This window comes from Aquarana catesbeiana, linkage group LG01 (genome assembly GCF_042186555.1).
Source record: "Aquarana catesbeiana isolate 2022-GZ linkage group LG01, ASM4218655v1, whole genome shotgun sequence".
In the NCBI taxonomy this organism is placed as follows: domain Eukaryota; kingdom Metazoa; phylum Chordata; class Amphibia; order Anura; family Ranidae; genus Aquarana; species Aquarana catesbeiana.
The window spans coordinates 825,650,663-825,722,751 of NC_133324.1; positions in this window are offsets into that span (position 1 = coordinate 825,650,663).

Here is a 72,089-nt window from a genome sequence, read left to right on the forward strand (position 1 = left end):
GAAATCATAGAGAAATGCTTAAATAATGCATCACAATTTAACTAAACCGATTCGATTTTAGAGGACTAAAATTAGTTTTAGTCCAGGTTCACATTGGAGCGAATTGGCATGCGAATTGACATGTCAAACTGCATACCAAACCCGCAGGTAGTGCCGGAAATGGCACCGTCCGAATCGGTGCGGCGCCGACTTTTAGTGACTTCGGGGGGGCGATTTGTATAGACATCTGTACAGTTTTATACAGTTATACAGATTTTATTATTATACTGTTTGTAAGGTGATCTGTGTCAGCTAGAATGGCTGGTATATAATATCTTAATGCAGCCGTCATATGTTTATTATACAATGCATCATTTATTGTTGTTGCCAGTTTTCTACATACCATGCTTGTTATATGTCGTCATTATGGACACAAACCCATGAATGAATTTTCTTACATGTTATGCAATTAATTTTTCAGCAATGAATATTGTGTTTTATATTGACTGCGTCTCTGTTGCCACACATACCTCATATAAAGTCCCACCCCAGTTCTCTTTTGTTTCCTGTGCAGGAACCCGCTCAGATGTTTGTCAAATCGCCCCTGAAATCGGACTGCATAGCCGGGTTGAACTTGCACAATTTCTAACCCCCAGCAATGTAAACCTAGGCTCAGTCAACTAATATGTAGGACATTTTAGTCAACTAAAATGTACTGGAGATTTTAGTCGACTAAATACGACTAAAACTAAAACAATTGCAGATGACTAAAATGGGAATAAAACTAAAATGGCATTTTAGTCAAAAGACTAAGACTAAAAACAAAAACAACATTTTCTGCCAAAATTAACACTGGTTCAACAGAAGCCAGTCTAACAACCGTCTTCTGTCAAACAATCAAGCAGTGTGTTCTGGCAGAGTATAATGTCTCAGGCAGAGGGAGAAATCCCTGCATCAACATCGCTTGTATTGATGGGAACCTGACAGTTTTTTTTTCATCAACCCTCTTGTTGAATGAAAACAAAAATGTGTGTTATTACCCAGCTTACCTTTGTTAGTACATCTAACACTCCCCTCACCCCAGACTGACGTTGCTACTGTCCAAAGGTGCCCCTTTGCTCCTTCATCCAGAGCGAGGGTACTCAAATACAGGAGGTGTGTTACTGGCCAGGTGAAAACGGGGAAAAAAGCCTAAAAAAAGAAAACTAATGTAGCCACCAATGGTTTTGGGTTTAAATTTGCGATCCAAGAACCTATTTAGCTGATTGAACCCTGATGTTCAATGCTTATCATGCAGTTCTCGTTTGCCATATGTGTTGGAATAGGTGCAGCATAGAATATGCAAGCCAAACAATTTTAAATTTAATCAAACAGTTCTGAATGTACACTTGGCCTCCGGGGTTTAAAAAGAATGATTTGTATGACTTTACCCACTATCATAAATTGAGGAGAAAACCCTTTATTGGAGATTTATGACAGAATGAGGCATGTAAGCACCTTCTGTATTAAGAAGACTGCCGTGTTTGTCACTGGTTCATTGGGGGGCTTTTTGGTTCCTTTAGGCTCAACTCCCTGTAACATATCAGGTGCTACCATTGAATATAACCTGAAATTTAAAAAAATATGTATATGATCAGCTCCCTAAGCAATAGAATGCTCATGTGCCTGGAGATAAACAGTTACTTCAATAAAATCCTCACAGCACTATCTCCCTCACTTATTCTATAAATATAAATGTGATACAAAAAGAAAATATGTTAAAGTCTATGCTTTCAAATGTGAAGTCCAAACACACATATCAAACTTTATATAAGATGCTCAATGCTTCAGTGTAGCTAGTGCAGATCCACTGCTTCATCTTTACACCATTAAAAGTGTCAGTGCATAACCCCCTCAAGTGTGCCAACACTCACCAGAAGGACATGACTCCCTATTGTACAGCTAGAAGAGTCTAACTTATGCAGCATCATTCCAGGTTGAAAAGGTTGTCTTCCTCTTTAAATTCTCCTCAGATTTCATCCTCCCTAAACTTTCCTCCAGCATCAGTTTCCTCTGGTCTATATCACTCTGGCACTCCTATAAGTGGCCATTGGTTCCTGAAGATGCCCGGAGGAGGGAAAAAACACGTTGGGTTGAGTCTATAGTCTTGGTGATGTTACACCTGGTCTATGGAGCTCACGCCACATCGGTACTTCTGGGTTTTGGATAGCTCTTACATGCTTGCAGATACTTATATCAAATAAGTGTGTATTTATATGCTCAAGTTTTTAATAATATATTTTTGCACTATGATAGAATCCCCCCTTCTTTGCCTTTATATATGTGGAGCCACAGGTCGCTTGTAGGAGTGCAGGAGTGATACAGACCAGACGGAACTGACACTGGAGGACAGTACAGACAGTTTATACAGAGCTGACAATGGACGCATTTCTTATGCCGCGTACACACGGTCGGACTTTCCGGCATACTTGGTCCGGCGGACCAGAGTGTGCCGGACAATCCGCCCGTGTGTGGGCGCCGGCGGACTTTTCCGGCGGACTTTTTCCCAAAAGCCCGCCGGACCTAGATTTGAAGAAAGTTTTAAATCTTTCCGCCAGACTCAGTTTCGGGCGGAAAGACCGCTCGTGTGTGTGCTGGTCCGACGGAAAGCCCGCTCGTGTGTATGCTGGTCCGACGGACCAGATACGACACGAGGGCAGGGTATTGCATCTCGCGCTCGCTGCAATAGGAAAAACAAATTTTCCTATTGCGGCGAGCACGGGGCATACCAGGCCCTTAGGTCTGGTATGGATTATAAAGGGAACCCCCTATGCCGAAAAAACGGCATGGGGTCCCCCCTAAAATCCATACCAGACCCCGATCCGAGCACGCAGCCTGGCCGGTCAGGAAAGGGGGTGGGGACGAGCGAGCGCCCCCCCCCTCCTGAACCGTACCAGGCCACATGCCCTCAACATGGGGGGTGGGTGCTTTGGGGAAGGGGGGCCGCCCTGCGGGCCCCCCCCACCCCAAAGCACCTTGTCCCCATGTTGATGAGGACAAGGGCCTCTTCCCGACAACCCTGGCCGTTGGTTGTCGGGGTCTGCGGGCGGGGGCTTATCGGAATCTGGGAGCCCCCTTTAATAAGGGGGCCCCCAGATCCCGGCCCCCCACCCTATGTGAATGAGTATGGGGTACATGGTACCCCTACCCATTCACCTAGGGAAAAAGTGTAAGTAATAAAACACACTACACAGGTTTTTAAAATATTTTATTAAACAGCTCCGGGGGGATCTTCCTCCGGCTTCGGGGGTCTTCTTCCGGCTTCGGGGGTCCCTCCGCTTCATCTTCTCCCGGCGTCCGGTTGGTTCTTCTCCGCTCTCTTCTCTCCATTTCTTCGGCCGGCTCCTCTGCTGTCTTCAGGTAGCTCTCTTGCCAGCAGAGGTCCGGACTTCTTGTCTTCTTCTCTTCTCCAGATGTTGACACGACGCTCTCTCCGGCTGGACTGCTCTCCGAGGGCTGCGTTGTGACTTATATAGGCGGAGACCCCGCCCCCTTTTGATGTCACAGTCCCTGGGCATGCTGGGACTGTGACGTTTTAGGGGGCGTGGTCAACATCACCCAGTGACCACGCCCCCTAAAACGTCACAGTCCCAGCATGCCCATTTCCCTAGGTGAATGGGTAGGGGTACCATGTACCCCATACTCATTCACATAGGGTGGGGGGCCGGGATCTGGGGGCCCCCTTATTAAAGGGGGCTCCCAGATTCCGATAAGCCCCCGCTCGCAGACCCCGACAACCAACGGCCAGGGTTGTCGGGAAGAGGCCCTTGTCCTCATCAACATGGGGACAAGGTGCTTTGGGGTGGGAGGGGCCCGCAGGGCGGCCCCCCTCCCCCAAAGCACCCACCCCCCATGTTGAGGGCATGTGGCCTGGTACGGTTCAGGAGGGGGGGGGGCGCTCGCTCGTCCCCACCCCCTTTCCTGACCGGCCAGGCTGCGTGCTCGGATCGGGGTCTGGTATGGATTTTAGGGGGGACCCCACGCCGTTTTTTCGGCGTAGGGGGTTCCCTTTATAATCCATACCAGACCTAAGGGCCTGGTATGCCCCGCGACGGGGCTCGCAAGGTGTCAATCTCGCCGATAAAAGCGGCAAGATTGACATCCTTTTCTAGTCCCGTCGCACCTGAGTCACGTTCAAAATGAACGGACTTGTCCGTGTGTGGGCAAGTCCGTTCATTCTGAAAGTCCGCCGGAACTCCGGCGAAAGTCCGTCGGAAAGACGGGCGGACTTAGCCCGCCGGAAAGTCCGGGCGTGTGTGGGCAAGTCCGTCCGTTTTAAAGTCCGGCGCACCTGGCGGACAAAGTCCGTCGGAAAGTGTGCCGGACCAAGTAGGATAGAAAGTCCAACCGTGTGTACGCGGCATAAGTGAAAGTAATAGTTCGTTTGGACTAGCTTGGTTCAAACTATTTTAAAGTAAGAGAAAGATGGAGTTATTAATTTGTTTAAAAAAATGGACCCATGAGCATTATAGTTTCCTGTAAAAGTGTGTTCCAAGTCCGCATGATGTGAATGCTCAGATTTGTGGCCAGGTTTTCCTATTTAGCTGTGCATATAAATAGGTTGTAATATTTAGCTTCACATCTAATCCAAGTTCCCTGGAATTTGCTGCCATCATGTACCACTTTTTTGGGCCATGATTTCATGTCTTCAAATCACTCCCTTTTTTAAAACGTATAGAGACATTCACAGATAAATGTGGGCAGTGGTCACATCAAATAGAGGAAAAACAGTACAAATGTAAAGTCAGATAAAATCCCTGTTCATTTTTTAATACTTTTTAGATTGTATCTTTAACCACCTGCCTACCGAGCCAATTTTTTATGTTAAAATCTGCATTATTTGCTAGAAATTACTTTAAACCCCCCAAAAAGTATACATTTTCTGAAAGCAGAGACCCTAGAGAACAAAATAGAGGTAGTTGCAATTTTTGACTCAGCTATTTATCAAATGCATATTTTCAATAAAAAGATACACTAAAATTAATTATAGTGCACACAAACACAATATTATGCCCAATTTTTGGTAAAATATAAAAGATGGAGTTGCTTTGAGTAAATAGGTACGAAACATGTCAAGCCTTAAAACTGTGCATGCCTGTGGAATTGCAAAAACAAACCCAAAATTTTCCATAGGCAACTCTTTAAAAGCCTTTGCAGGTTATCAGTGTAGCGTTAACTGTGAATTATGGCCCTGGAATTATTGCTCCTACTGATGTTCGTGACAATTCCTCACATGTGTTGTGCAAGTGATATTTACATACATGTGCTTGCTTTACACTGTGTATTGATATAGGCTGTGTGTAGGGGGTGATGCGGGTGCTTCAAAATATTTTTTAAAATGATTTTTTTCATCTATTTTATATAATAATTTTTTTTTACCTTTTTTATGACAGCGCTCCACCCTCGGCATCTACACGGGATGAATCTTTGCTTTGCACAGGATCCTCCCTTCCTCCACTCTGCGGCGATCTCAATGAGTGTGCTCTAGTGCTGGCTGCCGAGTGAGCTCAGAGGTGGAGGTGGAGCCACCTTTACTGCCGGCTGCTGTTCCTAATACATGCAGGCAGGAAGAGAGATAACTGCCCAGCCTCTGAGACATTCATTCTGTGCAGCTGAGATTGAGGGCAGTGTCCTCAATCTTTTTTCGCTGCCTCAAAGTTGGAATATCAGAGGTCTGTTTAGACCCCTGATATCTCATCTAAAATTAATTTTAAAAATGTAATTGTTAAATAAATAACTAAATAACTAATAACTAAAATGATAAAAAAAAATACCAAAAACAAAAACTACTGACACCAGTGGCGAAACTACCAGGGTCGCAAAGGTCGCCCTTGTGACCAGGCATTGTCATTCCGCCACTGGGCTCAAAGAGAAGAGCCCCAGCCGGGGTCAGGGGGGCCCATCACGGTTTCTTGCACCGGTGCCCTGAAGGTGCTAGTTATGGCACTGCCATCCACATCTGTTGAGTATATATCAAAAGTAATTGGATAAATTGGACTTTCATGGTATATTCAAGTTACATATAAGTTTACTTTCAAATGGGAGAGCCCATGTTGGCCATAAGACGTTCTTCATCACCCCCCACCCCAACCCACTGCACTCTAGGAGACGACAGAGAAAGGTGGATTGTCCCCTTACACTAGGATGTACAGATTGTAAGTTTACTTCCTGGGACACAGTATGTAGGGTTGGTTGTACCATCTATGAATGTTATATGCTAATGTTCCTCTGAAGAACTGGACATTGATCCAGGGAATGCATCAGGAAATTGCATACATCTATTTACTGATTATTGAAAATGTGAACATGTATGCAAATGACGTATTGTAAGAAATGTCATATCTTGGTTATAGTGCAATGGGTACTAGAATATGAATACTGCTTTTGTTTTAGATTTTAAAAATCCCGCTGTCACCAGACCTCACTTTTTAAATGAAAACCTTGCAGCTATAGGTGGTAGTAAGCACTTGTAAGTTTCCTAACATTTTTATTGTGTTTTTCCTCCCATGTCGTGAGTAGGAATCTGACCACTTTCTAGAAGCGTCAATTCCTGTCTGTGTCCTGCCCCTCCACCTGGTGCTGTGTAGGCTGACCGCAGAAGCCTGCCCAGCTAATTGTTAGCAAACTGTAGAATTTCAGGCCAGATTAACAATTTATCATTTGTGCACCTATAAAGTAATTAAACAGAAGTGCAAGTTGGAGTAGATTTGTTTCTAGGTGGCGTGCAGCGTGGTGAGGTGGCAATAATTCACAGTCAGGTGCAATATAAAACTTGTATTGAGGTAATTCAGCAACAATTCACAATAGACCCAGTGGGACAGCTACCCAGACAGGCACACTCGCAGTTTACAATAACGTGAAGAGGCAGGTTCCAGTGGTACTCACAGCGTCTGTTGAGAGGAAACAGAATGTGGCCTGGCTGTCTTGTGCCAAATCTCTCCTCGTCAGGAACCTTTCCCTTTCGCTATTACTGTCCCTAACAGATGGGGTACCTTTCCCTACACTACCCACTTGCATTAGGTGCCCCAAACCCAGGGTCTTAAATAGGCTTGGCCACATCTAAGATGGCTGCCAGAGTCACATGGGCGGCCAGCATCCAATCGCATCGCTGCCCCAGTGACTCAGGAAACCATAGAGGAACCCTGTTTCCCATGACTTCCTCTCCCTCTGTATTGCTGCTGCGGAGACAGCAGACTGCACCTGCCTACATGTTAGTGGACATAAAATGTAAGCTGCAAGCTTCTACCATCACGCTCTCTTCCCTGTCACTTGATAAATGAGAGGCTGTTCAGTGAGCCTTAAACATAAAATATTATGATATCAGGGGATAACTAAAGAGCGCCATTTGTGAGTCAGCTTGGGGCTGCTGATCTCACATCCAAGATGGTGGCGTTCAGTGTTAAATTATCTTCAATATTTACTGGGAGATTAAATGCATGATACAAGATCATTTAACAAATAATTTTATAAGAAGATTATTATGACTAGTAATGATATGGGGTCAGCTTCTCAATTTAGAAATCTTATGCTTAACGTTGTGTACATTAAGACTTCATGAAAATTCTATTTATTTCCTTACTTTTGATAGCTTTGTATTTATTGATTTGTTTTTATTGTACTGATGATAACTTTTGCTTATGCATTTTTTTTTATATACAGTACTCAGTCTGTGTCATGTTGCAAGACAGATACCGCAAAACCTGAGAACTTGTCTGCAATCATTGTTGGAACAAAGCTCTCCACACTAATGATGTGACTATTTTAGAGGATTCCATAGCTCCATGGTAATGCGCATTGAAAAAACTGACTTCCCAAACAAATTGTGATATTGCACAATGTCTAAACAAGGACATAATCCCATGGGTTCACTTACTTGCTGTCTAATGAACCAAGCTGCTATTATACCTCTGACTAAGGTACTGGCCAGGTATTTACTCTAAGGTGACAATTACAATTGTAACTTGTTTGTTGTGAACGGAAACCTCTCCTGGGGATCATCTCACAAGTATCTGGAAATTTGTTTTATTATGTACTATAATTAATAAATTATTTAACTGAAGTAGTATTTATAATGTCATAAATTATTCATGTTAAGGGTATTCATATATTTGTGTAGCACCCCCTGTGTAGAGTAGATACATTTAGTTGGGCTCCTCTCTGGGCAGAGCATCCAGGGTTAATTTGTTTAGAGTTTTGAGGATTGAGTCTTTGTTGCCTCCCTCTGGCTTCTAGAACTGCTGGAGAGTTCTACAAATTAGAGGGCGGAGGGGCAGAGATTAAGCCTGAATATTTATGGAGTCTCCTCCAGTTCCTGGGTGAGGACGACCCAGTAGGTGGAGAGACAGGCCATAAATGTTCTGGAGCCTGGCCATGTGGCAGTCCAGGCTCCAGTTACCTGGAGGGGGCCCCTATGCTGGGGGGCCCTGGCCCTAGGCCAAAGGAAGGAGCCAGAGAGGAAGAGAGAGAGCAGCAGAGGAAGCCTCCCACCCTTTCAGCCTCACCAAGGCTTAGCTGAGCCACCCTGGGAGCCATTGGGACCTGTCCAGGAGGAGGCTTGTTCAGCAGTCACCACATGAGCTACAGGATCTAAGTGTGTGAGGCTTCCTGGATTACAAGGGATATCCGCCTTCCGAGTACTACCGAGTATTTCCGTCTCACTCGGCAATATACGGCAATACTCGGTAGTACTCGGAAGGCGGATATCCCTTGTAATCCAGGAAACCACTCTGATGAGCTGAAGGAGGACTCCTCATTGAAGGATCTGCTCGTTTACCTTTGAGGAGTTGCGGAGGTGGTGTTCGCTGTCAGGAAAGCGGTGAGATCTTACCTTTTATACCTCCCGTCTGGGAGGGCAATACTTATACACTAAACCGTTCACTTTCTAGACACGCACCTACCTACCCACATTGATCGTTTTGAGTTAGCAGCAAGCTCCATACAACCTCAGCACAGATACTGGACTTTCCTCCTAGCACACCCAGACTGACTCAGTATTTATGAATACATTCAGCTTTGTGTCCATTGACTAATCATCAAGGGCAAGTGCAATTCATCACTATATTGCTGCTGTTGACCTCTGACCATTCCCTATTCAGCGTGGAAGATGATCCAGTAGTGATTATCTTTATTTATAGTCATCCATAGGAGGAATGCATGGAGGAATGTGTGATGGCCATTAAGCGTGCATAGGCAACGTTGTCTATTTTAATGTATTGTTGGTGGTATTTATTTGATGCATTTTGTTTGATCAGTGTTTAAAGTGATTTGCATAATAAAACTTTATATATTTTTGCTTAATTGTTGGGTCCTCCATGAAGAATTGCTTTTGTGGAATTGATGTTTCAATTCTTACCCTTTATTCTTTAAGGTGCAATACCCAGCTAGCTATCTACAGAGGGACAGCTTAGAGCCACTTAAAGCCTGCACAGCTACCCTATACCTCTCACTTAGGAATTCTAAAGAGAAGCCAGATGCCTAGGCATTTTTCCACCGAAGGAAAGCACCTGCATTCAGTGTTTTGAACTCTTTAACAGTTGAGCTGATCCATCTATCCTATGGGAGGACAGCCATGTGATTATTGGTAGCAGAGACAGTTTCAAGTCCTCAAGTTATTGTGCAGAGTATTGAAACATGTGCTGGAAGCTTCTTGTATACAGCAGAACACCTTTACTTTCATGGAGGATTGCAATGCATGTCTTACAGCAAGAGAAACATGATACAGGAACAAGGAGCATACAAGTACATACACTTAGAGAGATAACACTTACTCTAAATACATTACCATAGATGCACACTACAGTGCCACCTGCTGAATACATAGATATAAAACATACACTATATATAGTTCACAGTACTTTACATTACATGTTGTTGTTCTTCCAACACCCCTTCTCAACAGCATGTGCTTTGTCAATTTTTATTCAGCTTCTTCTGGAAATAACTATGACATTCCTTCAACAAGCTTGGTGAGTGCATCAGCAGCATCATCATGGAGTGGCACCTTTAAAGTGACACAGAGCAGCAAGCCACGCGGCTGGTGCATAGACTCAGGTGCAACAATAGGTATAATGCATACACTATATATAGTTCACAGTACTTTACAATACATGTTGTTGTCCTTCCAACACAAGTTACATTCAACTGGGCATCCCATATCTTCCAAACCCTATCCCAATTTATCCCCTAATAAACCAAAAACAAAACACCCTTGACTGTTTTTTGGTTGAGCGAATGCCGGAAAATTCCTGTTGCCTGGTTGTGCATGCGAGGGAGAACCCAAAAATCCAGCGACCTTGTGGGGGTAGTGACATTTGTATATTATCTGCAGACAAAGTCCATTTTGCACCTTGTTCTCATAATCAGTAAGTGTTTATAGAGGACAGGAAGCTTGAGGTAGAAAATATTAAACCAAAAATATTATTACTGGTAATTTAAAATGTATAATAAATTCAAAGCTTGATAACTAAATTACAATTTCCAGACTAGCTGCAAAAGCTAATCCAAATTTTCCAGCACAAAGAACATTAAAGTTCATAGAATACAGACTCAAGTGCAGTCATTTCCCTTCAAGTTAGCCCCCCTTCTCGCCAAAGCAATCCTGAAGTGATTAAAAAAATAAAAGCCTAATGTGCACCTACAGCACTGACTAGACTCTTCCAGATGCCTGCACATCAGCTCCATATTCCAACTCATCATCCCCAGTGCTTCAAATCTTGGGGTATTCTGGTATGCAAATATTTACCTATGTCAAGAGTACAAAGTGCAGGGGTCAGGGCTACGTAACATAGAATATACAGTGCCTTGAAAAAGTATTCATACCCCTTGAAATTGTCATGTTACAACCAAAAACGTAAATGTATTTTATTGGGATTTTATGTGATAGACCAACACAAAGTGGAACATAATTATGAAGTGGAAGGGAAATGATAAATGGTTTTCAACATTTTTTACAAATAAATATGTGAAAAGTGTGGTGCGCATTTGTATTCAGCCCCCTGAGTCAATACTTTGTAGAACCACCTTTCACGGCAATCACAGCTGCAAGTCTTTTTGGGGATGTCTCTAACAGATTTGCACATCTAGAGAGTGACATTTTTGCCCATTCTTCTTTGCAAAATAGCTCAAGCTCTGGATGGCGAGCGTCTGTGAACAGCAGCTTTCAAGTTGGATTTACGTCTGGACTTTGACTGGGCCATTCTAACACATGTATATGCTTTGATCTAAACCATTCCACTGTAGCTCTGGCTGTATATTTAGGGTTGTTGTGCTGCTGGAGGACGAACGTTCGCCCCAGTCTCAAGTCTTTTGCAGACTCTAACAGGTTTTCTTCTAATAGGGCGTACACACGGTCGGACTTTTCGATCGGACTGGTCTGACAGACGCCGATGGACCAAATCCGGTGGACAATCCGATCGTGTGTGGGCTTCACCGGACCTTCAGCGGACTTTTCCAGTCGCAAATCTGACGGACTTTAGATTTGGAACAGGCTTCAAATCTTTACGTCGTGACTCCGCCGGACCCAGAAATCCGCTCGTCTGTATGCTAGTCTGACGGACAAAAAATGACGCTAGGGCAGCTATTGGCTACTGGCTATCAACTTCCTTATTTTAGTCCGGTGTACGTCATCACGTACGAATCCGTCAGACTTTGGTGTGATCGTGTGTAGGCAAGTCCGTTCGTTAGAAAGTCCGTCGGAAGTCCGTCAAAAGTCCGTCGAAAGTCCGCTGGAAAGTCTGTCGGACCAGTCCGGTCGAAAAGTCCGCCCGTGTGTACGTGGCATTATACTGACATGTATTTGGCTCCATCCATCATCCCATCAACTCTGACCAGCTTCCCTGTCGCTGCTGATGAAAAGGATCCCCACAACAGGATGCTGCCACCACCATGTTTCACAGTGGGGATGGTGTGTTTAGGGTGATGTGCAGTCTTAGTTTTTTGCCACACATAGCTTTTGCTTTTAGGCTAAAAAGTTCAATTTTGGTCTCATCTGACCAGAGCAATTTCTTCCACATGTTTGCTGTGTCCCCCACATGGCTTCTCGCAAACTGAAAATGGGACTTTTTATAGCTTTCTTTCAACAATGGCTTTCTTCTTGCCACTATTCCATAAAGGCCAGATTTGTGGAGTGTACGACTAATAGTTGTCCTGTGGACAAATTCTCCCACCTGAGTTGTGGATCTCTGCACCTCCTCCAGAGTTACCATGGCCTCTTGGCTGCTTCCCTGATTAATGCTCTCCTTGCCCGGCCTGTCAGTTTAGGTGGATGGCCATGTCTTGGTAGGTTTGCAGTTGTGCCATACTCTTTCCATTTTCAGATGATGGATTGAACAGTGCTCCGTGAGATGTTCAAAGCTTGATATATTTTTTTATAACCTAACCCTGCTTTAAACTTCTCCACAACTTTATCTCTGACCTGTCTGGTGAGTTTCTTTGCCTTCATGATGCTGTTTGTTCACTAAGGTTCTCTAAGAAACCTCTGAGGGCTTCGCAGAACAGCTATATTTATATTTCAAGGCACTGTAGGGGTCAGGAGTGTGTAATGTACAGAGTGCAGGAGTCAGGAGAATATAGCACAGAATGCAGGGGTCATGAATGTGTAAGTACAGTGTGCAGGGGTCAGTAGTACAGAATTCACAGATTGCAGAAGTTAGAAGTACATAACGCAGAATGCAGGATCAGGAGTGTGTAAAGTACAGAGCACAGCAGTGTATAATGTACAGCGTGTAAGGGTCAAAAGTACATAACACACAAAGTGCAGGGATCAGGGGTGCATTTTGCACAGATAGGAGGGTGGGGGGTGTAATGCAATGTAGAGGACCCGATCCCTCTATTTAGCTGCTGAAAGCCCACTTCTCCTCCTCTCCCTCCCTTAGACATTCAGCGGCTGCAGGAGGGAAATGGAGGGCATTGGTTCCTCCACATGCCACACCCACTGCCTCCCTATCCCTGTCCTGCTGCCCCAGACCCCTGGGTGCTTCCCTGCCTCCTCCCCACCGAACTGCTGCCGGGTTTCCCCCTTCCACCTCTCGCCAGCTGCTGTGAGAGATCTGTTAGGATGGAGAGCGGTAAAGGGGCCAGTAAATGTGTCAGTACCCATCACTGACCCTGTTTTTTTTTTTATTTTATTCATTCATAGCTGGAACACAGTATACTACCTCAGCTTCCCTCACGGGATGCTCTGTACAGAGCTAATCCTGTTCAATAATTCTGTGCAGCTGAGGCTGCAGAGAAAGGGACTGAGGGACTGAGGACTGAGGAATCTGGGATCAGTGGGACAGGGCCCTGGTCAGGGGGTCCTTCATGGCTTCTTGCAGCGGGCCCTGAGGGTTCTAGTTATGCCTCTAGAAAACATCAAAACATCAGATTAGTCACTTTATTGACACATGCCTCAGGTCATGTTAGGCAGGTGCAGGTTCCAACAAAGATTGGGTAACTCTGCCAGACTCCAAACCACCTGCCAGCACATAAATGTGTTCCATCACTGGCACAACATTCAATACTGTACATGCCGCTGCTACTACATTAGATGTAAGATGTAGGTTAAAAAAAAACAGCCTTTCAGCTTGATGGGAACAAGCTGTGAAATTTAGAAGGCCTACCAAATTAAAGCTCCAGCTAATGCCCCGTACACACGATCGAATTGTTGGCCAACAAAACCGTAGACTTTTGTCCGATGGGTGTTGGCTCAAACTTGCCTTGCTTACACATGGTCACACATATGTTGGCCAACAATTAAGAACGTAGTGACATACTAGATGTACTACGTGGTTTTTCAGCTCTTTAGCACCACCCTTTGGGCTCTTCTGCTATTTTTGTGTTAGTAGAATTTTGGTGAGTGTTGATTCGCGCTTTTCTTTTTGCGTTTTTCATTTAGCGCTTTTCCGTTTGTGCTTTTCAGTTTGTTTCTGAAGGGCCGTTCGTCAACCAGACATGCTGCGGAATCGAAGGAGATAATGTGTTATTTATTATTGGCCTTGGAGTTATTGCTTTGACATTATATTTTGGGTTGAATAATAATGATTTGATTTGGTATATTTTCTATATTTTTGGATGCATAGAATGCACTTCTAGTTCTATTGGCAGATAGCATGTCTATTTTTTTTTTTTTTTTAATGCACAATAAAAAAATTATGAAGAATAATACTTGGCTATGTGTTTTACTTCAAATGACAATTTGAGACATAGTTGTATCTTTGATCTTAAAAACTACAGGATAATGGTGTGGCAACTTGCCCAAAAAAAATAAAAATAAAGCATAATAATATTATTCTTGATATCACTAGAAAAAAAAGCCTTTGAAACTTAATTTGCAATAACTCCATCAGTATCACCAGCAAAGCAGCTTCATTATTATCCCATTAAAGAAGAAGAGAATTGTGCGCTGCATTTGGAGATTTCATAATTTGCCACGTCACGAATGTTAATTCTCCATTACGAACGCTAGTTTACCCGGCCGCTTCTGCTTCTGAGCATGCGTATTTGTACTTTGGACTTTTGTCTGATAGACTTGTGTACACACGATCAGACAATCCGACAACAAACATTTGTTGGCGGAAAATTTGAGAACCTGCTAGCCAACATTTGTTGGCGGAAAGTCCGACAACAACTGTCCAATGGAGCATACACACGGTCTGACTTTCCGCCAACAAGCTCACATCCAACATTTCCCGTCCGAAAATCCGATCGTGTGTACATGACATAACACTTTTTTTTAAGCAGTTACGAGTTTATTCTTTTTTTTATGGTTTTTATATAGGTGAATAAAATCTAACTATTGTAAGCACTCCTGTCAGTGTTAAGGCAGAAATAAAGGCACAAATACTTACCTTAGGTCCAATGGTTTGACATCTGCAAGGTCCCTCGGTGGTCCTGGCATCTTCGTCCTGGGTCTTTCCGGGTGCTGGTCTTCGGTCATTGTAGGGTGATATCAATCCCACGCATGTGTGGGAGTGCAGTAATCCTGGCACACTGAGCTTCACATGTGCAGCTCAGTGTACATTCTGCAGAAGATTGTGAACAGGAGGGTAAGTGTACTATTGCAGACGAGACATAAAAACCTGACTGTTCCAAATTTTTTATTTTTTACATTTTACAAAAAAAACACACACACAACAATCCCAATTGTAGTCACAACTCCAGTACCCCTTGATCAATGAGAGTAATAGCATCCACATGACCAAGGTAAGTAAGGTGGAAGTTAGGCACTATCATAGTAATTAGGCACATATCAAATTTCAAAAATAGAAGCAAGAAAATTAAGAGTGTAACACAATAAATAAAGTGCGGTGTGAGTAAAATATACTCCCAGGGAGATGCTAAAAGGTACAGAGGGGGTACACAAGAGGGAGGGCGCGTCAGATCAACTCCTGCATAGCCCTTCCAATTCAGAGCAACATAGAATTCACACACTATCCACCCTGATCAAGAACAGTATAGTCTCTGGCATTAGTAGTAGAGGGAGATTCAATCCAAATGTGGTGAAATTTTTTGGGGCAACCTCAGGAAAGATACGTCATTTTATACAATGGGACCACTAAATTAACCAGTTTCTTCCAGCTCTCTAAGGTAGGGGGTATATCTGATTTCTACGCCAAAACAATAGCTTTTCTGGCATAGAAAAGAAGAAGACCTTAAAGTGTTTTGGAGGCCCCGGAAAAGGCTATATGGTTGACCAAACTGAATAGACAAACAACCACCATTTGAGGAACAGAAATTGTGGTTACTGAACAAGTAAACTGTAGGACATCGGCCTAAAATGTTTGTATGCGGGAGCAGGGCCAAAAAACATGAAAAAAATCTGCAGGCGTGTCTCCACACCACCAACAGTTAGGTTCCACTGTGGTGGAAATTCAGTGTAATCTAGGGTTGTCCCGATACCACTTTTTTAGGACCGAGTACAAGTACCGATACTTTTTTTCAAGTACTCGCCGATACCGATTACCGATACTTTTTTTTTAATGTCACGTGACAGTGTTTTTTTTTTCATTTTTTTTTTTTTTTTTTTAACAGTGCTTGCTTTTTTTGGGGGGGGGGGGGGGGGTGAACGTTGTATGTGTGTGTTATTTTTTTTTTTTACAATTTTTATTTTTTACAATAATATTTCTTTTATTCTTTATTGTTTTTTTTTTTTTTTTTAATCAGCCCTTTTGGGGGGCTTTGGTGAGATATCAGGGGTCTTAACAGACCTCTGATATCTCCCCCTTGAGACAGAGAAAGAGACAGAGGATAGAGAATCCCCAGTCTCTTTCTCTGCAGCGTCAGCTGCACTGACAATGAATGGAGAGAAGACCGCAGCTTCTCTCCTTTCATAAACTGACACATCGTAATCACAGGAGATTACAATGTTTCAGTTATGTGAATGGACAGAGTCAGCTGACTCTATCCATACACAAAGGAAGGAGGAGGGGGAGGACGGAGGAACTGAGGGGGAAACGAAGGGGACAGATAAGAGCAGAACGGAGGGGACAGCTGAGAGGGACAGATAAGAGCAGAAGGGGGGGGACAGCTGAGAGGGACAGAGGAACGGAGGGGGCACGGAGGAGGATGCAGTGACAGTCAGCTGTGAGCGATCACCGCTGTCTGTCACTAAAGCTGGTGAAAGCCGCTGGGGGAGAATCTTGTAACTCCCCCACGCGCCAATCACAGCTGACAGTTCAGGTATCGGGGGAGGCATCGGGAGCATTTGCCCGAGTACAAGTACTTGGGCAAATGCTCGGTATCGGTGCCGATACCGATACTAGTATCGGTATCGGGACAACCCTAGTGTAATCTCTATGATGTAAGGTAGGCCATATGGAGAATTGGCGTGTGGCCGCCAATTGATTAAGGGGGTAATCTCAGATAACCTCCTTGTCCAGATTCAGCACCTCCACCCACCACTTGGATTGTAAAAGATCTAGACCAGGGGTCTCCAAACTTTCTAAACAAAGGGCTAGTTTACTGTCCTTCAGACTTTAGGGGGGCCGGACTATGGCCAGTAGGAGTAAACAATGCCCTATCTTTGGTGTCAGTGGGAGGACTGGTGCCTCATCATTGATATCAGTAGAAGGAATCATGTCCCATTGTTGGTGTCAATGGAAGGAGTTGTGCCCCATCATTGGTGTCAGTGGGAGGAATTGTGCCCTTTTGATGGTGTCAGTGGGAGAAATAGTGTCCCATTGCTAGTGTCAGTGAAAGAAATGATGTCCCATTGTTGGTGTCAGTGGATGGTATAGTGCCCCAAGAGCTGGCATAAGCAAGCAAAGGGCCGCATCCGGCCTCAGGGCTGCAGTTTGGAGACCGTTACTCTAGACCAACATGCACTGATTGCTGTAAAGCCTTGTAAATTGTGGAAAATGGCTTTGCTAGATCATCATCACGCAGCAAAGATTCCAGGGCCTTTTGGAGTAGGGGGAGTGTAGAATGTCCAAATCTGGCAAAGTAAGCATGGAGAGTTGCAAAAAAGAAAGAATAAGGAGTTTGGGAGATTATGGTTTTGTTTTAGCTTATCAAAAGTAATCAGGGAGCCCCTGTCACAAATATCAGTCAAAAATTGTATACCCCGTGAAGCAAGCCCAGATAGAGGGATCAGGGATAGCCAATAATTCTGGGAGCCTTGGGTTAAACCAGAGGGGAGCATGCGGAGACCAGAAAGCAGAGGTCGAGGGGCCTATGGGCATAATGATCTGCCAGGCTTTGATTACTGCCTTCAACGAGAGAGAGAGAGTCAAGAAGGGGGACCAAGCTCCACGATATGTAGAATTACGAAGAGCTTTATAGGAGCCTAAGTGAATTGCCTCTAATGCTCTGTACACATGGTCGGAATTTCCGACGGAAAATGTGTGATAGGATCTTGTTGTCGGAAATTACGACCGTGTGTAGGCTCCATCACACATTTTCCATCGGAATTTCCAACACACAAAGTTTGAGAGCTTGCTATAAAATTTTCCGACAACAAAATCCGCTGTCGGAAATTCTGATCGTGTGTATACAAATCCGACGCACAAAGTGCCACGCATGCTCAGAATAAATTAAGAGACGAAAGCTATATACATGTACGTGTTTTACGTCACCGCGTTCAGAACGATCGGATTTTCTGACAACTTTGTGTGACCGTGTGTATGCAAGACAAGTTTGAGCCAACATCCGTCGGAAAAAATCCATGGATTTTGTTGTCGGAATGTTCGATCAATGTCCGACCGTGTGTACAGGGCATTAGACCACAAATGCATTAGAAGCTTCTGAACTGCCTGGCACTGCATTACTTTAACTGGCAATTGTATGGTTATACAACACTGTACTTAAATAAAATGTATATTTTTTTTCACACACATAGAGCTTTCTTTTGGTGGTATTTGATTACCACTGGGTTTTCTATTTTTGCTCTATAAATAAAAAAAGGCCAAAAATTTTGAAAAAAAACACAATATTTTTTACTTTCTACTATAAAATATATATATAAAAAAAATCCTCATAAATTTAGGCCAAAATATATTCTGCTACATGTTTTTGGTGAAAAAAATCCCAATAAGTGTATATTAATTGGTTTGTGTAAAAGTTATAGCAATGATGGTATCTACAGTATACTGTATACTGGAATTTTTTTTTTCTACTACTAATGGCAGCGATCAGCGACTTATAATGGGACTGTGATAGTGCCGTTGAGCAATCTGACACTAACTGATGCTGGGGGGAACTGACTAACTGCCACTGAGAGCAGTGAAACTAATACAGTGATCAGTGCTAAAAATATACACTTCACTGAACTGTTTTCACTAACTGATGCACTAGTTTTTATTTTGCAGGGGAAAGAATGGCACATCGCTGCTGACAGAAGAGAGCTTTGTGTTGTTTACCTACACAAAGCTCTCTTCTGGTATTTGCACAGCCGATCAGCAGTTGCCGACCATAAATCATTGTCCGGGACCCGATGAACGGCTTGTACTGCAGTGAATGGCAGCAGAGTTGGGGTGGTGCGTGCGCCCCTTACCCGGAAGAGGTGGATTACATACATGTACATGATCAGGCGCAGGGGGGTGCTCTGCCGCAGTATATCTGTGGTAGGCGGTCCCCAAGTGGTTAGTGGGTGCCAGTACCTGAGATGTCCTTAGCAGTCAGTAACATCACTTGGTCTAATTAATTTGCTGGCTGAGAATCTGAGTCCATGTAAACAAAGGGTCAGGGGTAGTAGCTGACATTCTTGCCCATAGCGTGAATCCGATTAATCAAAATTTATTTAAAATAAGTATATTCTCTTTATAAAAAAGCAGGGCTACACTTGCCCAAGCCTGCATGTGATAAAAAACAGATCCTGAGGTCTGGACGGCGTGCGTTCTACGGACCTCGGCGCAAAAAACTGAAGTACCGGAAATGACGTGATGCGTACCTAGCTCCCTCTTACGCGTTTCATCATAGGACGTCGTCTGAGGCGGTGCCATCTCCATACACCCCACGTCTTATTGGGGGGTTGGTTCCTATTTTGTACCAAGATGACACCGCCTAAGATGGCATTCTATGATGAAATGCGTAAGATGGAGCTTGGTACGCATCACGTCATTTCCGGTACTTCAGGTTTTTGCGACGAGGTCCGTGGAACGCATGCTGTCCAGACCTCAGGATTTTTATCACATGTAGGCTTGGGCAAGTGTAGCCCTGCTTTTTTATAAAGAGAATATACTTATTTTAAATAAATTTTGATTAATCAGACTCACGCTATGAGTGCCCGTTTCTTAAACCCCATTATATGTGGATACCTTCTCGCTTAAACAACACCAAGGCGGACGCTGGTATATGGATCACCGGGAGATCAGGAGCAGAGCATAATCTGATTATACGCCTTTCACCCCTGTGGGGGTACAGAGATCTGGTGAGTGCATAAACAAGAGGGGAGCACGAAAAAGGTACTTTATTTTCTGACATGGAGCTGCGATAAAGTATCACTTTGGCACCTTGCACAAGTCACCTTGGGAATTGTGAATTCTGGACATTTTCTAAGAATACATTTTCTGTTACAATTTTAGACTATTTTCTTTTTTATATACAAATCACTTCAATACTGTCACATAATTTTACATTGGATTCAGTTTGGTTATATCTGATATTTTCATATGCACTTGGTTTAATAATTTTATTGCATCTAATTTTGTGAACTTTTCATTAAGGACAGCATTTGATTCACATTAAGGAGGTTTTGTAACCTCTTCATATAGGGTTATGTATGTAAATGTCACTTATTGTGGTTTTTAACCCCAAATTCACCATTATATATGCTGTTGTTATTTGTCACTAATTCAGCAATCTGATAGGGATTGCTTTATTTTCATTGGAAGGCAGAGCCAACCAGTGTTAATTGTAATCTTAGGACTAAAATTGCATTTTAGTTTTAGTCCCATTTTAGTCTTCTGCAATTGTTTTAGTTTTAGTCGTATTTAGTCGACTAAATCTACAGTACATTTTAGTCGACTAAAATGTCCTACGTTTTAGTCGACTAAAATCTCCAGTACATTTCAGTAATTGCATTTTAGTTTTAGTCTCATTTTAGTCTTTTGACTAAAATGGCTTTTAGTTTTATGCCGTGTACACATGGGCAGACTTTTTGGCATCAAAGGTCCGACGGTCTTTCCGACGGACTTTCGATGGACTTTTGACGGACTTTCGACGGACTTTCAAACAAACGGGCTTGCCTATACACGATCACAGCAAAGTCCGACGGATTTGTACGTGATGACGTACGACCGGACTAAAATAAGGAAGTTGATAGCCAGTAGCCAATAGCTGCCCTAGCGTTGGACTAGCATACAGATGAGCGGATTTTCCAACCGGACTTGAATCGGTCGGAAAGATTTGAAACATGTTCCAAATCTAAAGTCCGCTGCAGGTCCGATGAAGCCCACACACGGTCGGATTGTCCGACGGATTTGTCCCGTTGGACCAGTCCGGTCGAAAAGTCCACCTGTGTGTACACGGCATAAGTCGCATTTTAGTCATCTCAATTGTTTTAGTTTTAGTCTCGTAATTTAGCCGAATAAAATAGTATTCATTTAGTCGACTAAAATGTTTTACTCGTTTTAGTCAACTAAATTAACACTGGAGCCAACTTTCCCCTTTTTTGGTTTGTTTTTTTTTGGTTTATTTGATATTCTGACTTCACTTTTGTGGGGTTTTTGTGGGGAGGCAGCAGCCTAGCACACACCTAAGCGCGGAAGTCTAATTAATTAATTGTGCTGTTTTTAACAGCTCCCATAGACTTCAATGGGGTTTAGATTTGGCACCCAAACTTGTGTAATGATCCTTGAGCCCACCCCAAACTAAATCCAGGTACATTTAGCTTATCACTAGTAGAGAGTTGGAATCTCCAGGAACACAGAAAGCATTAAAAAATGAAAGAGCTCTAACCCTTTTCTACGTTATCTTAAAAAAAAAAAAAAGAAGCTTTACCTTAGCTATACTGTACTTTAACAATAAGTGCCGTAGTTTTATTAAAGTTAAGCAGATGCGCCTCCTAGTGGCAGGAAAATCTATTTTTTCTGTATCCCAGCAATTCATAATTTCTCTCTACAAGTACTTGAATTGGGAAAAGATGTAATGATGTGATGAATGATGCAATCTGAACAGTATAGGACTAAAAAGAAGAAGCTTGTTCCCCAAACAGCATGGAGTCTCCAAATCTAGGATACTAGGAAGGTTCTGGTACATGGGGAAGGTCAAATTTCCTTATCACATATACAGGCTCCACCTTTATTTTTGTCGATCCTCTGATATGGCCTACTAGCCAAAGTATGACAACAGAATATAGACCAGGGGTATCCAACCTTTCGACCTTCCTGGGCCACGTTTGAAGAAGAGAAATTGTCTTGGGCCAAACATAAAATATGATATTAATAAGGATAGCCGATGAGCAGAGAAAGTCGGGTAGATCAGATAATGTATCTATCTGGGTAGTAAAACTTCATTTTTTTTATACATTTTTTATTATAAAAGTAAAAGAGGGCAAAATAAAACGAGTGTGATATTTGACACTGTTTTTAATAAAAGAACACATCAATATCTGGTTTGATATGATGGTTTTGAATGTACTGTAGTAGCAATTCTCAAGGTGCTCATCAGATATTTTGGTTCTAAATTTGCCCTTCCTGTGCTTCATCCTTGAAAATAGTTGCTCACAAATATAGGTGCTGCTGAAAACTGATGACATGACTAAGGCGTGATTGTGAAGAGTGGGATATTTTTCTTTGGGAAGATGAAACGCATTTAAAAAAAAAAAAAACATTTTTAACCTGTTCACGCCGGCTGCACACACATATATGCGGCCTCTCAGGGTATGAGCCTTCCATATATGTGGCCCTGTGTAAACTAGTTACTGTGCTGTGAGCGGGCTGAGAGCGTGCTCACAGTATGGTAGCCGGTGTGTACCAGAAAGCTCCCGATGCATATTAGAGATCAGGAGGTTTCCGATCATGTGACTGCTGTGACAGCCAATCACAACGGTCACATGACCCGAATGCCCGTCTCTGCCTCCCGGCTTTTAGAACCCTTAAAGGGCTGGGAGGCGGTCGGCAGGAAGGGGTTAAGTAAGTTTACGATTTTGTGTTGGGCGACATTCATAACTGTCTTGGACCACATGCAGGGTGGACACCCCTGTTATATACAATGTGCAGTATTTAATGATGTGAAACTCCCACAGTTCCACTAGTAGCCTGGAGACCATAAGATTGATTGGTTTAGATTTCATTCAAAAGTTTAGCAGGGGCAATTTTTTTAATGGTGGCAGGAAAGAGGTGCTTTATTCCCAAAATAATAATGTGATTTGGTAATGTGGATGAGCCTTATGTGTACACACAGGCGGACTTTTCGACCAGACTGGTCCGACGGAACGAATCCGTCGGACAATCCGACCGTGTGTGGGCTTCATTGGACCTGCAGTGGACTTTTTCGGTCAAAAATCAGACGGACTTTAGATTTGGAACATGTTTCAAATCTTTCCGCCGGACCCAGTTCCTATCGAGAAATCCGCTCTTCTGTATGCTAGTCCGATGGACGAAAACCGACGCTAGGGCAGATACTGGCTACTGGCTATGAACTTCCTTATTTTATTCTGGTCATACGTCATCACGTACGAATCTGTCGGACTTTGGTGTGATCGTGTGTAGCCAAGTCCGTTCATTCGAAAGTCTGTCGGAAGTCTGCCGAAAGTCCGTCGGAAAGACCGCTGGACCTTTGATGCCGAAAAGTACGCCCGTGTGTACACGGCATTATGGATTATTATTATTATACAGGATTTACAGTTTACTCAGCGCTTTACAACATTAGGGCAGACAGTACAAGTACAATACAATTCAATACAGGAGGAATCAAAGGGCCCTGCTCATTAGAGCTTACAATCTAGGAGGGAGGGTCAAGTTATACAAAAGGGTAATAGCTGTGGGGGTGAGCTAATGGAGAAAATAGTGCAGTTGTTAGATGGAGGCAGGATAGGCTTCTCTGAAGAGGAAAGTTTTCAGGGATTGCCTAAAAGTGAATAAATTTAGAGACAGTCTGACAGATTGGGGTAGGGAATTCCAGAGGATGGGCGAAGCTCGGGAAAAATCCTGGAGGCGGATATGGGAGGAGGTGATGAGGGAGCTAGAGAGCAGGAGGTCTTGGGAGGAACGGAGAGGGCGATTAGGTTGGGATTTTGAGACTAGGCTAGTGATGTAGCTGGGGGCAGAGTTGTGGATGGCTTTGTAACTTATTGTTAGTATTTTGAATTTAATTCGTTGGGCAAGTGGCAGCCAATGGAGGGATTGGCAGAGAGGGGTAGCAGACACTGAGCGGTTTGTAAGGCGGATGAGTCTGGCAGCAGTTCTCATGATGGACTGGAGGGGGGTAGTCTATTTAAAGGTAAGCCAATGAGGAGGGAGTTAGAGTAGTCGAGGCGAGAGATAACCAGGGAGTGAATCAGGAGCTTTGTGGTTTCATTGGTTAGAAAGGGACGTAGTTTAGAGATGTTGCGGAGGTTGAGGCGGCAAGCTTTGGAAAGTGATTGGATGTGGGGCTGAAAGGAGAGTTCAGAGTCCAGGATAACACCTAGCACCCTGACATGTGGGGACGGGTGGATGGTTTTGCCATTGCTCTTGACAGACAAGTCAGGGGAAGAGGAACGTGGGGGAGGAAATATTATAAGCTCAGTTTTGGACAAGTTGAGTTTGAGGAAGTGGTGTGACATCCATACAGATATGTCGGTTAGTAGGTTATTGATGCGTGAGGAGACTGATGGAGTGAGTTGAGGGGTGGAGAGATAGGTTTGTGTGTCGTCAGCGTAGAAATAATATTGAAAGCCGTGAGAGGCTATCAGCTGACTCAGGGAAGAGGTGTAGATTAAAAATAAAAGAGGTCCAAGAACAGAACCTTGGGGGACCCCGACAGAGAAGGGAAGAGGAGTGGAGGAAGTAGAATTGTAAGTGACACTGAAGGTGCGTTGGGATAGGTAGGATGAGAGCCACTAAAGAGCACAGTCACGGAGACCGAGGGAGTAAAGTTTTTTGAGGAGGAGGGGGTGGTCAACCGTGTCAAAGGCAGCTGAAAGGTCCAGAAGTAGGAGTACAGAATAGTGTCCATTGGTTTTTGCAGTTAGTAGATCATTTGTGAGTTTTAAAAGAGCAGTTTCTGTGAAGTGTTGAGGGTGAAATCCAGATTGAAGGGGATCAAGAAGGTTGTTTTTAATGAGGTGGTCACTCAGTTGGTTGTAAACCAGGCGTTCAAGGAGTTTAGAGGAAAAGGGGAGCAAGGGGGATTAATGTGAAGTGTCAGGAGTTTAACTACAATGCATTAAATGCCCTTTACGACACCTGTCAATGTCATTTGGAAAAATAGTGCAATTAATCCAAACATAAAGTATGTCTAAATGAAGAACAGGCAGCATGAGGGCTGGTACAGTACAAGGGATTAGTGCCGTGAATAGAACTGCTAGGAAAAACAGCAATGCATAAAATTAACTTTTAACTCTATAGTCCAATTCCAGAAATGAAATAATTTTGTCATTTTCAGGAGCAGTACTGCCACCGAACACAAGGGGTCATTTTTGCTGCTTAAAGGGGGTTGTTGGGGGCAGTAAAAAAGATTGCCCGGAATCCCAAATTGGCAGATTTGAAAGGGGCCTAAGGGCGGAAAGAATTTAGCTTTTAGCTGCGGATAGTTCTAGTTATCTATCGCACCTAAAATTACACAATGCTTTCCTATGGCCCCATTCACACACTGCGTTTAGAAACAGTTTCGTTTCATGGGGTTTTGTGCAGTTAGAAAAGATAAATTTGACTGCGTCCAGGACCGATTTAGCACAGCTATCTGCACATAACCGCAGGTAATCACAGTGTACTATTTCTCCTGCAGCGGCAATGAGGAAAGAAAAACAACAGGAAGCACATCAAAAATGGCAAGAATATTCCACCGCAGCTAAACACAGCTGCATGTAAACGTCGCTAATCGCAATGTACAACTGCAAGTGATCGCTGTACCTGGAGTCTTGGAATTTCAAAATAACAAAACATGCTTTTAACAGCGGCAGAACAGCCACCAGTGTGTAAGGGGCTTAAGAGTGCTACAGTTATCAAGGCTAAAAAGAAACCCAAAAGTTGACAAAAGCAACAAAACACTGGTAGTAATAGTAAACAAGTAAACAATAATCTTAACATTTTAATGGAGAACTGCAGCCATTAAAGTGGTTATAAAGTTAAAATGATTTTTTTTAGCTTAAAGTGGATATAAACCCTCACATATACCCAGTGAACTTAACAGCCTCAGATGATACACATCGATTAAACAAATTTCCCTGCATAAATTTTACATGTATATCTGCTGCAGTGGTGGGACAAGGTATTCCAGTGCCCAGGGCGAAGATGCAAAAATGCGCCCCCCGACCCCCCCCCCCCCGGTTGCAAAGCAGGGGTCGGAGCTATTAGAAGCATTTGCAGAACCCAAAAACATATGTAATGGTTGCAGAGTGCACCAGTATTACAATTTACATTTGTGGTTGGTCATCCCAATGATCACAAAGCACACAGCCAATTAGATTGCTTTGATGATGGCTTGGTTCGCAGCCAGTAATGAGTAACCTGGCTGCCCGGGGGTTATTTCTGAAGATTGTAAATGGTGCTCTAGAACTAGGTGAAGCTGATCTTGGTCCTGCTGGAAAACCTCCCTTGATCTGTGGGCTGCAGCACTGATCATTGTATTCTGACAGTGGAGGAGTCCTGCTGTCAGAGTACAATAGCACAGAGGGGGGTGGGGATTCCTCCATCCACCTTGTTTTGAGTGGATGAAGGGATCTGTTCAGCCTGCTGGAAAAAAAAAGTGTGTACTAGGGTTATACTGTTACCGGTATTGTTGCTGATACTAAGCATTTGCAAGAGTACTTGTACTTCTGCAAATGCTCCAATATCTAAAACTAATGCTTTCCGTGCAATTTGAGCTCATACAAAATGAATGGGCTCAAATCGCACTGTAAAGAATCGCATGTGATCACACATGAGTGGTGCGGAAAACCACATGTGATTCAGACAGGAATCGCACCACATTCCTGTTCAAATCACATGTGATTCTTTACAGTGTGATTTGATCCCACTCATTTTGTATGGGCAACTGGTATCAGTGAGTACTTCAGCACAAGTATTGTTGGTACAAAACAGGTATTGGTGCAACCCTAGTATGTACCCAGATTTAGACTATGGGGTTGATTTACTAAAGGCAAATAGACTGTGCACTTTGCAAAGTGCAGTTGCACTCCAGAGCAGTTGCTCCAGAGCTTGGTAAATGAGCAGAAGCTCAGCTGGTTTCCATCATCCAATCATGTGCAAGCAAAAAAGCATTTTTTTTTTTAATTTTCCTTGCACGTGATTGGGTATTCTTTGCAAAATGAAGTTTTACCTCATTTACTAAGCCCTGGAGCAACTGCACTTTGCAAAGTGCACAGTCTATTTGCATTTAGTAAATCAACTCCAATGTGTCAAGGTGTTTAATGGACTCAAAGACAAAGCTCCTGGGCAAACAAATCTGCAGATGAGAATAAAGATAACAGGGAAAACATTTGTCATTGTTAGTACTCCTGCACAAGAACACAATAATGTAAGTATAGCATACACTATACAATCTGATTATACAATCTCTGCACAATCTCCTTTTGATTTACCAAAACTTTGTAATATATGGACAAACCTACACAATTAATTTAAGTAGTATCCACTCAGGCAGGCCTTTGTACTACATAGTTGGTAGTAGATCCAAAAGATATTGTACAATCAGATTGTATAACGTATGGTAAGCTGGAGGCTGGCCATAGATGGGTCCACTTTTTTTTTTTATCGGTCAGTGTCTGATCGAAAAAAAACTGAGTGGATCCCCCAATCCACACAACTAAGGTGGATGAGGGAATCCTTTCCGCTGAGACATCTATGTCAGCGCTGCAAATCTAAGGAAACATTTCTGCTGGTTTGACAGATGTTGATCATTAAATTGATGTCTCTTTAGTAGGGCTGTTACTGATTAAAATTTTCGTGTTCGATGAATTGATTTTTTTTAATTGATTAATTGACTAATTTCGATTAATTATAATGCACATACAGATCCAACTACTTTTAGCTGATTTAGCACCGTTGTTATGGCAACGGCCGAAGCCGGACATAGCGGGGCATGGCTAGGACGTCACACGTCATAAACTCAGCCTCACTATGCCCATAATCGCAGCCTTACCGTGCCCATAATGTAGTCTCACTGTGCCCATAATTTCAGACTTACCGTGCCCATAATCACAGCCTCACCATGCCCATAATGCTGTCTCGCCGTGCCCATAATTGCAGCCTCGCCGTGCCTTTAATGGCAGTCTCACTGTGCCCATAATGCTTTCTCACCGTGCCCATAATACAGTCTCACCGTGCCCATAATCGCAGCCTCACTGTAGTCAGTGCCTGTGCCTGGATTACACATCTCCCTCTGTGTGTCTTGGAGCTGAGTGTGAAAACTTTGGCCGCGCTGTGAGAAAAGTCCTGCCCTCCTCCTAGATCAGTTTGTGTGATAGACAGAACACTGCATCTATTACACGAGCTGATCTAGGAGGAGGGCGGGACTTTTGTCACAGCGCGCCCAAAGTTTTCACACTCAGCTCAGAGACACACAGCGGGAGATGCCCGCAGACTGTGTATGACATATAGTGGAGGAGGGAGTGGAGCGCTGTGCTGCAGTCACAGCTTGGCCCAGAGCGGCCCCAGGGCAGGCGGCCTACCGATCAAAAAAAATTTTGATCGATCAAAAAACTTAACGATTAATCGAGGAATTAATCTTTCATTTTCACAGCCCTAATCTTTAAAAATGACTATAGAAGGATTGAAATAATCCGGTCCTTGCTGGACTAGTTGAATTTCAATCCATTTACGGCCAGATTTAGTAGCTCCTGTTGTTTTCTTATGCCTGGGGAGCTCAGTAAGCCTCCACGTACAGGAGTTCTTTAGGGTCCATTCACATGGGCTGCAGACATGTGTGTCCTGTGCAGGGCTCTCTTTTATCAGCACAGGGATGTACGGGCGTTGTGTACATCCCTGTGCCAGGGTCCCATTCACTTCTATTTGAACCCGCAAATGTATGTCATATTAGGATACAGAGGATGTGTCCATGCAGCCTCATGTCCCAGTAGATATGAATGGGGTGCTGACACGGGGATGTGCACAAAACCTATGTAACCCAGTGCTGATAAACGACAGCCCTGCATGGGAGATGCATGTTTGCCCCTCTTGTGAATGGGCCCTTACTAAAAATAGAATCTGAAATTACAGGTGTCTACACAACAATTAACAGTGATATGAAGACTGAAAGTAGGAAAGTATGTTACTGTTACCTGAATAGTTAGTGCCAGCCTCAGCAGCACAGAGGAGAGAACAGCACTCAGTTTGGCTGTGCAGGTAGAGAGGAGGGGGTCAGAGAGAAGGGCACAGGAGGGGAGGGGGTCCGAGAGAAGGGCACTGGAGGGGAGGGGGTCCGAGAGAAGGGCACAGGATGGGAGGGGGTCCGAGAGAAGGGCACAGGAGGGGAGGGGGTCCGAGAGAAGGGCACAGGAGGGGAGGGGGACCGAGAGAAGGGCACAGGAGGGGAGGGGGTCCGAGAGAAGGGCACAGGAGGGGAGGGGGTCCGAGAGAAGGGCACAGGAGGGGAGGGGGTCCGAGAGAAGGGCACAGGAGGGGAGGGGGTCCGAGAGAAGGGCACAGGAGGGGAGGGGGTCCGAGAGAAGGGCACAGGAGGGGAGGGGTCCGAGAGAAGGGCACAGGAGAGGAGAGGGACCGAGAGAAGGGTACAGGAGGGGAGGGGGTCCGAGAGAAGGGCACAGGAGGGGAGGGGTCCGAGAGAAGGGCACAGGAGAGGAGAGGGACCGAGAGAAGGGTACAGGAGGGGAGGGGGTCCGAGAGAAGGGCACAGGAGAGGAGGGGGTCACTATACAGAGGAGCAATAGGCTCTGAGATCGCCTAGAGCAGGGAGCGATAGCAGGAGGCTAGGGGGGCAGGGGCGATCTCCCACAGACATGGGACAGTGAGATATAATGCAGGAGTGATAGAAATGAGTGGAGAGGGAGGAGAGAAGCCGCTGTCCAGGGAAAGTTGTATACCTGTAGACTGAATCAGGAAAGCACTGATAGCTGATGCCTTCCCAACCTCACGTGACCCCCCTGCTCCACTCTACTGAAGGACAGGAATAGTACAGTGCACTGTGCAGGCAGGGGGGGCGGGTGTAGTGCTACGATCTACATGTGGGGACAAAGCCGCTCTCTGTCTGTGTTACATTCTGCAGCATATTCTGTTCTAGGAAGGGTTGTACCTGGCAAACTGCACCCTCTTCTTACTTTAAATCATCCCGCCCAGGGCAGAGGCCCCTCCCGCCCACTCCTAGTATCGGCCCACCCCTAGCACTGGCCCTGATCTGCTGTTTTCAGCTTTCTACATTCTTTAGAACGTTCACATGTGTTAGAAATTTTTCTTCCTGTTTCAGCAGTGGCACAGCTGATTGGAGGAAAGGCACACCCCCCCTTCACATAGGCAGAGGAACAAAGAAACTTGCTGAGCTGTGCTGTGAATAGACCAGCTCTCTGCTAATCTATGTATAGCATTCTCCCTGGACACACATTTTCAGCTGCTTTTATCTCGTGTGTCGGAGAACTTGTCAGAAGTCATCATGCTGATAACAGAGGAATGGAGCAGCAGAAAAACACAGGACTCAGAGCTTTATAGAGAGATAAGTAAACACTACAGATATATGTGCCCGGGTCAGATTTCATAAATGGGGTTTACATCCATGCATTCCCCACTTGTTTCTGGGTCAGCCTGCTGAATGCTAAATACAGGAGGTTAGCCATTCAGCACGGGCACCATTAAGAGAATGCTTTGCAGACCCACACCTTATAATCCAAGTAAAAAATAAGTGCAAAGTGATATACACGTGAGAAAAAAAATAAGAGAAAAAAAATAAAAGAAAATAAAAAAGGGTGCCAGTGTGGGTACATTGGCTGGGTCTATTTGGCCATCATCAGTGCAGTGTAAGGAAAATGTGCTTTCTATAGAGGGGCTTGGGACCCAACGAAACAGTATAACCATACAAAAGTATAACACCCTACAATGATATTCAAGGAATAGTTATATACTAAAACAGCGCTGTTGTTGAGCAAAATAAACAATTGTGTGGCCAACTACACACAGAGCAATGTCCATAAGAGTGATATAGTAACAGTAGTGGTTCAGAGGTTGTTCAAGGCAGATCACAAAGTTGTCAAAGCATGCACCATCCACCAATCACTCCACTCCACCAGGTGTGAACACACTCCCCTCAGGGGGTTAAACTCACCAGAGATAGGTATATCTCAAGCCTCCAAATAACAGATATCCTGGGATAAATAAATTAGCACTTCTCCAAGTGATGGGTAGAAAGAGGGGTTCCAGAGCAATAAAAACAAAGGAGAGCGCACATAGTGTAATTCCATTTATTATTAAATCAGACCCATCACATTAAAATTCCCCCATCACTAGCTACGTACTAAACATATGCAATCAATAAGCGAAAAAGGATGACATCACCGTGCACCGCAGCGTAGGATCTCCGGTCACCGCCTCAGCAATCAAAGAGCGGAGTCACTTCCTAGTTCCGGATCCACCACGATGAAGCGCACGTGTCGCCAAAAGGGTTAAATGTCGATCTAGACATTAACTGCTTTATAAGCGATTTTTAAGTTTTTATAGGGTCGATTTATCTGAGCTAGTACTATTTACCTTCCTATTTTATTCCTTTATTCCATTCTCCTTTTTATTGCTAGTATTTTAGTAGTTTAATTCCCCATTAGCTCTAATGTTCGAGCTTGTGTGTAATTTTATATAATGCTATTCTATTATTTAGTTTAGTTTAGTAAATGGAATTTTTTTCTATGAAGTTCCTAGTAGATGTTTTTATGTAATTTTAATTAATGATATGATCCGGATTTGCTATATATATGAGCTGTGTGTATGAGAAACACTATGTGGAAGCTCTGTATTAAGTCCATATGATTCCACCTATAGGCAGTATGATTGGTTACAATATATTTGAATAGTGTGTACTATCAGATGATGATACAGCAGTATATATGTGTTTTATATTGCTTGTTTGTACCATATGAAATGTACTATGACATAATTTGAAGGCATGGATCGAATATTTGGGATGTGTGACGATATGCTGTATTCACTTATGGCTATCCGCATCCCCTATCTTCATCTATGACCGTGATTCTCTATAGCCGATATAAGTGCAATGTGGGTTGGTTTGTCCCTCTCCCCCTCCTGTTCCTCAGTTTCGCTTACGTGACGTGTGCTTGTCTGCGCTCTGGGGATCGTGATTGGGTGCGGAGTTAGGGACGGTTTGTTTTTAAGTCCGGCGTCTTTGTCGTGTGGTCACGCCCTCTGTTGAAGTCAGGATATGACGAAACGCGTCAGGGCGTGACCTACACGACGCCGGAAGTGACACGTGCGCTTCATCGTGGTGGATCCGGAACTAGGAAGTGACTCCGCTCTTTGATTGCTGAGGCGGTGACCGGAGATCCTACGCTGCGGTGCACGGTGATGTCATCCTTTTTCGCTTATTGACTGCATATGTTTAGTACGTAGCTAGTGATGGGGGAATTTTAATGTGATGGGTCTGTTTTAATAATAAATGGAATTACGCTATGTGCGCTCTCCTTTGTTTTTATTGCTCTGGAACCCCTCTTTCTACCCATCACTTGGAGAAGTGCTAATTTATTTATCCCAGGATATCTGTTATTTGGAGGCTTGAGATATACCTATCTCTGGTGAGTTTAACCCCCTGAGGGGAGTGTGTTCACACCTGGTGGAGTGGAGTGATTGGTGGATGGTGCATGCTTTGACAACTTTGTGATCTGCCTTGAACAACCTCTGAACCACTACTGTTACTATATCACTCTTATGGACATTGCTCTGTGTGTAGTTGGCCACACAATTGTTTATTTTGCTCAACAACAGCGCTGTTTTAGTATATAACTATTCCTTGAATATCATTGTATGGTGTTATACTATTGTTTGCATATGGTTTCTGGTTTTAAACAGCAGCTCATACCAACACCCTTAATGTGCATATTTAGGGGTCTTGGTTGATGTTCAAATTTTTTTATGTCATTTCTTATATTTATGCTGTGAAGAATTTTTGGAGTTCTGTAGCGCTGAGTGGTGTATTTAGGCCCTGTGATACACTTTATGTTATGATATTTATTTATTTTTCTTAGCAGCCATGGATGCTTTACTTTTTCTCAGCAGTAGGAATATTGACATTAGCAATGTTTTTGCGGTCAATGAGCAGACCACTGCACAACTGAATATCAATGGATTATTAACTGCCTTAGGGAATGTGTTGGAGAAACAGGTCCGCACATGGTGGGATATCTGTACATTTGAACAGTACATTAAAGAAAAAATCATCGTTAGGAGTTTAAGATGGGATGTAGTCCCACAAGATAGGCTTGATGACCCCGAGTCTATGAAAGAGTGGTATGAATTTTTTACCACTATGGGGTTCAAATTGCAGGATCTGGTAGTTGCACGGAAACGCAAGAAGATGGCATTAATAGAGGCCAGGATTAATGATCTAAGGCTACAACTTGAACCCCTAAAGGATACACAACAAGTTGTAGATTTTAACACCCGGATTAAAAAGAAGCTCGAGAAAGTTGACAAGGATACACAGAAAAAGAAAACTAAGAAATTTCACAGAGATCTGGGAGATTTTAGATCTGAATCTGTGTATCTATGGCAACAAACTAAAACCTCAGAGAATATTGTAAGAAATAGGGAAGGGTTTCAAACTGAACGGTCAGAGGGTGCTCAGGTCGCTACAGCTCCCTCTACTCCCAGGGTGGGTGACAATAGAAGGGGTGAAGGTCACAGTCGACAACCGAGAGACCCTTCTACCCCTGCTAGGAATAATATTGGCTATGGGAGGACCAATGGGGGTAGAAAAGGTCCTATGAGCTATTATGCGCCCCCTGATACTCAATATCAGGTCCCTATTTATAATAGGTTTGATCCTTTGAGGGTTAATGCTGTTGGAGATGGGTTTCAGTCTCCCCGTCCTTTTTTAAGGAGAGGGAGGGGATGGCAGAAACGAGGCCGGGGGCACCCTCAGCACAGAGGGAGACCGCCAGCACGTTCACAGCAGGGGCATTATTATCAAGAACCCCAGTGGAGGGAGCAGCCACAATGGGAGAGGAATTATGCCCAATATCCCGGACAGAGGAGAGAAGAACAAGGGGATGCAGGGCCGGACGAAGGGTCCAAAAAAGAAGGAGAGAGCAGGATTAGGGGGCATTTTTAATTTAAGTGATGCTATTTTAAATCACAAAGAGATCAACATCCTCCATTTGGGCTTGAAGTGTGGTCTTAAGAGGCCAATTAACAAATTTGATGTTTTTATTGACGTACACAAATACATTAGGAAGGTAAATATAAAAAAGTACTTTTTAAACAAAAATTCTTAGCCTGTAAGTACTCTAGCCTCGGTGCCCGTAGATAGTGGACTCAGGAACAAGTCCCTTTTTAATCCTGTAAACGGAGCAAATCAGCAAATTGAGGTGTTCAAGGGGTTAGTGATACGAGACCTGGAACTATTGGCCCCCAAAAGAAATGTGAATCCGCAGCATGTATTAGACGGTATAACTATGCTTGAAGAAAGGAAGGATGTAGTTATTAGGCCCGCTGACAAGGGGGGAGGGGTTGTGATTTTAAATAAGGAATTTTACCATAACCAGCTTATTGAAATGTTGAGTGATGAGGATACCTATGTGAAATTAGAAAAGGATCCGACTGTACAATATACCAAGAATTTGAGGTGTCTTGTTGATATGGGTTACTCAACGGGTGTATTATCAAACCAAGAAAAGAAATACCTCCTACCAAGCAGCAGTAGAATCCCTACAATCTATACCCTTCCTAAGATACATAAGGATACACAGAACCCCCTGGGGAGATCGATCGTTAACGGGATTGGGTCAATCACGTCCCGGATGGGCCAATACCTTGATCGGTTTTTGCAAGATAGTGTTAAACGCACTAAGGCATTTCTTAAGGATACTAAAAGTCTTTTACAGATTCTGCAACAAATTGATCTAACAGATAGACAAGAGCTTTATCTGGTAACGACAGATGTGGCGTCCCTGTATTCAATCATCCAACATGATGATGCCCTCCTAGCCCTGAATTGGGCTATAAGCCAGTGTGATGATTTACCACACAACCAAAAAGTCTTTATACGGAATGCCCTAGATTTCTGCTTAAGCCACAACTTTTTTTGGTATAACGGTCAGTTCTATTCCCAATCTAGGGGCGTTGCTATGGGGGCGAAATTTGCCCCCAGTATAGCAAATTTGTTCATGGGAGAATGGGAGGACAAAGTGATTTTCTCAGTCACCCGCTCCCAGCTCCTATTATATAAAAGATATATTGATGACCTATTTTTTATTTGGGAAGGATCCATGGACTCTCTACAGAAGTTCTTGAGTGAATTGAATTCAAACACAAAAAATATAAAACTGACCAGTGAGTACAGCCAAAGTGATATCCATTTTTTAGATGTCACTATCTTTAGGCAGGGTAATAGCCTGGGAACAAGGGTGTATTTTAAACCGACTGATTCTAACAGCTATCTACCCATTAGCAGTGGACATCACCCTATGTGGCTCAAAAACATCCCTAAGGGCCAACTGGCCAGAGTAAAAAGGAATTGCTCGAACGAAGGGGACTATGTATCACAGGCTCAAATTATCAAGAAGACGTTTATTGAGAAAGGCTACTCTGTGGAGGTATTGGATGCTACAATCCAAGAAGTGGATTCTCTTTTGAATGAAGCCCGTACCAATTTGAATAATGATAGCCAAGAGTGGAGTTTTATCTCGGGCTTTCATTCTCAATATAGAGAGGTGGAAAACATCTTTTCCACCCATTGGCATGTCTTGCTAATGGATAAAGTTTTACATTCAGTACTGCCCCCAAAACCAGGTTTTATCTATAGAAAAGCACTGAGCTTTTTGGATAAAATAGTTAAAAAAGTACTTGATCCCCCTGCAAGACCTCCCACTTTTTGGGAGAGAGATGGTTTTTTCTGCTGTAGGAAATGTTGAGCCTGTAAAGAAGTTAATAGGCCGTTGAGGGCAATTGAGAGGTTTACATCGACGTCTAACAATAAAGAATTCACCATCAAGGAATTTATCACATGTAACACTACCCATGTGGTGTATGCTCTGCAATGTCCATGTGGTCTTATGTACATAGGAAGAACTAAAAGACGTTTAAAAATTAGAATTGCAGAGCATATAGCTAATATAAAGTTGGGCTTCAAGGATCACAACGTTTCGCTCCATTTTAAATTGATGCATAAACGAGACCCATCGGGTCTGAAATTTTGGGGCATAGATCATCTCAAACCTGTGTGGAGGGACTCCAATTTGGTTAGGGATCTTTCTAAGAGAGAGACCCAATGGATTTTTCTGGCTGACACGTTGTCGCCAAAAGGGTTAAATGTCGATCTAGACATTAACTGCTTTATAAGCGATTTTTAAGTTTTTATAGGGTTGATTTATCTGAGCTAGTACTATTTACCTTCCTATTTTATTGCTTTATTCCATTCTCCTTCTTATTGCTAGTATTTTAGTAGTTTAATTCCCCATTAGCTCTAATGTTCGAGCTTGTGTGTAATTTTATATAATGCTATTCTATTATTTAGTTTAGTTTAGTAAATGGAATTTTTTTCTATGAAGTTCCTAGTAGATGTTTTTATGTAATTTTAATTAATGATATGATCCGGATTTGCTATATATATGAGCTGTGTGTATGAGAAACACTATGTGGAAGCTCTGTATTAAGTATAGAGTCCATATGATTCCACCTATAGGCAGTATGATTGGTTACAATATATTTGAATAGTGTGTACTATCAGATGATGATACAGCAGTATATATGTGTTTTATATTGCTTGTTTGTACCATATGAAATGTACTATGACATAATTTGAAGGCATGGATCGAATATTTGGGATGTGTGACGATATGCTGTATTCACTTATGGCTATCCGCATCCCCTATCTTCATCTATGACCGTGATTCTCTATAGCCGATATAAGTGCAATGTGGGTTGGTTTGTCCCTCTCCCCCTCCTGTTCCTCAGTTTCGCTGACGTGACGTGTGCTTGTCTGCGCTCTGGGGATCGTGATTGGGTGCGGAGTTAGGGGCGGTTTGTTTTTAAGTCCGGCGTCTTTGTCGTGTGGTCACGCCCTCTGTTGAAGTCAGAATATGATGAAACGCGTCAGGGCGTGACCTACACGACGCCGGAAGTGACACGTGCGCTTCATCGTGGTGGATCCGGAACTAGGAAGTGACTCCGCTCTTTGATTGCTGAGGCGGTGACCAGAGATCCTACGCTGCGGTGCACGGTGATGTCATCCTTTTTCGCTTATTGACTGCATATGTTTAGTACGTAGCTAGTGATGGGGGAATTTTAATGTGATGGGTCTGTTTTAATAATAAATGGAATTACGCTATGTGCGCTCTCCTTTGTTTTTATTGCTCTGGAACCCCTCTTTCTACCCATCACTTGGAGAAGTGCTAATTTATTTATCCCAGGATATCTGTTATTTGGAGGCTTGAGATATACCTATCTCTGGTGAGTTTAACCCCCTGAGGGGAGTGTGTTCACACCTGGTGGAGTGGAGTGATCAGTGGATGGTGCATGCTTTGACAACTTTGTGATCTGCCTTGAACAACCTCTGAACCACTACTGTTACTATATCACTCTTATGGACATTGCTCTGTGTGTAGTTGGCCACACAATTGTTTATTTTGCTCAACAACAGCGCTGTTTTAGTATATAACTATTCCTTGAATATCATTGTATGGCGTTATACTATTGTTTGCATATGGTTTCTGGTTTTAAACAGCAGCTCATACCAACACCCTTAATGTGCATATTTAGGGGTCTTGGTTGATGTTCAAATTTTTTTATGTCATTTCTTATATTTATGCTGTGAAGAATTTTTGGAGTTCTGTAGCGCTGAGTGGTGTATTTAGGCCCTGTGATACACTTTATGTTATAGTATAACCATACAGATTATGGAGTCAAGGTAATAAACAAAAATACAAAAAGGAAATCCCAGTGCTACTAACACAACTTGATATAGCCCACCAAGTGTCCAAGTGAAAAAAACAAAACTACAGTACATGTAGAAAATATATATTACCTTGGCCTTTGAAAAAGTCTGATATGGAAGCAAGTCAGGCCATAGACATGTGCAATTCGTTTCGTTCCGAATTATTTTTTCGATGAAATTCGACAAATTTGTTAATTCAGAAATGTTAGAATTAACGAAAACCTGTTTAACAAATTTTTCCAAAATTCGAAAATCCGGAAATTTGAAAATGTGAAAATCCGAAAATTCCAAAATCCGAAAATAAGAACGAAAATCCGAAAATTAGAAAACCCGAAAATTAGAAAATCTGAAATAATACCTAACTAATAATAACTATCATTAACTATCAAATTATAGGTATTGGAATTTCCTTTCAAATTTGGCTGGTAGTGAAAGTAATGAATACGAATTTATCCAAAGTTCCGAATTATCCGAAATGATGAATGCCACATCTAAATGAATGGAACGTAACAAATTAATTTGAGGGCCGATTCACACCACAAAAACGCACTCCAGATCCGTTCCGGATACGTTTCTGCATGCGCGTTTTAACGCGTTTTTGATGCGTTCCGGTGCGTTTTTGATGCGTTTCCGGAAGCATTCCAGGTGCTTTTTTTTTCTTCTTTTTTTCAGGTTTTTTTTACACTATACTAGGGTCCAGAGCATTTTTGGTGCGTTTTTTATGCTTTCCAGTGCGTTTTTGATGCATTCCAATACAGTCCAGTGCAGGAAAAATGCATCATGTTCTACTTTTTTTCCTGGAGCTGAAAAGCCCTGAAACTGACTGCACTGGTGTGACCTATGCCATTGGAAACCATATAACTTACTTATTTTCGAATTTTCGTTCTTATTTTCGGATTTTCGTTCTTTTGAATTCTAGGATTTTCTTTCTTATTTCTGGATTTTTGAATTTTTGCATTTCCAAATTTTAGAATTTCCAAATTGAGGGCCGGTTCACACCACAAAAACGGACTCGACATCTGTTATGGATACGTTTCTGCATGCGCATTTTTAACGCGTTTTTGATGTGTTTCCAGATGCATTCCAGGTGCTTTTTTTTCTTCTTTTTTTCAGTTTTTTTCCACTATACTAGGGTCCAGTGAATTTTTGATGTGTTCCAGTACATTTTTGATGCCTTTTTACTGCATTCCAGTACAGTTCAGTGCAGGAAAAATGCATCATGTTCTGCCTTTTTTCTGGAACTGAAAAGCCCTGGAACTGGCTGCACTGGTGTGAAGTTTGCCATTGGAAACCATATAACTTACTTTCCTGACAGGCTCCATGGCAGCATACGTGTGGGTAGGCCCCGCCTCCATAACTACCCAATAGGACCCCTCTCCCATAAATCTTTGCTCTAGGCTGCAATCCATGTTCCTTTTTTGTCCTCCTCCGTAGGACCAGGTGTTGGTTCTCCTACCTGAAGATAATCCTCCCTACGATCGATTCAGCCGAGTGCCAATTTTATTCCTCCGATAGGCCCTGACTGTTAAGCAGAGTATGGAGTGTATAGCAGAGTAGCACTGAAGATTGGATCGGTTCATCTATGTGCGCACGGTCTGTTTGTCTATTGTTCCAGGCGACCATTATCTGCTGCCAAGTCCGGTGTGTGTGTGTGTGTGTGTATGGCGGTTCCTCGGCCCAGGTGATCGTAGGTGGAGGGGTAAGTTTTCAGATTTATATACACATGGCAGCAGTGTTTATGTGTTGTTTGTACCTTTCCTGTATGTTTTGCCCTCATCACTAGTGTCCTAGCTGGCGCAGATGCTTCCTGCATTCCAGCAGTCGCTTTCTCATTCATTTCCGGGTACCGGCGTGTGCTCTGCGCATGCGCGGACCCGATATGAAGTCGAGGCTTTGTTTGCGCATACGCGCGAGTGTCTCGCGTCTGACGTCCTGCGATGACGTCACGGGCGCCACTTTTCAAAGCTGTGGTAAGCTTTCAGAGCCCCGGGAATGATCGTGGGGGATACGGCAACTTCCCGGGGCAACTATCTTGACAATTCAAGGTAAGACAAGCTCTATTGTCTGGGTATGAGGTTTTTGTCAAGCCAGCTGATGTGTGAATCTGTCTCTGCAGTTTCCTATTGTGTTGACACTATGGACTCCTCACTGCCCCCTAGTGGCCAGCCCGCTTGTAGCAGGTATGTTTGCATTTATGCTTTTTTACCTGTGAAAGGATTGAGAGTAGGATTTTGGGACACTAGATTATTTCTGTCTCTATCTTTTCTATGCTTCTTCCCTTAAAGCCCTTCTAGATCTGATCCACACCGTAGTTCCCATAAAGGAAGTGGATCATCAAAATCACACCACCGGCAATTTTCCTCCAGGTCTAGCCATCATAGATCTCCTTCCAGATCTGAACAGCGCAGTAAAAATCCTTCTCACCCCCCTTCATCTCACTCTAGAAAGAGATCAGAAAAATCATGCTGGGGGTACAGGATGCCTGTTCCAGTAGACAAATCTCTCTGTGATCACTGCTTCTCTAAAGCTGCAGATGAGAGGGATGGTGCAGACCAGCGTTTAGAATCTATGGTGAGACGGGTTGTGAAAGAATCTCTACAGGAAAGAGAGGCTCAACAGCCCCGTGATTCCCCATCAGACCCATTATGCCCTCCAGTGGGAGAAGGCTCAGTACATAAGACATGGGAGTCTTCCCAGCCAAGTCGCCATTCTGCTCTTGCTTCAGACAGTGAATCGGATCTGGAAGATCCTGGCGTGGGGTTTGAATACGATTTAGTCCCTTCTTTGGTGAAAGCAGTAAGAGAGGCCCTGAAGTGGGAAGATCCTGTTACTTCCCCCCCAAAACAGAGAACATTTTTTAAGCAGCTCAATAAGGAGCGACAATATTTTCCTTTTCTCTCTGAGCTGGGCGATATCATATATGAGGAATGGAGCAAGATGGACAAAAAGAGTTCCATGCAATCAAAAGTCTTCAAACTGTATCCTTTTAAGGAAGAGGAAGTAAAACACCTTGAGTCAGCTCCTTTGGTGGAAGCAGCACTGATGAGATTAGCAAGATATGTAACTCTTCCCTTAGAAGACACTGTATCTTTTAAAGATCCTCTGGAAAGACGAATTGATTCAGATCTAAAAAGGATTTACCTGACGTCAGGAATGGCATGCAAGCCAGTACTTGCATTAGCTGCAGTATCCAAAGCTTTAGAATCTTGGTCTGATAATGTGGATGAGTTCCTAAGAGGTATCTCTGTTGAAACAGCTAAAGATTCTCCTATCCAGGAGATCAGGCTGGCCTCTGCTTTTCTTGGGGAGGCCTCTATTGATGTCATCCGCCTGATGTCCTGGGTTATGTTGGCAGCTGTTTCACCATGTCGTGCCTTATGGCTCTGTCCGTGGTTGGCGGATCCGGCTTCCAAACAAGCTTGGTGCAGGAACTTCATTATTTGGCAACAAGCTTCATAGTGCCATAACCCGGGCCACAGGTGGTAAGTCTGGTTTCCTTCCTCAAGACCCACGCCTACAAAATCAGAAACGCAATTTTCCTAGAAGACAAAATTTTGATCAAGCTAGGGAAGCGCGCAGCTACAGGCCTGGTCGGGAGTTTTCAAGGTCCTGGAAATCCAGGCAGCCCTCTTTCAAAAAACCCACAAAAGGTGGTTCCTCTGGCAACCAGGACTCCACTAAGTCCTTTTGAGATTGGGCCCGCTCAGGCATGCCAGGTGGGGGCTTGTCTCCGCCACTTCAGGCATGTCTGGGCAGCCTCAATCCGGGATTACTGGACCATCAAGACGGTCTCCTCTGGTCACAAGTTGGTCTTCAACAACACCCCAAGACTCAGATTTGTTCCTACATCTCTTCCAGGTTCAGAAGAGAAAAAGCAGGTCCTGTTAACCTACGTGAATTGTTTATTGGATCAAGGCGTAGCCATCCCTGTTCCAGAAAACGAACGAGGCAAAGGCATGTATTCTTCTCTGTTCATGATACAAAAGAAAAACGGTACATGGAGACCAGTCATAGACTTAACTCATCTCATTTCCTTTATCCGAAAGGAAAAGTTCAAAATGGAATCTTTACTTACGCTTCAACAGTCAGTACATCTGGGAGATTGGATGATTTCAATCGATTTAAAAGATGCTTACTTTCATGTGATGGTGGCAACGGATTTCCAACAATTCCTCCGCTTTGCGGTGGGCAATCAGTATCTGCAGTTCACATGTCTACCTTTCGGCCTAACAACGTCAACTCGGGTGTTCTCCAAGGTCCTATTATCTGTTGTAGCTCTACTTCGCATCAAGGGGGTTCGTCTCCACCACTATTTAGACCACCTACTTCTCCTAGCTCAAAACAAAGATCAACTTTTTGAGCACAAGAGCTTAGTCATTTCCACCCTGCAGGAATTCGGGTGGCTTCTGAATTTAGAGAAGAGCCATCTAGAGCCAACACAATCCCTTGTGTTTCTAGGGGCTCACTTCAACACATTGGAAGGCACCATCTCCCTTCCAGAGGAGAAGATTGGAGTGATTTGAGACAGAATACACGCAGCCCTTGTGTCATTTCACCTCTCCGCTCTCCAATGCCTGAAAGTAATTGGCACAATGACAGCCACCATTCCTATGGTGAAGTGGGCCCAATGGCATACACGACCCTTCCAAAAAGGGTTCCTTCAACAATGGGATTCTTCCAGTCAAGTCCAGCGCATACACCTTACTCCAACCATGAGAACATCTCTCCTTTGGTGGCTTCAAGGGAAAAATCTGCGCAATCTCCATTCAATCATTCCCATCTCATGGGTCACAATAACATCGGATGCCAGCAATTAGGGATGGGGCGCTCACTGCCTTTCAGAAGTGGCTCAAGGCAGATGGATTTTCCCTGCTCGAGGGATTGTCTCCAACATTCTGGAGCTGAAGGCAGCCTTTCAGGCACGCCTGTCATTTCGCCATCTAATAAAGGATTCATCAGTAATGCTAAGGTTGGACAATACAACCGTGGTGGCTTACATAAAGAAGCGGTGGAGGTGGAACTCGCAGCTGGTCTCTGTTACAGGAAGTGGAGCCAATAATGAGCTGGGCTCAGAAGTATTTGTCCAACATCTCGGCGGTTTACATTCCGGGAATTTAGAATGTACAGGCGGACTTCTTCTCGCGGGCTCAAATGGACAACAACGAACGGTCCCTCCACAGAGGGGTCTTCAAGTGGCTTCTGACTTCCAGGGGTCGATCTGTTTGCTTCGCCATGCAATCACAAAATGCCCTGATATTATTCAAGGTTCAGAGATCATCAGGCATATGGAATAGATGCTCTCTCAGACAATGGCGTCCCTAGGGGGGGGGCCAGAGGGGGCCCTGACCCCACCAACATTATGCTGTGCCCCACCATGTGCCCCCCCCCTAAAAAAAAAAATTCTTTTTTTTTTTTTTACAAAAAATCAATGTCTAAGAGGTAGAGAGTCCCCAGGCAGCTCCTGCGGGTGATTCCTCCCCCTCCCTCTGCTTGCTGACACTGCATAATGCGAGCGCTCACACAACCACGGCTGCCCGATCTGCTTCTTCCCCTGCATCCTCATTGGCAGGGAGAAGAGCAAGTTACAGGAAGGACTCCACCAGGACTCTCAGTTACTGAAAAAACAGACTGATTTCTCCCATCCTTAGGACAGGAGAACCAGCCTGTAAATTCCAAGAGATGCCAGACCAGAGCAGTCAATAGCAGGGACAGGACAGCAAGAGGAGGCTGGGAAACCCCGCAGTGGCAGAACACCAGGGCACGGAGCCAAGACAACCTTTGCAACCCTGATAGTTCTCCCACTTCTTTGGATCCTTATATTTTCTTGGTATGCTGGTGACATATATATCTTGTTTTCTGCCACCCTGGGGGACCCAAATACAGTAGGAAGGGAGCTCACTGCAGAACATGTGAAAGGGCCGTTGTGGGGTCATAGTAAAGGACCCCAGTATATATTTATATATACATATCTATCTATATATCTCTCTATATATATCTCTATCTATCTATCTATCTATCTATCTATCTCTCTCTCTCTCTCTCTCTCTCTCTCTCTCTCTCTCTCTCTCTCTCTCTCTCTCTATATATATATACAGTGGGGACGGAAAGTATTCAGACCCCCTTAAATTTTTCACTCTTTGTTATATTGCAGCCATTTGCTAAAATCATTTAAGTTCATTTTTTTCCTCATTAATGTACACACAGCACCCCATATTGACAGAAAAACACAGAATTGTTGACATTTTTGCAGATTTATTAAAAAAGAAAAACTGAAATATCACATGGTCCTAAGTATTCAGACCCTTTGCTCGGTATTTAGTAGAAGCACCCTGTTGATCTAATACAGCCATGAGTCTTTTTGGGAAAGATGCCACAAGTTTTTCACACCTGGATTTGGGGATCCTCTGCCATTCCTACATAGTTACATAGTTACATAGTTACATAGTAGGTGAGGTTGAAAAAAGACACAAGTCCATCAAGTCCAACCTATGTGTGTGATTATGTGTCAGTATTGCATTGTATATCCCTGTATGTTGTGGTCATTCAGGTGCTTATCTACTAGTTTCTTGAAGCTATCAATGCTCCCCGCTGAGACCAGCGCCTGTGGAATGGAATTCCACATCCTTGCCGCTCTTACAATAAAGAACCCTCTACGTAGTTTAAGGTTAAACCTCTTTTCTTCTAATTTTAATGAGTGGCCACAAGTCTTGTTAAACTCTCTTCTGCGAAAAAGTTTTATCCCTATTGTGGGGTCACCAGTCCGGTATTTGTATATTGAAATCATATCCCCTCTCAAGCGTCTCTTCTCCAGAGAGAATAAGTTCAGTGCTCGCAACCTTTCCTCATAACTAAGATCCTCCAGACCCTTCATTAGCTTTGTTGCCCTTCTTTGTGCTCGCTCCATTTCCAGTACATCCTTCCTGAGGACTGGTGCCCAGAACTGGACTGCATACTCTAGGTGCGGCCTGACCAGAGTCTTGTAGAGCGGGAGAATTATCATTTTATCTCTGGAGTTGATCCCCCTTTTAATGCATGCCAATATTCTGTTTGCTTTGTTAGCAGCAGCTTGGCATTGCCTGCCATTGCTGAGCCTATCATCTACTAGGACCCCCAGGTCCTTTTCCATCCTAGATTCCCCCAGAGGTTCTCCCCCCAGTGTATAGATTGCATTCATATTTTTGCCACCCAAATGCATTATTTTACATTTTTCTACATTGAACCTCATTTGCCATGTAGTCGCCCACCCCATTAATTTGTTCAGGTCTTTTTGCAAGGTTTCCACGTCCTGCAGAGAAGTTATTGCCCTGCTTAGCTTAGTATAGTCTGCAAATACAGAGATTGAACTGTTTATCCCATCCTCCAGATCGTTTATGAACAAATTAAATAGGATTGGTCCCAGCACAGAACCCTGGGGAACCCTACTACCCACCCCTGACCATTCCGAGTACTCCCCATTTATCACCACCCTCTGAACTCGCCCTTGTAGCCAGTTTTCAATCCATGTACTCACCCTATGGTCCATGCCAACGGACCTTATTTTGTACAGTAGACGCTTATGGGGAACTGTGTCAAATGCTTTTGCAAAATCCAGATACACCACGTCTACGGGCCTTCCTTTATCTAGATGGCAACTCACCTCCTCATAGAAGGTTAATAGATTGGTTTGGCAAGAACGATTCTTCATGAATCCATGCTGATTACTGCTAATGATACCGTTCGTATTACTAAAATCCTGTATATAGTCCCTTATCATCCCCTCCAAGAGTTTACATACTATTGATGTTAGGCTAACTGGTCTGTAATTCCCAGGGATGTATTTTGGGCCCTTTTTAAATATAGGTGCTACATTGGCTTTTCTCCAATCAGCTGGTACCATTCCAGTCAGTAGACTATCTGTACAAATTAGGAACAACGGTCTGGCAATCACTTGACTGAGTTCCCTAAGTACCCTCGGATGCAAGCCATCTGGTCCCGGTGATTTATTAATGTTAAGTTTCTCAAGTCTAATTTTAATTCCGTCCTCTGTTAACCATGGAGGTGCTTCCTGTGTTGTGTCATGAGGATAAACACTGCAGTTATGGTTACTGAAGCCCCCCGATTCACACGTGAAGACTGAGGAGAATAATAAATTCAATACCTTCGCCATCTCCCCATCCTTTGTAACCAGATGTCCTTCCTCATTCTTTATGGGGCCAATATGGTATGTCCTCCCTTTTTTACTGTTTACATACTTAAAGAATTTCTTGGGATTTTTTTTGCTCTCCTCCGCTATGTGTCTTTCATGTTCTATCTTAGCTGTCCTATTTGCACCCTTACATTTCCTGTTGCATTCTTTATAAATTCTGAATGCTGAGGATGATCCCTCAACCTTGTATTTTTTGAAGGCCTTCTCCTTTGCTTTTATATGCATTCTTACATTGGAGTTAAGCCATCCAGGACTTTTGTTCGCTCTTTTAAATTTATTACCCAATGGGATACATTGGCTAATGCCCTTATTTAATATGCTCTTAAAGCAAACCCATCTCTCCTCTGTATTCTTTGTTCCTAATATTTTATCCCAGTTCATGCCTTTTAGCAAGGTTTGTAGTTTAGGGAAGTTGGCTCTTTTGAAGTTCAGTGTCTTTGTATTCCCTGTATGTTTCCTATTTGCGTGATTTATACTGAAACTAATTGACCTGTGATCGCTGTTACCTAAATTGCCCCGCATTTCCACATCCGTGATCAGGTCTGTATTGTTGGTAATCAGTAGATCCAGTAATGTTTTATTTCTAGTTGGTGTGTCTACCATTTGACCCATAAAATTGTCCTGCAAGACATTAAGGAACTGGCGAGCCTTAAATGAATGCGCGGTTCCCTCCGCCCAGTCTATGTCTGGATAATTAAAATCCCCCATTATGATAACACTTCCCATCCTTGCTGCTACTCCAATTTGTGATAGGAGATCCGTCTCCACTTCCTCCCTCAGGTTAGGGGGCCTATAGCATACTCCCAGTATTATTTTCCCCTTAGCTTCATCCCTTTGGAGCTCTACCCATAAGGATTCCACCTCCTCTCTAGCTCCCTTAGTGATGTCATCTTTCACATTCACTTGTACATTATTCTTGATATATAGGCATACCCCTCCCCCTTTTTTACCCTCTCTATCCTTGCGGTATAGGGTATACCCTTGAATGTTTGCCAGCCAATCATGAGAGCTGTTGAACCAGGTCTCTGAAATTCCCACAAAATCCAAATCCTCCTCGTACAACAGTATCTCTAGTTCACCTATCTTGTCCGCCATGCTCCTGGCATTGGTGAACATGCCACATAGTTTAGACCGGTCGCATATTGTCTTCGTATTGGGTGTTTCGAGATTGCAACTAGGACTTACTACTATACTCACCTTGTGTTTTTGTGCTTTGGTTAACCTACCACTAATGCCCCCAATACTACCCTCTGGAATATCTTCCGCGCTGGCTATCTCTGCCTCTGGACCCTCCCCCCATCGCCTAGTTTAAAAACCCCTCTAACTTTTTGGCCATTTTCCTTCCCAGTAGATCTGCACCCTCCTCATTTAGGTGCAGTCCGTCCCTTCTATAGTACCGGTTACCGACTGAGAAGTCGGCCCAGTCCTCCAGGAACCCAAACCCCTCCTTACTACACCAGCTCTTCAGCCACTTGTTTACTTCCCTAATCTCCCTCTTCCTTTCTGGTGTGGCTCAATGTACCGGTAGTATTCCTGAGAATACTACCTTGGAGGTCCTTTTCCTCAATTTAGCTCCTAAGTCCCTAAAATCATTCTTTAGGACACTCCATCTGCCTCTGACTTTGTCATTGGTGCCAACGTGCACCATGACAGCCGGATCTTCCCCAGCCCCTCCCAGTAATCTGTCCACAAGATCCGTGATGTGCCGAACCCGAGCGCCCGGTAGACAACATACTGTTCGGCGCTTCAGGTCTTGGTTACAGATTGCCCTCTCTGTCCTTCTAAGAATTGAGTCCCCTACCACCAGAATCTGTCTTTCCTTTCCCTTTGCTGCCCCCCCACTCTCACTGGAGGAGTTCTTCCCCCGGCAGCTAGGAGAGTCCCTCAGCTCCAGCAGTGCTGGTCCCTGACTGGTTTCACCAATGTCATTCAAAGTAGCGTACTTATTGGGATGCTCCAGTCCTGGATCGGCCTCCCTGGCACTTCCCCCTCTACCCCTCCTGACTGTCACCCATCTACTCTTTGCTAGTGCCAGCACCTCTTTGTCTCCACCCGCCTCTGTGCTGGCCCCTGCCGGCACCTGCCGTGTACGTTCCTGGCTCTCCTTTAGTATGGAGGGACCTCTCAGTTCCTCCTTGCAGATCCTCTCCAGTTCTGTCAGGTTGGATGGTAAACATTGGTGGACAGCCATTTTTAGGTCTCTCCAGAGATGCTCAATTGGGTTTAAGTCAGGGCTCTGGCTGGGCCATTCAAGAATACTCACGGAGTTGTTGTGAAGCCACTCTTTCATTATTTTAGCTCTGTGCTTAGGGTCATTATCTTGTTGGAAGGTAAATCTTCGGCCCAGTCTAAGGTCCTGAGCACTCTGGAGAAGGTTTTCATCCAGGATATCCCTGTACTTGGCCGCATTCATCTTTCCCTCGATTGCAAGCAGTCTTCCTGCCCCTGCAGCTGAAAGACACCCCCCCAGCATGATGCTGCCACCACCATGCTTCACTGTTGGGACTGTATTGGACAGGTGATGAGCAGTGCTTGGTTTTCTCCACACATACCGCTTAGAGTTAACGCCAAAAAGTTCATCAGATCAGAGAATCTTATTTCTCACCATCTTGGACTCCTTCAGGTGTTTTTATGCAAACTCGATGCAGGCTTTCATGTGTCTTGCACTGAGGAGAGGCTTCCAGCGGGCCACTCAAAAAGCCCCGACTGGTGGAGGGCTGCAGTGATGGTTGATGTTCTACAACTTTCTCCCATCTCCCGACTGCATCTCTGGAGCTCAGCCACAGTGATCTTTGGGTTCTTCTTTACCTCTATCACCAAGGTTCTTCTCCCCCGATAGCTCAGTTTGGCCGAACGGCCAGCTCTAGGAACGGTTCTGGTCGTCCCAAACGTCTTCCATTTAAGGATTATGGAGGCCACTGTGTTCTTAGGAACCTTAAGTGCAGCAGAAATTTTTTCGTAACCTTGGCCAGATCTGTGCCTTGCCACAATTCTGTCTCTGAGCTCTTCAGGCAGTTCCTTTGACCTCATGATTCTCATTTGCTCTGACATGCACTGTGAGCTGTAAGGTCTTATATAGACAGGTGTGTGACTTTCATAATCAAGTCCAATCAGTATAATCAAACACAGCTGGACTCAAATGAAGGTGTAGAACCATCTCAAGGATGATCAGAAGAAATGGACAGCACCTGAGTTAAATATATGAGTGTCACAGCAAAGGGTCTGAATACTTAGGACCATGTGATATTTCAGTTTTTCTTTTTTAATAAATCTGCAAAAATGTCAACAATTCTGTGTTTTTCTGTCAATATGGGGTGCTGTGTGTATATTAATGAGGAAAAAAATGAACTTAAATCTGCAAAAATGTCAATAATTTTAAGTTTTTCTGTCAATATGGGGTGCTGTGTGTACAGTAATGAGGAAAAAAAATTAACTTAAATGATTTTAGCAAATGGCTGCAATATATCAAAGAGTGAAAAATTTAAGGGGGTCTGAATACCTTACCTCCCCACTGTATATATATATATATACGCACACACATACACACATACATATATATATATATATATATATATATATATATACATATACACACACATATACATACATTTTATAGTTGCCCCCCTACTTTTGTCCCTGTCCCCCTATGTGCCCCCTAAATATGAAAGCTGGAGACGCCACTGCTCTCAGATCAGTGGAGGTTTCAGAAGGCTTATGCCTTCCCTCCGGTAGCGGTGATTCTTCAATTTCTCCGGAGGCTCAGAACAGAGAAGGTGGAGATCATTGCAGTGATTCCTTTCTGGCCCAAAAGGCCGTGGTTCCCTCTGTTGTCACTCCTCAGTTATCAAGACCCAGTTCCCCTACCTCTCAGGCCGGATCTACTGTCTCAAGGCACGACGTTACACCCATGCCCATCCTGCCTACACCTCAGGGTGTGGTTCTTGAGAGGGGAAGGCTTGAATCTCTAGGTTGTCCTGAAGAAGCTATTCCAGCTCTTCTCAGTGCCAGGAGGGGAAGTACTAATAGGGTATATGAGCGTATATGGTCTAGATTCACTGATCATATGTCTTCCAGGTCGAATCCTTATAACTCTCCAGCAGTACAGGACATACTGAGTTTTCTCCAATCAGGACTTGACCTATCCTTAGCAGTCAGCTCACTAAGAGTTCAAGTTTCAGCCATCTCGGCCTTCACAGAAGTATCTTGGGCAAATCATGCATTAGTTCGTCAATTCTTTAAAGGAGCTATCAGGCTTAAACCTCAAAGAAGACCTAGGTTTCCCAAATGGGACCTCCCTATTGTCTTGGATTTTCTCTCCAATCTCGGATCAGATACTGACAAACCTCTTTCCATGAGAGACCTCACGCTCAAGACCACCTACTTAGTAGCTGTGACTTCGGCTAAAAGAGTGTCGGAAATTAGAAATCTTAGGTTCAGAAGAGCCTTTTCTGGCCTTCTTTCCAGATAGGGTAGTGTTGATTCCCATGCTAGGGTCAAACCCTAAAGTGACCTCAGTCTTTCATGAAAACCAAGAGATTGTACTTCCTACTTTCAGAACAACGGATAATCAGGATGTTCATCCACTTGACGTAGGCCACACTCTAAAACAACACCTGGAGGTCACGGCTCCGTTCAGACAAACAGAATATCTTTTCGTTCTTCTGCATGGTAAAAACAAGGGAATGCGAGCTTCGGTCAGATCAATTTCTTCTTGGATTGTGCAGACCATTCAGAGGGCATACAAGGCAAAGGGCTTGGCTCCTCCAGAGGCAGTGACGGCTCATTCAACCCGGAGTATCTCGACCTCGTGGGCAGCTTCTCGACATGTCGCGCTTGAAATCATTTGTAGAGTGGCTTCTTGGTCTTCTATTAACACATTTGTCTCTCACTACTGTGTTGAGCCTGCTGCTCTGTCATCCATTATTTTGGTTTACAAGTATTGTCGGTTGACAATGTTAAATAAAATTTGGTTTCTTTGCTCAAACATTTTTGCCCACCCGGGTGTGTTTGGCGAGTTATTTCCCACACGTATGCTGCCATGGAGCCTGTCAGGAAAACTGAAAATTTATATTAAATACTTACCATAATTTTCCTTTCCTGATAGGCTCCATGGCAGCAGGAGTCCCTCCCAAATGTCTGGAGTAGGCTAGTTACGGAACATGGATAGCAGCCTAGAGCAAAGATTTATGGGAGAGGGGTCCTATTGGGTAGTTATGGAGGCGGGGCCTACCCACACGTATGCTGCCATGGAGCCTATCAGGAAAGGAAAATTACGGTACGTATTTGATATAAATTTTCCGTTTTCCATGCATTTTTGATGCAGAACAAAAGCGCACTGGACTGCATGTGGTGTGAACTGGACCTAATAAATAATAATAATAAAAACTGTTTATTATTATTATTTATTATTATTAATTTGTTACTTTCCATTTGTTTAGGTGCGGCATTCATTATTTTGGATAATTCATAACTTTGGATAAATTGGTATTCGTTCACTAACAGCCAAATTTGAAAGGAAATTCCAATACCTATAATTTAGTAATTTAGTTATTTTCGAATTTTCAGATTTTCACATTTTCATTCTTATTTTCAGATTTTCATTCTTTCAAATTTTTGGATTTTCTTTCTTATTTTCGGATTTTTGGATTTTTGAATTCATAAATTTCCGAATTTCTGAATTTTTGGATTTTTCGAATTTTCATATTTCCGAATTTTCAAATTTCCAAATTTTCGGATTTCGAATTTCCAAATTTTCGGATTTCGAATTTCCAAATGTTCGAATTTACGAATGTATTTGAAATAACGAATTTTGAACATAATGAATGACCCGTGCACATGTCTATCAGGCAGGAGCAGCTAAGTGACATTATCATGTTGACAGGAGCGTGGGTGCCATCTTGGATTCCTATTCGCTGGCTTGTACCTGGAGCTGGTTGCTGTTATGCTGTTATGCTGTTGTCATTTTGAAGAAACCATCTATAAGTGAATTTTTTTGTTTTTACCAGTAAGTATTACGGTTTTACACTATTGCTCCGTACACATGATAAGATTTTCCGACGGAAAATGTTTGATAGGAGCTTGTTGTCGGAAATTCCAACCGTGTGTAGGCTCCATCGGACATTTTCCATTGGAATTTCCGTCACACAAAATTTGAGAACTGGTTCTCAAATTTTCCGACAACGTTGTCGGAAATTCCGATCGTGTGTACACTCTTCCGACGCACAAAATTCCACGCATGCTCGGAATCAAGCAGAAGAGCCGCACTGGCTATTGAACTTCATTTTTCTCGGCTCGTCATACGTGTTGTACGTCACTGCGTTCTTGACGTTTGGAATTTCCAACAACATTTGTGTGACCATGTGTATGCAAGACAAGTATGAGCCAACATCCGTCAGAAAAAAAACATGGATTTTGTTGTCGGAAAATCCTATCGTGTGTACGGGGCATAAGGAAATTTCATCTGCTTCTATACTATAAGTGCTTCAATGAAAAAAACTTTCTAACCCTGTGGACAAAGATCTGTTTGTGCAAGATTGGGTTAAGCCTTGCATACACGATCGGACTTCAAACAACATTTCTGTCCAAAGGGCGTTGCCCGTGAACTTGGTATGCATACACACGGCAGGACTTTTTCAGCCAACGCCACCCTTTGTTCAACTTCTGTATTGTTGTCTGATCTTTTACATTGGTTCTGTGCATGCGTGTTTGTACTTTGGACTAAAGTCAGATGGATTTGTGTACACACAATCGGACTAGCCGACCTAGGACTTTTGTTGCAGGAAAGTTTGTCTGTTTGCACAGCCAACATTTGTCCGATGAAAACCGAAAAAGTTTGTCCGATGGAGCGTACACACAGTCGGATGTTGCCTTAAAATAGGTAATTTGCATGTTTGTTGGCAAAAAGTCAGATCGTGTGTATCATGCAGGGCCGTCTTTTCGCATGGGCACGCTGGGCAGTTGCCCGGGAGCCCCACCAGGCCAGGGCCGTCTTTGGGGCCCCGGGCCCCTTCCAGGGCTGGCCTGCCGCTACGTGCAGGAGTGTGTACCAGAGGTGAAGGAGTATCTGCTGCCGGGGATCGTGCAGGGGCGCGGGGAGGGAACTATCGCATGCAGTACAATGACAGATCCCTCCCCCGGCTCCCCCAGCTGCGGCTCAGGGCTCTGATTGATGCCGAGTGAGGAGCTGGCCCGCCTCCTTCATTGTCAATGGTCGGGACTCATGAGAGGGTGTGGCCAGGCAAGGGGTGACCCTGCCTGTCACTGGAGGGTGGAGCGGCCGGCCTCAGGGATGATCGCACAGTCCTTCTGGGCAGAGCAACATGGAGGTAAAAAAAAAAAAAAAAAAGGCTCTAAAAATGCTATTTTCTTTTTTATGCAGCCACTGGACTGAGAGAAATTGGGTTGAAAACTACTCTGCTTGATTTCTCACACTCAGGACAGTGCTACAAGAAAAACCAGATACCATCTTGAGCTCTGTCAACTTTATTACTTCTATCTTTAGACTTTTACATATAAGTAAAAAAGTTCTGTTAGCTGACAAAGATCAAGATGGTATCTGTTTTTTCCTGTAGCACTTTCCTCACTGTAAGTTTTCAACCCAATTTCTCCCAGTCCTCTGCCTGCTGTCGCCCAGTCCCCTGCTGTCATCCAGTCCCCTGCTGCCCCAGTCCTCTGCTGTCACCCAGTCCCCTGCTGTCGCCCAGTCCTCTGCTGTCACCCAGTCCCCTGCTGTCACCCATTCCCCTGCTGTCGCCTAGTCCCCTGCTGTCGCCCAGTCCCCCTGCTGTCGCCCAGTCCCCTGCTGTCACCCAGTCCCCTCCTGTCGCCCAGTCCCCTGCTGTTGCCCAGTCCCCTGCTGTCACCCAGTCCCCTGCTATCCCAGTCCCCTGTTATCCCAGTCCCCTGCTGTCATCCAGTCCCCTGCTGTCGCCCAGTCCCCTGCTGTCATCCAGTCCCCTGCTGTCGCCCAGTCCTCTGCTGTCACCCAGTCCCCTGCTGTCACCCATTCCTCTGCTGTTGCCTAGTCCCCTGCTGTCACCCAGTCCCCTGCTGTCGCCTAGTCCTCTGCTGTCACCCATTCCCCTGCTGTCACCCATTCCCCTGCTGTCGCCTAGTCCCCTGCTGTCACCCAGTCCCCCTGCTGTCGCCCAGTCCCCTTCTGTCACCCAGTCCCCTGCTATCCCAGTCCCCTGCTGTCGCCCAGTCCCCTGCTGTCACCCAGTCCCCTGCTGTCGCCAAGTCCCCCTGCTGTCGCCCAGTCCCCCGCTGTCGCCCAGTCCCCTGCTGTCACCCAGTCCCCTGCTGTCCCAGTCCCCTGCTGTCGCCCAGTCCCCTGCTGTCGCCCAGTCCCCCTGCTGTCGCCCAGTCCCCTGCTGTCCCAGTCCCCTGCTGTCGCCCAGTCCTCTGCTGTCTCCCAGTCCTCTGCTGTTGCCCAGTCCCCTGCTGTCGCCCAGTCCTTTGCTGTCACCCATTCCCCTTCTGTCGCCCAGTCCCCTGCTGTCCCAGTCCCCTGCTGTCGCCCAGTCCCCTGCTGTCCCAGTCCCCTGCTGTGGCCCAGTCCCCTGCTGTCGCCCAGTCCTCTGCTGTTGCCCAGTCTCCTGCTGTCGCCCAGTCCTTTGCTGTCACCCATTCCCCTTCTGTCGCCTAGTCCCCTGCTGTCACTCAGTCCCCTGCTGTTGCCCAGTCCCCCTGCTGTCGCCCAGTCCCCCTGCTGTCGCCCAATCCCCTGCTGTCGCCCAGTCCCCTGCTGTTGCCCAGTTCCCTGCTGTCACCAAGCAGGACCCATAGGCTATTGTCCGCTCCCAGCAGGACCCACAGGTACTTCTTCTACAAAGAAGTATCGCAAATGTAATAAATAATTAGTGCTTTTGTACTGTCCCATTTCAATCTGTAATTTCTTGTTTTTCAATTTCTTGCTTTTCAAGCTCGTGTTATATTGTCCAAATGTTGTGTTAATGTTTAAACACTGATTTTGTTGGAAGTACCAATAAATATAGACTTATTGATAATTTGCATTTTTATTCTCGTGCGTGATTGTGTAGACAGGGCCCCAGTGCCCTGTATTGCCCGGGGGCCTATAATGCTCTTAAGATGGCCCTGTGTGTATGGGCCTTAAGAGGGAGAGATTTAATGCGCTGTTCGACCGCCTGTGCTTATAGTGGGGTCCAACTCAGAAGGTGAGGTCACATCCACTTGTGCACTGTAGTGGTATTTTATCACACATTGGATGGAGCAAAGGATCATGTGAAGATTGTGAACATATAATCAGTTGAAAGCTTTTTTTTTATTTTTTCACTGAGATATTTGTTTTGGACATTTACTATTATTTTTACTCATGTGCCACTTGTTTAAACACTTATTCGCACTATTTGAAGTATTGCTTGTGCACGGGCGTTATTCGCATGCATTATTTATGTTTTATCAAGCATGCATTTTTTGATAATTTTTTGATGTTTTTTTTTAATAAGTATACGTAGTGATATATTTGTATATTTGCTTGGTGCTTTGTAGATATGATTATTACAAATTGGTTGTGATATCAGCTGTGTATTTTTTTTTTTTGGGGAGTGTTTCACTATATTATTTTTCTTTTTATCAAATAAAAATCCCTCCAACCGAATTGGTGCACAGCACTGTAAAGGATACTTCCTCATTTCCAGACAGTGGTACAGTGCATTGACGATGGCCAAAAACACTGGTACAGCTATATGCAGTTTGGAATAAACGCCTCTATGATGTAAGGCTATATTTGCGCTATACAGCAGCCATTCTGAATGTGCACCTGACTGATAGGGCATAAAGCAATGATTTGCATGGCTCCATCAACTGTCCTGAATGGTTATGCTGTACTGATGAATAATTGGGAAATTTACTAAAATAATTAAATAAAAAAATAAAACAGCATGAAAAAAAAACAGTGTGTAGAGATAAAAAATGAGAATTTTGCCATTTTAAAATGCATTGAAGTTAGTAGGTAAGTTAAAATGAGTATATTTGTAAACTGTGTATTTTACTGCGCCACGGATTAAACCTTATTAAGGAATACCCCTGCTGCTGAACCACCCCTGTGTGTGTAAAACACAAACTGAAATTAAATGAAAATGAATTGTGGGTGCTAGGCATCCTCTAAAAGTATTAGGATGTGCTAAAATGTGCTATCCCTCTGTATTGAACACTATGAACACTATTAATCTATGAGTTTGAACTATTTGTGGTGATATATATATATATATATATATATATATATATATATATATATATATATATACAGTGGGGACAGAAAGTATTCAGACCCCCTTAAATTTTTCACTCTTTGTTATATTGCAGCCATTTGCTAAAATCATTTAAGTTAATTTTTTTTCCTCATTACTGTACACACAGCACCCCATATTGACAGAAAAACTTAAAATTATTGACATTTTTGCAGATTTATTAAAAAAGAAAAACTGAAATATCACATGGTCCTAAGTATTCAGACCCTTTGCTGTGACACTCATATATTTAACTCAGGTGCTGTCCATTTCTTCTGATCATCCTTGAGATGGTTCTACACCTTCATTGAGGCTGGGTTCACACTGGTGCGACACGACAGCCGTCCTACTTTGGATCCGACTTTGCCCTGCGACATGAAGCCGGCATGTGTCCGACTTTCAATGAACGGGGATCCGACTTGGATCCCCGCCAATGCCGGCACTGTGTTTGGTATGAATCTTTAGGGGGGAACTCCGCGCCAAATTTTAAATAAAAAACCGGCATGGGTTCCCCCTCCAGAGGCATACCAGGCCCTTGGGTCTGGTATGGACCTTGAGGGGAACCCCCTACGCCGAAAAAACGGCGTGGGGGGTCGCCCCCAATCCATACCAGACCCTTATCCGAGCACGCAGCCCGGCCGGACAGGAATGGGGGTGGGGACGAGCGAGCGCCCCCCCCCTCCTGAACCGTACCAGGCCGCATGCCCTCAACATGGGGGGGTGGTGCCTTGGGGGAGGGGGCGCGCTGCGGCCCCCCCACCCCAAAGCACCTTGTCCCCATGTTGATGAGGACAAGGGCCTCTTCCCGACAACCCTGGCCGTTGGTTGTCGGGGTCTGCGGGCGGGGGGCTTATCGGAATCCGGGAGCCCCCTTTAATAAGGGAGCCCCCAGATCCCGGCCCCCCACCCTATGTGAATGAGTATGGGGTACAGCGTACCCCTACCCATTCACCTAGGAAAAAAGTGTCAATTTAAAAAAAAACACTACACAGATTTTTAAAGCATTTTATTAGACAGCTCCGGGGGTCTTCTTCCGACTTCGGGGGTCTCTCCGGTTCTTCTCCACGCTCTCCGGATCTTCTGCCGGGCTCCTCCGCTCTCTTCTGCTCTTTTGCCGCTCTTTTGCTAAAGCGGAGGAGCCCGGTCTTCAATCTTCTGCCTTCTGCCTTCTGCCCTCTTCTCCTGATGTTGACACGACGCTCTCCCCGGCTGGAATGCTCTCTGTGCGCTCTGCTCTGACTTATATAGGCGGTGACCCCGCCCCCTTATGTCGTCACAGTCCCTGGGCATGCTGGGACTGTGACGGCATAAGGGGGCGTGGTCATCGGGTGATGACCACGCCCCCTAAAACGTCACAGTCCCAGCATGCCCAGGGACTGTGACGACATAAGGGGGCGGGGTCACCGCCTATATAAGTCAGAGCAGAGCGCACAGAGAGCATTCCAGCCGGGGAGAGCGTCGTATCAACATCAGGAGAAGAGGGCAGAAGGCAGAAGGCAGAAGGCAGAAGGCAGAAGGCAGAAGGCAGAAGATTGAAGACCAGGCTCCTCCGCTTTAGCAAAAGAGCGGCAAAAGAGCAGAAGAGAGCGGAGGAGCCCGGCAGAAGATCCGGAGAGCGTGGAGAAGAACCGGAGAGACCCCCGAAGTCGGAAGAAGACCCCCGGAGCTGTCTAATAAAATGCTTTAAAAATCTGTGTAGTGTTTTTTTTTAAATTGACACTTTTCCTAGGTGAATGGGTAGGGGTACGCTGTACCCCATACTCATTCACATAGGGTGGGGGGCCGGGATCTGGGGGCTCCCTTATTAAAGGGGGCTCCCGGATTCCGATAAGCCCCCGCCCGCAGACCCCGACAACCAACGGCCAGGGTTGTCGGGAAGAGGCCCTTGTCCTCATCAACATGGGGACAAGGTGCTTTGGGGTGGGGGGCCGCAGCGCGCCCCCTCCCCCAAAGCACCAACCCCCCATGTTGAGGGCATGCGGCCTGGTACGGTTCAGGAGGGGGGGGGCGCTCGCTCGTCCCCACCCCCATTCCTGTCCGGCCGGGCTGCTTGCTCGGATAAGGGTCTGGTATGGATTGGGGGGGACCCCCACGCCGCCTTTATCGGCGTAGGGGGTTCCCCTCAAGATCCATACCAGACCCAAGGGCCTGGTATGCTCTTGGAGGGGGAACCCATGCCGGTTTTTTATTTAAAATTTGGCGCGGAGTTCCCCCTCAAGAACATCTGAGCACAAGTCGCGTGCCAAAGTCGGATCATGCAAGACGGCAATCCGACTTTGATCCGACTTCAATGATAGTCAATAGGCTGAAGTAGGATCAAAGTCGGACCAAAGTAGTACAGGGAGCATTTCTAAAGTCGGAACGACTTGTGTCGGACCAGTTAGGACGGCTCCCATAGGGAAACATTAAATTTCACACGTCATGCGACATGAGCTCCCAATGTCGGAGCGTTTGTCGGACCAGTGTGAACCCAGCCTCAAGTCCAGCTATGTTTGATTATACTGATTGGACTTGATTAGGAAAGCCACACAGCTGTCTATATACGACCTTACAGCTCACAGTGCATGTCAGAGCAAATGAGAATCATGAGGTCAAAGGAACTGCCTGAAAAGCTCAGAGACAGAATTGTGGCAAGGCACAGATCTGGCCAAAGTTACAAAAAACTTTCTGCTGCACTTAAGGTTCCTAAGAGCACAGTGGCCTCCATAATCCTTAACTGGAAGATGTTTGGGATGACCAGAACCCTTCCTAGAGCTGGCCGTCTGGCCAAACTGAGCTATCAGGGGAGAAGAGCCTTGTGAGAGAGGTAAAGAAGAACCCAAAGATCACTGTGGCTCAGCTCCAGAGATGCAGTCGGGAGATGGGAGAAAGTTGTAGAAGGTCAACCATCACTGCAGCCCTCCACCAGTCGGGGCTTTATGGCAGAGTGGCCCGACAGAAGCCTCTTCTCAGTGCAAGACACATGAAAGCCCGCATGGAGTTTGCTAAAAAACACTTGAAGGACTCCAGGATAGTGAGAAATAAGATTCTTTGGTCTGATGAGACCAAGATAGAACTTTTTGGGCTTAATGCTAAGCGGTATGTGTGGAGAAAACCAAGCACTGCTCACCACCTGTCCAATACAGTCCCAAGAGTGAAGCATGGTGGTGGCAGCATCATGCTGTGGGGGTGTTTTTCAGCTGCAGGGACAGGGCGACTGGTTGCAATCGAGGGAAAGATGAATGCGGCCAAGAACAGGGATATCCTGGACAAAAACATTCTCCAGAGTGCTCAGGACTTCAGACTGGGCCGAAGGTTTACCTTCCAACAAGAGAATGACCCTAAGCACACAGCTAAAATAACGAAGGAGTGGCTTCACAACAACTCCGTGACAGTTCTTGAATGGCCCAGCCAGAGCCCCGACTTAAACCCAATTGAGCATCTCTGGAGAGACCTAAAAATGGCTGTCCACCAACGTTTACCATTCAACCTGACAGAACTGGAGAGGATCTGCAAGGAGGAACGGCAGAGGATCCCCAAATCCAGGTGTGAAAAACTTGTTGTATCTTTCCCAAAAACACTCATGGCTGTATTAGATCAAAAGGGTGCTTCTACTAAATACTGAGCAAAGGGTCTGAATACTTACTATTCATACTTACTATTCATACTTACTATTCATACTTACCACTAATACTATCACCATGTGATATTTCAGTTTTTCTTTTTTAATAAATCTGCAAAAATGTCAACAATTCTGTGTTTTTCTGTCAATATGGGGTGCTGTGTATACATTAATGAGGAAAATAAAGAATTAAATGATTTTAGCAAATGGCTGCAATAAAGCAAAGAGTGAAAAATGTAAGGGGGTCTGAATACTTTCCGTCCCCACTGTATATATATATATATATATATATATATATATATATATCACCACAAATAGTTCAAACTCATAGATTCATAGTGTTCATGAATCATATGCCAGCATACAAAAGCTTTAGCTCTCAGTGATATACAGTATCTCACAAAAGTGAGTACACCCCTCACACTGAAGAAATGACACTTTGCTACAATGTAAAGTAGTGAGTGTACAGCTTGTATAACAGTGTAAATTTGCTGTCCTCTCAAAATACACAGCTATTAATGTCAAAAGTGAGTACACCTTTAAGTGCAAATGTACAAACTGGGCCCAATTAGCCATTTTCCCTCCCCGGTGTCATGTGATGCGTTAGTGGTACAAGGTCTCAGGTGTGAATGGGGAGCAGGTGTGTTAAATCTGGTGTTATCGCTCTCCAGGACTGCTGATAGAAATCGTGAGGCCCCGTACAGACTACCTGACAGGGCCCCCCCAAGAAAATATTAAAGCTATTTTTCGCTAAAAATACAATAAAACTATTAGCAGACACAAATACAACATAACTCATGGAATTCCTGCTAAATCTAAAAGATAAAACTGAGTTAATAAATAAAAATGAAGACAAGATGAAAAAAATATACAGGCTGCAGGATCAGAGGGAGAGAAATAAAGTTAGGCTTAAAAAAAACTCCAATCCACCTAGCAGAAAAAAATGCTCATATAGAGCATTTTTTGTACAAAGTTTAGACAAGTTCAGTGCCAGTAATCTCCAATCAGAGACGCAAACCAGAAGTTTTTTTTTTTCTGCCTCTAAAGGCTGAGCTCAAATCTACCTCATACTTGCCAACTATCCCAGTTTAAATTCCCTTGTCCCCTGAAGTTTAATGGGGCGTACACACGGTCGGACTTTTCGGCTACAAAAGTCCGACAGCCTGTCCGACAAACTTTCGACGGACTTTTGGCGGACTTGCGGCGGACTTTCTAACGAACGGACTTGCCTACACACGATCACACAAAAGTCCGACGGATTCGTAGGTGATGACGTACACCAGACTAAAATAAGGAAGTTGATAGCCAGTAGCCAATAGCTGCCCTAGCGTGGGTTTTTGTCCGTCGGACTAGCATACAGGCGAGTGGATTTCTGGGTCCGACCGAGTTACGACGTAAAGATTTGAAGCAAGTTCCAGATCTAAAGTCCGTCAGTCCGGAAAAGTCCGGGGAAGCCCACACATGATCGGATTGTCCACCGGATTTGTTCCGTCGGCGTCCGTCGGACTTTTGTAGCCGAAAAGTCCGACCGTGTGTACGTCCCATTAGTCCAATGCTGTGTCCCGATATCGCAGTGTGAAATGCTGCTATTAATTCTGCCCAGCTCTGCCCTATTGTTGTGTCAAATGACTGACCTGCAGACCCTGTGTTTACATGTAAATAACCAGCATTGATATGTACTGTAAATAGCGACAGCATTCATATGTAAATAGAGGTGGCATTCATATGTATATCATGCCCCCCTGAGGTCATATCCACCATCACCTAAACTGAATGCTGCCCACTGGGAAGTTATAGGTGGTCATTCAGCCTCACATCAACCTGTTCTGCAAAGTTAAGCAAATTGGTGGGGGAGGGTAGTGATGGTTACTGTGAATGCTTTTATTACATTAGTGGTCAGTGTAAGCCCCAATTACATTGGTGGCCAGTGTTGAAACTCCTCTTTATATTGGTAGTTGGTAAAAAAATCAGCATTGCCATTGATTGCACCCTCGCCTCCCCCCCACAGCACTGCCACTGATCCCAGGAGTTCCAGGATCCCTAGGAGTTGATGTGTGCCCTCACCACCCCAGTCCATGGTGTGCAAGCAGGGGGAGAGCGAAATTGCATGGAGGAGGGGACCAAGAAAATGTTTGCCCAGGGTCTAATCAATATTAAAGATGGCCCTGGTCCTAATGTGCATGGACACATAGGATAACATTGAGCTGCTTCTACAGACAGAACACAAAACTCCTGTAGAAGCAATGAATTTTAAATCAGTGTGCATGGAGCCTAAGTTAGAGAGATAAACTCAGGAGCAGGAATAACCCAAAAAACCAGTGCTGAGAAATGGGGCCCACACAGGGAGGGGGATTAGGGAAGGACCACTGTCTCTTTCTTAGCAGATCAAAGCTGGCAGCAGGGAAAGGGGAGGAGAGCAGCTTTCATCTACTGGAGGAAAAGAAACACAATTGTCGCCTGTCACTAATCCCCCTGCCTGTGTGGGCCCCCCTATGTTATCAGCCTGTACACCAGAGCTGGTGGTCCCCCCCTATCAGCGGCCCTGTCACTCTCACTCTCTCATACCTGTCACTGGAAGTTCAGCATGGCACTTCACAGCAAAGAACTCTCTGAGGAACTGAAAAAAAAAGAATTGTTGCTCTACATAAAGATGGTCTAGGCTATAAGAAGATAACCAAGACCCTGAAGCTGAGTTGCAGCACGGTGTCCAAGATCATACAGCGGTTTAACAGGACAGGTTCCATTTAGAACAGGCCTCGCCATGGTCAACCAAAGTAGTTGAGTGCACGTGCTCAGCGTCATACCCAGAGGTTGTCTTTGATAAATTGACGCATGAGTGCTGCCAGCATTGCTGCAGAGGTTGAAGGGGTAGGGGTTCAGCCAGTCAGTGATCAGACCATACACCGCACACTGCATCAAATTGGTCTGCATGACTATCGTCGCAGAAAGAAGCCTCTTCTTAAGATGATGCACAAGAAAGCCCGCAAACAGTTTGCTGAAGACAAGAAGAATAAAGACATGGATTACTGGTGGTCTGATGAGACCAAGATAAACTTATTTGGTTCAGATGGTGTCAAGCGTGTGTAGCGGCAGCCAGGTGAGAAGTACAAAGACAAGTGTGTCTTGCCTACAGTCAAGCATGGTGGTGGCAGTGTCACGGTCTGGGGCTGCATGAGTGCTGCCGGCACTGGAGAGTGTTAGGTGCAGTTTTCAACTGAATTGCCTCTAGTTTATATTGCTTTGCCAAATTTAGCTCTATTAAAGAAGTAAGACACAGAATCAAGAGTTTCTGTATATCAGATCCGAGCCTTAAAGGTCCCGTACTGACAACTGCCTTGTCGGCTCTTTATTGGGGCTTTTTATAAGGCTTGGTTACACAAGCATCAGTAAGAGCAAATTTCCATATAAGGTAACAAGCAGTATAATTTCAACATACATCACGCTGGTCTTACACATCTGGAAAGACTTAAGCTAGTCTTACAACATACTGACACGCACACATTTATGCAAAGAAATGAAAAACTATTTTAAGTAGAACTCTAACCTATTATTTCCAACCTTATCAATTTCCCCCTTTGACATCATCCCCTCCACGATTCTGGGTCCTTGCAAACAAGTGAACAGCCGATACTTCAAAGAGTACTATCCCTGACCGCGGGTTGTCAGAGGAGGATAAGTCTTCTTTATTTACCCTCATCCCTCAAATTCATACCTGCATCTTATAAGCAAAGAGAATAGAAAAGGGGTGATGTCAAGTTACCCTTTTTGTCATTAGAGTCCCTAATACCTTTCTCTTTCCATTCTGTCTGCTCGTGCCTTAATCTTCCTATATAAGCAACAGTTTATCACAGTAAGCAGTACAAAAGCTAAAATTAGAATAAGTATCGGATTGAGCATCCAGTTAAGAATTGCCGTAGCAGTGGGTGACCATCCAGCAAATACATCATACCAATGATGTGTTGTTTCATCTCTTATTTGTGAGGATAAATGTATTAATTTCCCTTTATCTATAACCGCAGATATTAGATTATTTTGAAGGGTATGTTCTTGTGTCTCTATGTGTTTTCTAAGTATTTCGGACTCATTTAAGATTTGCCGTAAGAGCTCTAATGATATTATAAAAGGAGTAGTATCAGTAAGATTATCTACCGTCCATTCTAGATTAAATATTCTATGTGCATCTGGTTCAAAAAGGAAAGTGTCATTTTGCCATTTAAGCATTTTAACATTCTTTACACATCCTGAAAAAGGGGCCGTTTTATTTAAACTTTCCATAGTTTCCTGATCATTTGTGACTAAACAAATATGTTGTGGTCCTATCTCCATAAATCTGTTTCCTACACCTACTGGTAATCTCTGAAACTTAAATATGTTAGATTGATGTTTCAATAAGCAAAGTTCATAGACTGCAGAACTTCTTCCACAGACTATTCCCTTATTAGTTTTAACACATAGACTTAGATCATGAGTCATGTTTTGTGTATCTACATAGTGTCCATAAATCTCAGGGTACCAAAATTCAGGTAGATCCTTTCCTATCAGGAGTGGCATCACTATTAACTTACACATTACCTGGACCTCCTCCACTTTGTATACATCAAACCTTCCAGCACACCATCTTTCCTCACATTCAACTTCTTTTCCTGGTACTTCAAACCATGTACTTTCTAAATTTAAACCCTTGAAATAGTTCATCCAAGTGAGATAATTCCCTAATCGTAGCTCATCTCGAGCTCTATTAATTTGAATGTGATAAGATAGTGTAGAAAAAGCACATTGAGTAATGTTTATGAACTCCTGATTTGCTTTCCACAACTCCAGACTGGCTAGTGCTGTGTGATTAACCATAATATTGAGATATTTAGTTAATTGTACCTGGCTAATTTGTGTTTCGAATGTTGTAGGTAACCATTTGCTTGTAATTATTAAACTATCAGCTATGTGACTTCCTGCACATTTCCACTTATTTTGTATCATTTCCATCTGTATCCCATTCATTATTCCCATTCCAGTTCCTGCAGCTCCCAGAACTGTATCATACCATTCTCGGCGATACCTACCATTCTGGAAGCTGGGGAAAAGTTACATTAAATTTTATTTTTGTTTTCTGTTGTGATACCGAAACATTTATGCAAGATCTAGGAATAGGAATTAATACAGAGGATTCAAAGATGGTGGGTAGAGCGTCTTCTATCTTTATATTGAAACCATAATGTTGCCATTGTATATATATCCTCCTGTTGTGTTTTCCCATTTCCTTACTGGTACAAAATACCATTCATAGTAAGGATATTGTGTTATACTCTTATCCTGATTTACCCATCTAAGATCAGTACTATTTTCATGAACTGTTACATTAATACCCGGAGTCCATGTATAAACAAACATTTGAAAACATTCAAGCACTATTATCATAGTTAGAAGGATCTTCATTCTGTTTCTCTCGGTTCAAGACTCTTTTTGCAGTGTGATGCGTGGATCCAGGCTGCTTTTCCTTCCAATTTCACTGAAGTGGCTGTGGTCAAAAGCACTTGATAAGGACCTTCAAATCTAGGTTCCAATGTCTTTCTGGTGTGTTTCTTAACAAATACATAATCTCCTGGTAGCAGTGTATGTGTACCTGCTATTGAGTTAGGGTCTGGAAGAGAAGAATACACACTTTTGTGGATCCTAGTTAGACGTTGTTGTAATTGTATTACATATGCAGTCAAACTATCACATTGCAATTGCATACTCTGTGGAAAGTATAGACCTAATCTAGGTGCATTCCCAAAAAGTATTTCATATGGGGACAATCCTGTTTTCCCTGTTGGAGTGTATCTTATAGAAAACAAAGCCAAAGGCAGGCATTCTGGCCATGGCTTGTTTAACTCTTGCATGGCTTTTTGTATTTTCAACTTTATTGTCCCATTTACTCTTTCCACTGATCCTGAACTCTGTGGATGATAAGGGGTGTGGAAACTTTGTTGAACCCCTAACATGGTCATCACATTCTGCATGATTTCTCCTGTAAAGTGTATCCCCCTATCTGATTCTATGGTTTCAGGAAGACCAAACCTAGGTATTAACTCAGTGATCAGTTTCTTGGCTGGGACTTTTGCTGTAGCTGATTTTACTGGATAACTTTCGGGCCAACCTGAGAATAAATCGATACACACAAGGACAAATTGAAAGGGGCCGCTCTTAGGCATTTGTATGTAGTCAATTTGCAGTCTCTGGAAGGGGTATTGGGCCAGAACCTCATGGGGTTTTTACTCTCTGTCCTGGGTTATTCAGGAGACAGATTTGGCAGACTGCATAGTAGTTTTTCGCAGTACTACTGAATCCAGGGGCGAGCCATCCTTGGTTCACAATCCTATACATGGAATTGGAACTGACGTGTGGGGGTAGGTGAACTGCCACTGCCATTGCTGGGTACAGAGAGGCAGGTAGGCATACTTTGCCTCCTTCCCTCCATACATTGTCAAAGTCTGGTGCTGCTCCCATCCTGACCCACTTATCTTTCTCGCTCTCCCCTGCTTGCTCCTGTAATTTACTCAGCTGCTGCCATGTTGGTTCTGGGATACTCACCTCTACCGCTGCTAAGGTCTCAGGGCTTCCTTCCCCTAGAGCTGCCTGTTTTGCAGTCAAATCTGCAAATGCATTTCCTTTTGCCTCAATTGTTTTTGCGCTCGTGTGTGCCGCTATCTTCATAATGGACACTCGTTTAACCTTTTGAAGATTGTTCAGGACTCTCTTAATCCCTTCTCCATGTTTTACAGGTGTACCTGCTGCTGTCAGATAACCTCTAGCCCTCCATATGTGGCCATAATCGTGCGCTACACCATAAGCGTAGGCAGAGTCAGTATAAATATTCCCTTCTCGTCCTTTTAAGTACTCTAGGGCTTGTTCTAAAGCTTTTAATTCTGCTTCTTGTGCTGACATGTGGGCTGGTAAGGGCTGTGCTTCAATTACCTGTGTATCAGTCACTACAGCATACCCTGTGTGATATTTACCCTTGTCATCAGCAAACCTACTACCATCTATGTACAAAGTGTGCTCAGCGTTTAAGATTGGTGTATCTGTAACATGTACCTTTAAGAAAAATGTACTCTGTCTTAATTAACACCAGATGTTCCTTCTAACCAGAATGACTCTATTGTAGGGATGTTTAACCCTTTCAACTCTGAAAATACACTATATATGAATGTAAAAAATGATGTGTAAAAAATATCTCATCTTGATATAATAAACTTGTCCTGTCACATAAAAATGATATATAAAAACTGCAATATATCTGACGGATAAATTATTTCATCAGTAGTCAAAAAAAAAATCAAAAGTCCATTGTTTTTAGAATGTCCTCTCTTATCAGAGGTTCTCGAGAATTTTTTTTTTCTTCCTCTTCTTCTTCCTTATTAGCACTATTATTCCCCCTTACCAAATCTGGTGACTGCAGAGGCAAAAAGGTGGCCAAATTTAAGGTTGTACAGCGCTGAAAAGTGACATTTGGAGGTAAAAGTAAAGTACACTGTAACCTTAATTGCCTAACCATTGAAATGTGTTTGGGCTAAACTTGAGACAAGATTGCATGTATATCATGTGTAGTGTGCACTACATAAGCATATACGGTACAATTTTCAAACAATCGTATAATGGCTGCATCAAAGCGCTAGCATGTGGTATCCATTGTCTACAATATGACGCAATACCTAAAAACATACGCAATTGTTTGAAATTCCGTGGGGGTAACATTACCTTTATCACTTGAACCCTCTCCTCAGTGAGATTTCTTGTACCCTGTGATATACAATGTCCCAAAAAGATAACTTTTTCCTGACACACTTGCAACTTTTTCTTATTAACCTTGCAACCTTTTTCTGCCAAAAATCGCAACAAATTAAGGGTGGTATGCAGGCTTTCAGTCTTTCACTTATCTGTGGAATTAATCCTTCCATAAACTGTCTATTGAAGGCTCAGATCGTGACTGGCAGAGCCAAATCCAATCCCTCATCTGCCATCATACTTTCCATAGATAAGTAAAATTCCGATACAGTCTGTCCTAGCATTTGTTTCATGAGTGATATTGACCCCCTCTCTTGTTGTTTTGCCTGACAGAAAGCTTCTAATCTAGCAATAAAAGGAGCCCTTGAGTCTATGTGTCTGACGTGTCCTGCCTCTAAATTGCCATCCCCCTCAGCTCAGTCTGCAGGTCGGTCATAAACTGGTTAAACAGGGTCAGAGTCATTTTATGTCTGCATAAATCCTCCCCATCCTGCCAGGTTGCTTCATGTGTATTCATTAACTGTGTCACAAATCTACAGAAAGCAGCTGGCTTTGCTATAATGCGTGTATCAGTATGTACGGGGGCTACAGTTTCTGAATGAGATTTTTGTGCTCTACAAACCTGACAAACCCATCCTCTACCCTCAAGTACAGGATATATCTTGTGTGGTTTACGTTCTATGTCAGTATATGGGGGTGGGATGATTGAACTAAGATTATTTAAAATTTCAACATTTTTTTTTTTTTTTTTTTGTTCTTCTGTCTTTCATATCCCAACCATCACAATCTGGATTATATTTCCACCCCTCTTCTTTTGCTCTATTTGAGACCTTAATTAAGCATTGAACCTGACGCATCCATTGCTTCTCTAACACCTCTCCTTGTCTGTCCCTTTTTATTTCACTCCATACATCCGGGTCTAAACCCGCTGCTCCTTTCACCTTAAATTTACGAAGGACATCCTTTAAGTCCTATGCTTCATCTTTCCCATAGATGTTTTTAATTATCTGTGGCACCGTATAATGCACCACAATTCCCTGACGGGGTTTCGTGTTCTGCTGGCCCATTCTGACAGTCCGTGCCTAGGTAGCGTGTGGGACACTTAGTGTACAGTACTAAATACTAAAAAAGCTACACTAGTTCCTCGTTGCCTTCCTCCTAGGGTGCCGGAATACTAAAAACCTCTCCGGATCTGAAATCGAATTACTTTATATGCTAGCCAACTAACAAATATTATGACCAGAATGGCAGCTACAACATATACAAGCATTCCTTTAAGTGACCAGGTATCCGACTAGATCTCCGGGCTTATGGAGACCTTATTCCCCCCCCGTATCTGGGATCCCTCTCATACACTCTTATCCCTGCTTTATGGAGCAGACAGGGCTTATACTTTCAACCCGTCTATGGTTTATGAGTTAGATGTGAGGTTAAGCATAAGCGTCAGACCCCCAAAACTCATGTGAGTGAGGTAAGGGCGCATTCCGTTGCTTAGTTCGGCAATCCCCTTCTAACTCATACCATCCTTGACAAGGCTCATTCACTTTCTCAACAAGACAGACAGACAACAAACAACAAATAATTCCAGCAATATAAACCAAAATATGCAGTAATTCTAGACTCACCACTACAGAGGCTGGTGTTTTAAAACCAGGAGAACCGTAACTGACAGAACGGATAGGCACAAATCAGGGGAGCACAGAATATAAGAAAAATAAAGCTTTTTCTTACCTGCGCAGGTTTTCAATCTGTGGTTCCCGGAATGCCTGTCCTTTTGTTCCGTCAGTCCAATTCATCCACCTCTTGTAGTGTCATCGGTGTGTCCCTGCTTCCGGGCGCCAGAAATGTTAGGTGCAGTTTTCAACTGAATTGCCTCTAGTTTATATTGCTTTGCCAAATTTAGCTCTATTAAAGAAGTAAGACACAGAATCAAGAGTTTCTGTATATCAGATCCGAGCCTTAAAGGTCCCGGACTGTCAACTGCCTTGTCGGCTCTTTATTGGGGCTTTTTATAAGGCTTGGTTACACAAGCATCAGTAAGAGCAAATTTCCATATAAGGTAACAAGCAGTATAATTTCAACATACATCACGCTGGTCTTACACATCTGGAAAGACTTAAGCTAGTCTTACAACATATACTGACACGCACACATTTATGCAAAGAAATTAAAAACTATTTTAAGTAGAACTCTAACCTATTATTTCCAACCTTATCAAGAGCTACAGTTCATTGAGGGAACTATGAATGCCAACATGTACTGTGACATACTGAAGTAGAGCATGATCACCTCCCTTCAGAGATTGGGCCGCAGGGCAGTATTCCAACATAACGACCCCAAACACACCTCCAAGACGACCACTGCCTTGCTAAAGAAGCTGAGGGTAAAGGTGATGGACTGGCCAAGTATGTCTCCAGACCTAAACCCCCTTGAGCATCTGTGGGGTATCCTCAAACAGAAGGTGGAGGAGCGCAAGGTCTCTAACATCCACCAGCTCCGTGATGTCATCGTGGAGGAGTGGAATTGGATTCCAGTGGCAAACTGTGAAGCTCTGGTGAACTCCATGCCCAAGAGGGTTAAGGCAGTGCTGGAAATAATTGTGGCCAAACAAAATATTTACATATTTGAAACATTTGGGCCCAAATTGAACATTTTCACTTAGGGGTGTACTCACTTTTGTTGCCAGCAGTTTAGACATTAATGGCTGTGTGTTGAGTTATTTTGAGGGGACAGCACATTTACACTGTTATACAAGCTGTACACTCACTACTTTACATTGCAGCAAAGTGTAATTTCTTCAGTGTTGTCACATAAAAAGATATAATAAAATATTTACAAAAATGTGAGGGGTGTACTCACTTTTGTGAGATGCTGTATATATATCTATATCAGTGATGGGAACCTATGGCATGGTCCACAGAGCCATCTCTGTGGGCACGCGAGAGAGTCCAAGTTCGTGGCAGTGAGAGCGCGGCAACAAGCAGCGGCAAGGTGCGGGAATCTATGTGCACGAGTAAGTGGGCAGTCTCGTAGCCTCTGCAGGGAAGTTTACAGGACTGGGAGCACGCAAGGGAGAGAAGAGCTTCACCGCCTTCTTGACCCGCGAGTATCCGGTGGCTTTCGGAGCCTGGACTCCTCAAACCTCCTCTTCAACATTGAGGACCAAAGAAGAGGCTGACTGGTGGCCCAGACAGGTGGGAAGCGCAGGTGGCAAGGGAGCCATGGATGGAACAGAGCAGAGAGCTCCCCTGTATCAAGGATGGAGACTGGCATGGAAGGTACTTGACACGATCATACACTGACTACCTGCTGACTAACTGCAAAGACTGGGACAGGGGGACAGAGCAGGGACTGCAGATAGGGACAGAGCTAGCGGTCTCTCTCTCATCTCCCCCCTCACTCTCCTCTCAGCCCCCTGTCTCTCTTAGCTCCCCTTGCTCTGTGTTCCCCTCTCTCAAACCCCACTCTCATTCAGCCCTCTCTCTCTCTCTGCCCTCACTCTCTCTCTCAGCCCCCCTCTCTCTTTCTCTCTCTCTCAGTCCCCTCTCTCTCTCTCAGCCCTCTCTCGCTCTCAGCCCTCCCTCTCTCTCTCAGCCCCCTCTCTCTCTCTCAGCCCTCTCTCGCTCTCAGCCCTCCCTCTCTCTCTCAGCCCTCCCTCTCTCTCTCAGCCCTCTCTCTCTCTGCCCTCTCTCTCTCTGCCCTCTATCTCTGTGCCCTCTATCTCTCTGCCCCCCTCTCTCACTGCCCTCTCTCACTCAGCCCTCTCTCTCTGCCATCCCTCTCTCTCTCAGCCCCCTCTCTCTCTCTGCCGTCTCTCACTCAGCCCTCTCTCTCTCTCAGTCCTCTCGCTCTAATCCCTCTCTCTCTCTCAGCCCTCTCTCTCTCTCAGCCCTCTCTCTCAGCCCCCTCTCTCTTTCAGCCCCCTCTTTCTTTCAGCCCCCTCTCTCTTTCAGCCCCCTCTCTCTAAGCCCCCTCTCTCTCTGTCCTTCCTCTCTCTCAGCCCTCTCTCGCTCTCAGCCCTCCCTCTCTCTCTCAGCCCTCCCTCTCTCTCTCAGCCCTCTCTCTCTCTTAGCCCTCTCTCTCTCTGCCCTCTCTCTCTCAGCCCTCTCTCTCTCTGCCTTCTATCTCTCTGCCCTCCCCCTCTCTCTCAGCCCCCTCTCTCTCTGCCCTCTCTCACTCAGCCCTCTCTCTCTGCCATCCCTCTCTCAGCCCTCTCTCGCTCTCTGCCATCTCTCACTCAGCCCTCTCTCTCCGCCCTCTCTCACTCTGCCCTCTCTCTCAGCCTCCCTCAGCCCCCTCTCTCTCTCTCAGCCCCCTCTCTCTCAGCCCTCTTGCTCTAATCCCTCTCTCTCTCAGCCCTCTCTCTCAGCCCTCTCTCTCAGCCCCCTCTCTCTCTCAGCCCCCCTCTCTCTCAGCCCTCTCTCTCTCAGCCCTCTCTCTATCAGCCCTCTCTCTCATCCCTCTCTCTCTCAGCCCTCTCTCTCTCTCAGCCCCCCTCTCTCTCTCAGCCCCCCTCTCTCTCAGCTCTCAGCCCCCCTCTCTCTCTCAGCCCCCTCTCTCAGCCCCCTCTCTCTCTCTCAGCCCCCCTCTCTCTCTCAGCACCCCTCTCTCT